The sequence below is a fragment of the Leucoraja erinacea genome, chromosome 37, assembly GCF_028641065.1.
Source record: "Leucoraja erinacea ecotype New England chromosome 37, Leri_hhj_1, whole genome shotgun sequence".
NCBI classification, from domain to species: Eukaryota; Metazoa; Chordata; class Chondrichthyes; order Rajiformes; family Rajidae; genus Leucoraja; species Leucoraja erinaceus.
Window position 1 is genome coordinate 4044012 of NC_073413.1, and position 72089 is coordinate 4116100.

The window sequence follows — 72089 nt, forward strand, 5'->3', positions numbered from 1 at the left end:
CAACATCCTTGTAAATCTTTTCTGAACCCTTTCAAGCTTGACAATATCTTTCCTATAACATGGTGCCCAGAACTGAACACAATACTCTAAATGCGGTCTCACCAACGTCTTATACAACTGCAACATGACCTCCCAACTTCTATACTCAATACTCTGACTGATGAAGGCCCATGTGCCAAAAGCCTTTTTGACCGCCTTATCTATGTTCTTATCCAAATCATTGGTGTAGATGACAAATAATAAAGGGCCCAGCACCGAACCTTGAGGCACACCAATAGTCACAGGCCTCCAGTCCAAGAAGCAGCCTTCCACCATCACCCTCTGCTTCCTTCCATGAAGTCAATTTGCCACCCAAAGCCATTAGCTTCAACCTCTTTGCAAAGAAGAACTTTTTAGTCTGGTTTTTGGAACATGACATTGATTTAAACAGATTTACCAAGCCCAACAGAAGTGCCGCTTCAATGAAAAATAAACATCGGGCCTAAAGAAGGGTCCAGACCTGAAACGTCACCTATTCCTTTTCTCCAGAGTTGCTGCCTGACCCGCTGAGTTACTCCAGCATTTTGTACCCATCTTCAGTTCGCAGGTTAATTGACTTCTGCATATTGTCCCCAGCATGTGGGTTAGAACAAGTGTACGGGGTGATCGCTGGTCGGGGTGGACTTGGTGGGCCGAAGGGCCTGTTTCCACGCTGCATCTCTAAACTAAACACAGCACACACACACACACGAACACAGCTTCACTCATTGGGGCCAGTGCCCTAACACACACCCAACCAGCAACAAATGGGTTAAAGTTTTAAACCCTCCTTTACTTTTCTTCATAAGCCATGAGCAGTCTCGGGTCCAGAATATGTTCCTCGGGTTCCCACGTACTGTACCTGTGGGGACAGACAGACAGACAGAGAGATCAGGTGCTTCTGCATTGTATCTCTAAACTAAATGTACAGGTTTGCAGGTTAATAGGCTCGTAATGAAGAGGATTTCCAAAGTCTACAGAGTGATTTAGGCCATTTGGAAAAATGGGCTGAAAGATGGCAGATGGAGTTTAATGCTGATAAATGTGAGGTGCTACACCTTGGCAGGACAAATCAAAATAGGACGTACATGGTAAATGGTAGGGAATTGAAGAATACAGTTGAACAGAGGGATCTGGGAATAACCATGCATAGTTCCTTGAAGGTGGAATCTCATATAGATAGGGTGGTAAAGAAAGCTTTTGGTGTGCTAGCCTTTATAAATCAGAGCATTAAGTATAGAAGCTGGGATGTAATGTTAAAATTGTACAAGGCATTGGTGAGACCAAATCTGGAGTATGGTGTACAATTTTGGTCGCCCAATTATAGGAAGGATGTCAACAAAATAGAGAGAGTACAGAGGAGATTTACTAGAATGTTGCCTGGGTTTTCAAAAACTAAGTTACAGAGATAGGTTGAATAAGTTAGGTCTTTATTCTCTGGAGCGCAGAAGGTTAAGGGGGGACTTGATAGAGGTCTTTAAAATGATAAGAGGGCATAGACAGAGTTGATGTGGACAAGCTTTTCCCTTTGAGAATAGGGAAGATTCAAACAAGAGGACATGACTTCAGAATTAAGGGACAGAAGTTTAGGGGTAACATGAGGGGGAAACTTCTTTACTCAGAGAGTGGTAGCGGTGTGGAATGAGCTTCCAGTGGAAGTGGTGGAGGCAGGTTCGTTGGTATCATTTAAAAATAAATTGGATAGGCATATGGATGAGAAGGGAATGGAGGGTTATGGTATGAGTGCAGGCAGGTGGGACTAAGGGAAAAAAAGTTGTGTCGGCACAGACTTGTAGGGCCGAGATGGCCTGTTTCCGTGCTGTAATTGTTATATGGTTATATGGTATAAAATGGCCCTGATGTGGAGGATGGAACTAGAGTGAATGGGTGATCGCTGGTTGGAGCGGACTCGGTGGGCTGAAGGGCCTGTTCCATGCTGTACCTCCAAACTAAACCCCAACAACACTACAGAACACCTCTTGTACAACAATGGACTTGTTTTTATTTTTCCAGCTATGTTTTTGCACTGAGGTCGTGGGGTTTTTTTCTGGTGGCCATCTTTCTTTTAGAAATGTTTGTGTTAGAAATAATTTATCCATCGTTTTTTTCCTCGCGAGTTCGCCCGTCTCTCTGTGCCTGTCCGTGATGCCGCTGCGAGATTACCCGCACCACGCCGCGCGCTACTGGCGGGCACGACAATGAGCTCCAAAGGACACAAAGTGATTTCTCCATTAATACGGTCGTCAGAGGTTATGGGGAGAAGAAAGGAGAATTGCGTTAGAGATGGGGGGGGAGATAGATCAGCCATGATTGTGTCAAAGATAAGACACAAAAAGCTGGAGTAACTCAGCGGGACCGGCAGCGTCTCTGGAGAGAAGGAATGGGTGACGTTTGGGGTCGAGACCCTTCTTCAGACTGGTTAGGGGTAAGGGAGAGATATAGACAGTGATGCGGAGATATATAGAACAACGAATTAAAGATATGCAAAAAAAGTAACAATGATAAAGGAGACATAAAGGAGCCATTGTAGTAGACTTGATGGGCCGAATGGCCTGATTCTACTCCTATTCCTTATGACCTTATAAAGCGCTGGCTGGAGTAACTCAGCAGGTCAGGCGGCATCCCTGGAGAACGTGACGTTTTGGGACCCTATGGTGGTGGGTGGGGGGGGGAGGTGGAGGGGGGGGAGGGGGAGGGGGGGGGAGGGGGGGGGGGGGGGGGGGAGGGGAGAGGGGGGGAGGGGAGGGGGGAGGGGGGGGAGGGGAGGAGAAGGGAGGGGGGGAGAAGGGAGGAGGGGAGAAGGGAGGGGAGGGGAGGAGGGGAGAAGGGAGGAGGGGAGGGGGGAGGGGGGGAGGGAGGAGGGGGGAGGGAGAAGAAGGGGGGGGAAGAAGGGGGAGGGGGGGAGAAGAGGGGAGAGAGAGGAGGGGGGGAGAAGGGAGGGGGGGATAGAGGGGGGGAGAAGGGAGGGGGGAGAGAGGGGGGGGGGGGAGAAGGGGGGAGGGAAGGGGGGGGGAGGCAGGGGGGCGAGGGGAGAAGGGGGGGGGGAGGGAGGGGGGGGAAGAAGGGGGGGAGAAGGGAGGGGAGAAAGGGGGGGGGGGAGAAGGGAGGGGGGGAGGGGGGGGGGGGGGGGGGGGGGGAGAAGGGGGGGGAGAAGGGGGGGGGAGGGGGGGAAGGGGGGGGGGGGGAGGGGGGAGGGAGGGGAAGGGGGGGGGGGGGGAAGGGGAGAGAAGGGGAGGGAGGGAGAGTAAGCCTGAATGGAGGGCAACAGGATAAAATCTGGTGAGGATAGGTGGATACAGATGAGGGGGGGGGAGGGGGGGGTGGTTGGTAGGTGACGTTTCCGGTCGGGACCCTTCATCGGACCATAACGTCGATTCGGTTGTCGGGACGGCAACTGAATGAGGGTCAGAATAGACAGAGGGGTGGGGGTGGAGGGGGGGGGGGGGGGGAGGGGGGTCGTGACAGGGAGGGACTGAGCAAGCTACTTACTTTGGTGGCCAGCCCTTCCATTTCACAAGGTATTCCACACTGCCCTTTAAACAAGAACAGAAGACACCATCGTCAAAGATGTAATTAGAGCCGCTCTCGGTAAATTAACAGCCGACTGGAGCGCGGCCTTGCCGAGCCTTGGCACCCAACACCGTGGGCGGCACGGTGGCGCCACGGTGGAGTGGCTGCCTCACAGCGCCAGAGACCCAGAGGGCTCGATCCTGAGCTCAGCACACGAGCACTATCCTACACACACACACACACACAGCAAGATGGCGTGCTGGCCACAGAAGCAGACCCACAATCACACATTTCTAAAGGGCCTGTCCCACTTCCACCACTTAATTCAAAACCTCTGCAGAGTTTAAAGGACCTAAAAAAAAAATCAAGATGGTGGCAATCTACGAACTCCTACGAGTGTGTCGACCAATTTCCACGACTATTTCGATGCCCTCCTTACGAGTAAAAAGTTGCAATTTCTTTCAACCCGACCATTTTTTTTTAAAACTCCTGGACATTTTTTATAATAGGGCTGGAAAAAACATCCCAACTTACCTGATGCCACGAGTACCCACGGCTAGCATAACGAGCCGCTACGATATATCTACGGACTCCTACGGACTCGTTACGAACATTCTGCGAGTTTGAATCACGGGGAAAACTCGGGAGAAATCGTGAATAACTCGGGAAAGTGGGACAGGCCCCTTTACTATAACTGTGTACCATGGAAAGTGGAATAACATAGAACTAGTGTGGACTTGGTGGGCCGAAGGGCCTCTTTCCATGCTGCACTTCTACACTAAAGAGGGTGTAGGGTGTATGGAACTCAGAGGGTGGTGGGCATATGGAACGAGCTGCCAGAGGAGGTAGTTGAAGCAGGTGCTATACAACATTTTGACATTAGACATACAGGATGGAAACAGGCCCTTCGCCTAACGAGTTCCCGCGGACCAACGATCCCCGCACACGAGTTCTATCCTACACATACCAAGGTCAATTTTAAAACTTCACCAAAGTCAGTTAACCTACAAACCTGCGCGTCTTTGGAGTGCGGGAGGAAACCGGAGCACCCAGAGAAAACCCACACGGTCACAGGGAGAACATACACACTCCGTACAGACAGCACCCGCAGTCAGGATCGAACCCAGGTCTCCAGTGCTGTAAGGCAGCAAAACTCCACCGATGTGCCACACTGTCTTACAAGACACTTGGAGAAGTACTTGGATAGGAAAGGTTTGTTTGAGTTCAGTTTATTGTCACGTGTACCGAGGTACAGTGAAAGGTTTTTGTAGAGCGTGCTAACCAGCCAGCAGAAAGACAGTACGTGATTACAATCGAGCCATTACATCATGACAAAGGGAATAATGTGAAAAGCTTTAGAGGGATAGGGACCAAATGCAGGCAAATGGGACTAGCGTCGATGGGGTATCTTGGTCTGTATAGCACGGACGAGATGGGCTGAAGGGCCTGTTTCAGTTCTTTATTACTCTATAACTAGTGTGAACAGGTTGGCATTGACTAGATGGGCCGAAGGGCCTGTTTTCATTCAATCCGTAACCAGGAACACCAGCAGACTATCTGGCTCCATCAGGTAACAGAACCTTTCTTCCATCGCCTTTCTTGCCTGAATAGGTCATAGAAACATAGAAACTAGGTGCAGGAGGAGGCCATTCAGCCCTTTGAGCCAGCACCGCCATTCATTGCGGTCATGGCTGATCGTCCCCTATCAATAACCCGTGCCTGCCTTCTCCCCATATCCCTTGACACCACTAGCTCTAGAGCTCTATCTAACTCTCTCTTAAATCCATCCAGTGACTTGGCCTCCGTGGCAGGGAATTCCACAAATTCACAACTCTCTGGGTGAAAAAGTTTTTTCTCACCTCAGTCTTAAATGACCTCCCCTTTATTCTAAGACTGTGTGGCCCCTGGTTCTGTACTCGCCCAACATTGGGACCATTTTTCCTACATCTAGCTTGTCCAGTCCTTTTAAAATTGTATATGTTTCTATAAGATCCCCCCCTCATCCTTCTAAACTCCAGTGAATACAAGCCTAGTCTTTTCAATCTTTCCTCATATGACAGTCCCGCCATCCCAGGGATCAATCTCGTGAACCTACGCTGCACTGCCTCAATCACAAGGAAGTCATGAACGCATCACCATCAAAACATTGCGTGTATAGTGAGATTGGGAAATGGGATAGAACTGGCAGGATGTCCAAATGCAATGGACAGAACAGCCTCTCGCACACTGAAGTTGCTTGGATGAGAACTCGAAGACAAGACACAAAAAAGCTGGAGTAAGTCAGTGGGACAGGCAGCATCTTTGGAGAGATCTCTTGAGAGAAGGATGTTTTGGGTCGAGACCTTTCTTCAGACTGGTTAGAACAATATGGGACTCCAAAACAATAGATATAAACAAGTCCGCGTTACTTGATAACTGCATACCCCTCTCTATCTCATTCTCATTTTGCATTAACTCCAAAAAGCCAACCAGTGCACTTGTTATGTTGTTAATAACTCAGTAATTAACCTGTTAGATAATTACAGAGGCTGCGAAGAATATGCTGCGTTGTTGATAGTTGCTCTGACTGCTTTTAAAAAAAATAATATATATATATATATAGATTATATATGCATGTAACAATTTGTGGATTAATTGATCTGTTAATTTATAAAACAGCCCAAAGTCTCGATAAAGCTGCGGCCGCCGCTGCTGCTAACAAGTAAACACAATTTGCAAGTTGCAATTTCCCCTCCCACACTGAATATTTTTTTTAATAAACTCTGCAACATTTGCACCCTGGCAGGCACCATTGCAATGCTACTGGTGTTAGTTAATCCAGCTTGATCTTGCATTATTGATTTCCCCTTCCTGCATTGATTGTTATTTGGCTTATAGATCAGACGAATAAGACAACCCCCCCCTTCTCTCTCTCTGTCCCCCTTTCCTGAGCCTCCAAACAAGACAGCTGCCGCTGGCGCAGTTTTTAATGCAACCCCGCTGCATTTTATTTCTTTTAATTGCCTGCGGTGCATTGAAACTCTTGCACGCTGCTGTGGTTTGCATTAGCTGCTGGATTACCTTTCGGATGCGCTTCTTTCTGATATCCTCCACCGCGAATACCTGCTCACCTATTGCAGATAGCTCCATACAGCCCGGCTCGCTGCTTTCCTCCTGCGCAACATTTTCTCATGCGCGCCCTCGATCCTCTCTCTCACTCTCTCTCACTCTCTCTCTCTCTGCACCGTGCACGCGCACGCTGCCAGTCCCGACGTGCACGCGCAAAACAAGCTCGTGCTCGTGACCGTGAGAGACAGAGAGAGCAGGGGAATTAAAGCGGACACGATATGCAATGCAATCATTGCTTCCACCCTGTTGCAATAAAGTGTCATTGCGAGTTATTTGTATCTATTTTTTAAACAAAAAGGGATAATATTTTAATTAAAATAATATTTTAATATTAATATAGGGATAATATTTTACTTAAAATAGATAGATTCTTGATTAGTATGGGTGTCAGAGGTTATGGGGAGAAGGCAGGAGTATGGGGTTGGGAGGGAGAGAGACATAGATCGGCCATGATTGAATGGTGGAGTAGACTTGATGGGCTGAATGGCCTAATTCTGCTCCTATCTCTTATGACCATATGAAAACTCTGTAGTTGTTTTTAAAATATTAAAAAATAATTTAGTGCAAACATCAAATAAAAACAACTGCATCATTTTTATACGATCATAAGAGATAGGAGCAGAAAATATAATATTTTTAAAATTATATTATAAAAAAATAATATTTTAATTTAAATTATATTATAAAAATATTAACAATTATGTTATAAAAATATAATATTTTAATTAAAATACAATATAATTTTATAATATTATTAATAATAAAAGTAATACTAATAAAATGATATATTTATATTATATAGTTATATTTGAACCTAAAAATATTATACTATAGACTATAAAATATATTATTTTAATTAAAATATTATAGGTTAAAATATTATACTATATATTAATATAGGGAAAAATATTATACTATTTATTAATATAGGGAAAAATATTATACTATTTATTAATATAGGGATAATATTTTACTTAAAATATTATCCCTATATTAATAAATAGTAAATATTTTATTATTATCCTATATTAATAAATAGTATAATATTTTTATATATAAATATATAGTAAATATTTTAAACATATATTTAATTATATCCCTTTTAAGTAAATATATTATCCCTATATTATTAGTATATATATATACTTATATATTATATTTTATATATATATATATTTATATATATAATAAATTGATATTTTATATATATATACACATTTATACACATATATATACACACATTTTATTTATATATATATTATATTTATATATATTATATTATATATATTATATATATATAGAATATATATACTATATATTATATAAATATAATATTAAGTAAAATATATATACTATTATATATTATACTTTTACTTAAAAGGGAGTTAATAAAATATATATAATATTATATATATATTATATAAAAATATATATATATATATATATATAGGGATATATATTTTATTTATAATATTATATATATATATAGTATATATATATTTATATATAAAATATATATATATATAATATATAGTATATATATTAATATATAGCATAATATTTTAACCTATAATATTTTAATTAAAATAATATATTTTATAGTCTATATTATAATATTTTATGTTCAAATATTATACTATATATTATAAATTATATTATTTTATTTAAAGTATTACTTTTAATTATATTAATATTATAAATATTTATAAATATATTTTATAAATTTAATTAAATATATTATATATTATTTAATAATATTTATTTTTAATTGAAATATTATATTTTTATAACATAATTGTTAATATTTTTATAATATAATTTAAATAAAAATATTATTTTTATATAATATAATTTTAAAAATATTATATTTTCTGCTCCTATCTCTTATGATCGTATAAAAATGACGCAGTTGTTTTTATTTGATGTTTGCACTAAATTATTTTTTTAATATTTTAAAAACAACTACAGAGTTTTCAATGATCTGTACTGTACACTGACAATGACAATTAAAATTGAATCTGAATCTGAATCTGAATCTGAAATGATCATAAGAGATAGGAGCAGAATTAGGCCATTCAGCCCATCAAGTCTACTCCACCATTCAATCATGGCTGATATTTTAATTAAAATAATATATTTTTATAGTCTATAGTATAATATTTTAGGTTCAAATATTATACTATATAATATAAAATATATTATTTTATTTAAAGTATTACTTTTATTATTATATTAATATTATAAATATTTATAAATATATTTTTATAAATTTAATTAAAATATTATATATTATTTTAATATTGTATTTTAATTAAAATATTATATTTTTATAACATAATTGTTAATATTTTTATAATATAATTTAAATTAAAATATTATTTTTTTATAATATAATTTTAAAAATATTATATTTTCTGCTCCTATCTCTTATGATCGTATAAAAATGATGCAGTTGTTTTTATTTGATGTTTGCACTAAATTATTTTTTAATATTTTAAAAACAACTACAGAGTTTTCATATGATCATAAGAGATAGGAGCAGAATTAGGCCATTCAGCCCATCAAGTCTACTCCACCATTCAATCATGGCCGATCTATGTCTCTCTCCCTCCCAACCCCATTCTCCTGCCTTCTCCCCATAACCTCTGACACCCGTACTAATCAAGAATCTATCTATCTCTGTCTTAAATATATCCACTGACTTGGCCTCCACAGCCTTCAGTGGCAAAGAATTCCACAGATTCACCACCCTCTGACTAAAGAAATTGCTCCTCATCTCCTTCCTAAAAGAATGTCCTTTAATTCTGAGGCTGTGGCCTCTAGTCCTAGACTCTCCCACTAGTGGAAACATCCACTCTATCCAAGCCTTTCATGATTCTGTACATTTCAATGAGGTTCCCCCTAATTCTTCTAAACTCCAGCGAGTACAGGCCCAGTGCAGTAGGTTAACCTACTCATTCCTGGGATCATTCTTGTAAACCTATTTTGGAGAGGTAGAGAGAGAGACAGAGATAGATGCTGAGAGAGAGAGAGAGAAAGACAGAGAGAGAGGGAGGAGACAGAGAAGAGAGAGAGAGAGAGAGAGAGAGACAGAGAGAGAGAGAGACAGAGAGAGGAGACAGAGAGAGAGAAGAGACGCAGAGAGTGAGAGAGAGAATGAGAGAGACAGAGACAGAAATGAGAGTGAGAGACAGATTGCTACAACAGTGTAATAACATGCTGTACTTTTTTTTATAAAAGGACTACATTTTTGTGCGCAAATTAAATAATAGCAACAGCAGCATTTTGCATAGGAAGGGAACTGCAGGTGCTGGTTTACACTGAAGGTAGACACAAAATGCTGGAGTAACTCAGCGGGTCAGGCAGCATCTCTGGAGAAAAAGGATAGCGTAGGATAGAACTGGGAAATTGTTAGGAATAGATCGGGAAGACGCTCGGAGTCTCTGGCCCAGAATAGGGGTATCGAGACCCAGAGAACAGAGGTTTAAGGTGAGGGGGGGGGGGGGGGGGGGGACTTGAGGGGTAACTTTTTCACACAGAGTTTGGTGGGGGGGGGGAACTTGAGGGGTAACTTTTTCACACAGAGTGTGGTGCGTGTATGGAACGAGCTGCCAGAGGAGGTAATTAAGGTAGGGACTCTCGCAATGTTTAAGAACCATTTAGACAGGTACATGGATAGGACTGGTTTACAAATGATCTCCTTCTCGCAGCTGACACCGGCCACTTATCCATTCTGATCCTCCTCGACCTCACAGCAGCCTTTGACACCCAATTCTTCTGGAACGTCTATCTGCCACCGGCATCAACAACAATGCACTACTTTGGTTCAGGTCCTATCCACACGACAGAAAACAGTTCATCCAGGGAAATAAAGTCACATCCACAACTGCCACAGTCACCCATGGTGTTCCTCAGGGATCGGTGCTGGGGGCCACTGCTTTTTATCATCTATATTCAACCTCTTGGCAATATTCTCCGTCATTTTGGAATCAATTTTCACTGCTACGCCGATGATACACACCTTTACCTCTCCACAAAACCAAACACCTCCCTTCTCCCAACTGCCCTCACCACCTGTCTTCAAGCTATCAGCAACTGGATGTCACTCAACCTTCTAAAACTCAATGGAAATAAAACAGAAATCATGCTAATTGGCTCAAAGTCCACACTCTCCAAAACCCACCCATTCACCATTGCAGTTGGGGCACCCATACCCACCTCCTCCCATGTCAAAAGTCTCGGCGTCATTCTGGACAGTACACTTCCCTTTGGCCCCCACACCAGCAATATCACACGCTCTGCATACTTTCATCCCCGCAACATCTCCAGACTCCGCCCCTCCCTCTCCAAAGACAATACAAAAGTCCTCATCCACGCTCTGGTCACATCCCGCATCGATTACTGCAACGCCCTCCTCACTTGCACCTCCAATAAACTTCTTCATCGCCTCCAATGCATTCAGAACTCTGCAGCCCGGATCATCACCCGCACCAGATCATCGGACCACATCACACCCATCCTCACTCAGCTCCACTGGCTCCCTGTGCACCACCGGATTAACTACAAGATTTTACTGCTGACCTTCAAAGCCCTACACCACCTTGCTCCCCAATACCTCTCTGACCTGCTGCTACCATACACTCCTTCCCGGTCACTTCGTTCCTCCTCAGCTGCAATTTTAACTGTCCCCACATTTAGACTCAGCACCATGGGTGCCAGAGCCTTCAGCTGCTCTGCCCCACGTCTCTGGAACACTCTCCCACCTCCCATCCGTCACCTGGACACTATCGATCAATTCAAATCACAACTCAAAACACACCTGTTTAGATTAGCATACCCGACATAACTTCCACCATCTTCACCCTGATTTTAATGACTTTAAATGTTTCGTGTTTTATTTTATTTTTTTTTTTTTTTTAAATCAACTTGATTTTAATATTGATAAATGTATTGTGATTAGGTGTGATTAGGTGTCCTTGGGTGTCCAGAAAGGCGCCAGCAAATAAAATGCATTATTATTATTATTAGAGGGGTATGGGCCAAATGCAGGCAGGTGGGACTAGTGTAGATGGGGCATATTGGTTGGTGTGGGCAAGTTGGGCTGAAGGGCCTGTTTTCACGCTGTATGACTCTTTGACTCTATGTCTGCTTTGATCTGTCCTTTTCACACCCCACCCTTCCATATCTCTGTGTCTGACTCTCCTTTCAGTCTGAGGAAGGGTGTCGACCTGAAACGTCACCCATTCCGTCTCTCCATAGATGCTGCCAGCCCCACTGAGTTACTCCAGCAGATTGTGGCTGGCTTGAGCATTTTGCACATGCTGAATATTTCTATCCCACTCCTCCCACCGTCTATCTTTGCTGTGTCAGATTTCAAGCAGGGTTTGAAAATCATTTGGTGGGCAGCCCTCTTGCATGTAAATCGGTACGACGTCCCTGAAGGGAGTGGGGGCAGGGGAAACACAGGCTGGCAGCCCCAGAATAGGGGTAGTGCAGTCAGTAGGGCGAGTACTGAACTGCCAGGGATAAGGTGCTGCAGTTCACAAAGGAGCCTCTGGAGGGGGTCCCGCGCCACCGGATGGCAGCACTGAGCAGCTTTCGCCCAAACAGAGGGACAAGGTCTGCCTGATATTCATATTTATAGAGACACACACACACACACACACACACACAGACACACACAGACACACACACAGACACACACACAGACACACACACACACACACACACACACACACACACACACACAGACACACACACAGACACACACACACACACACACACACACACACACACACACACACAGACACACACACAGACACACACACACACACACACACACACACACACACACACACACACACACACAGACACACACACACACAGACACACACACACACACAGACACACACACACACACACACACACACACACACACACACACACACACACACACACACACACAGACACACACACACACACACACACACACACACACACACACACACACACACACACACACACACACACACACACACACAGAGACACACACACACACACACACACACACATACACACACACAGACACACACACACACACACACACACACACACACACACACACACAGATACACACACACACAGACACACACACACACACACACACACACACACACACACACAGACACACACACACACACACACACACACACACACACACACAGACATACACACACACACACACACACACACACACACACACACACACACACACACACACACACACACACACACACACACACACAGACACACACACACACACACACACACACACACACACACACACACACACACACACACACACACACACACACACACACACACACACACACACACACACACACACACACACACACACACGCACGCTCTTCGGCCCATCAAGGTAGCACACTGACGCAGGAGGTATTTATTGAGATGGATGCTGCCTCAACGTGCCAGAGACCTCAGACTTGTGTCTATGAAGGATAAGTGGAACTGATTTGGGGTAGGTGTGGGGGGTAGGGGTGGGGGGTAGGACTCTATAACATCATAATGTCATGTTATCAGGAATACCAGTAGAATTAGGCCATTCGGCCCATCAAGTTTACATCGCCATTCAATCATGGCTGATTTATCTCTCCTAACCCCATTCTCCTGCCTTCTCCCCATTACCTCTGACACCCGTACTAATCAAAAATCTATTTATCTCTTTAAAATGTTAAAATCTCTGGGGAACATTGATCGTTGACGTTTAGGGTCAAGTGCATTCAATGGTCTTATTTATTATTCCAGTGTTATTATTCCTGATGGGCCGAGCTTTTCACAGTACCTGTGACCATAAACCAAACTGCACAAATAATGCTTTTAAAATGACAGGATCTGCAGAAGGGGCCGGACCCAAAACGTCACCTATTCCACTTCTCCAGAGGTGCTGTCTGACCCGCTGAGTTACTCCAGCTTTTTGTATCAACGGACAGGGTACGGGTTTGGCTTTGCCTCTGCTGCCTGCCTGCGGTGAGTGCCAAGGTACCTCATACCAATCGGTACCGTGGGCGGCACGGTAGAGATGCCGCCTTACAGCGCCAGAGACCCGGGTTCGATCCCGACTGCGGGTGCTGCCTGCACGGACTCTGTACGTTCTCCCCGTGACCTGCGTGGGTTTTCTCCGAGATCTTCGTTTTCCTCCCAAACTCCAAAGATGTACAGTACAGGTTTGTAGGTTACACAAAAATGCTGGAGAAACTCAGCGGGTGCAGCAGCATCTATGGAGGGAAGGAAATTTCCTTCGCTCCGTAGATGCTGCTGCACCCGCTGAGTTTCACCAGCATTTTTGTCTACCTTCGATTTTCCAGCATCTGCTGTTCCTTCTTAAACAGGTTTGTAGGTTAATTGGCTTGGTGTAAGTGTAAATTGTCCCCAGTGTGTGTAGGTTAGTGTTAAGGGCCTGTCCCACTGTACGAGCTAATTCAAGAGCCCTCCCGAGTTTAAAACAAAAATCAAACTCATGGTGAGTACGTAGAATGTACGTAGTGGGTACGTCGGAGCTCGGGGACGTATCTTAGCGGCTCGTAACGGTAACGGCAGGTACTCGGGAAACGCGGGAAGCTCGTGAAGACTCGTGAAGATTTTTCAACATGTTGAAAAATGTCCACGAGAGCCCCGAGTACCCACGAGCGGCCATTACCGTAATTCTCCGAGTAAGAATCAGGGGAAACTCGGGAGAACTCTTGAATTACCTGAATAATGTCCTTCCTCCAAATCTGAGGAAGGACATTATTGCCATAGAGGGAGTGCAGAGACGGTTCACCAGACTGATTCCTGGGATGTCAGGACTGTCTTATGAAGAAAGACTGGATAGACTTGGTTTATACTCTCTAGAATTTAGGAGATTGAGAGGGGATCTTATAGAAACTTACAAAATTCTTAAGGGGTTGGACAGGCTAGATGCAGGAAGATTGTTCCCGATGTTAGGGAAGTCCAGGACAAGGGGTCACAGCTTAAGGATAAGGGGGAAATCCTTTAAAACCGCGATGAGAAGAACTTTTTTCACACAGAGAGTGGTGAATCTCTGGAACTCTCTGCCACAGAGGGTAGTTGAGGCCAGTTCATTGGCTATATTTAAGAGGGAGTTAGATGTGGCCCTTGTGGCTAAGGGGATCAGGGGGTATGGAAAGAAGGCAGGTACAGGATACTGAGTTGGATGATCAGCCATGATCATATTGAATGGCGGTACAGGCTCAAAGGGCCGAATGGCCTACTCCTGCACCTAATTTCTATGTTTCTATGTTTCTATGACCTCGTACAGTGGGACAGCCCCATTAGTGTGCAGGGATTCAATGGGCCGAAGGGCCTGTTTCCGTGTTGTATCTCTAAACTAAACTAGACAGTGACGTATAGCAAAGAGGTGTCATGGCATTCCATGGTAGCTCCATGGAGATATGCAAATCGCAGTGTGAGGTATTTCGAGAGCAAGGACAGCACAATGCGGCTTTGTAAAGAGCTTAGCGAGGACTTCATGTGACATTGCTGTAAATCACCACTCGAGCTGGTTGTGAACTTCGGCTGAACCCTGACCGAGGTCATACCTGGCTGACTTGTGGGCCTTCGAAGCTCGACAGCACTGGGCGGAGGCCATTCAGTTTATCAGGCTCGTGCTGGCTCTTTTACAAGGTTAATTCCCGGGATGGCGGGACTGTCATATGCTGAGAGAATGGAGCAGCTGGGCTTGTACACTCTGGAGTTTAGAAGGGTGAGAGTGGATCTCATTGAAACATGTTCCCGATGTTGGGGGAGTCCAGAACCAGGGGCCACAGTTTAAGAATAAGGGATAAGCCATTTAGAACAGAGAAACATAGAAACATAGAAAATAGGTGCAGGAGTAGGCCATTCGGCCCTTCGAACCTGCACCGCCATTCAATATGATCATGGCTGATCATCCAACTCAGTATCCTGTACCTGCCTTCTCTCCATACCCTCTGATCCCTTTAGCCACAAGGGCCACATCTAACTACCTCTTAAATATAGCCAATGAACTGGCCTCAACTACCTTCTGTGGCAGAGAATTCCACAGATTCACCACTCTCTGTGTGAATAAAAAAGACGAGACGAGGTAACACTTTTTCTCACAGAGAGATGAGTCTGTGGAATTCTCTGCCTCAGAAGGCGGTGGAGGCAGGTTCTCTGGATGCTTTCAAGAGAGAGCTAGATAAGGCTCTTAAAGATAGCGGAGTCAGGGGATATGGGGAGAAGGCAGGAACGGGGTACTGATTGTGGATAATCAGCCATGATCACATTGAATGGCGATGCTGGGTCGAAGGGCCGAATGGCCTCCTCCTGCACCTATTGTCCATTGCCTTTTGAAACCCGTTCCGTATTGAGATTTAGACTTTAGAGATACAGGGTGGAAACAGGCCCTTCGGCCCATCGCGTACATGCCGACCAGCGAGCACCCGTGCACTAGTTCAATCACACACACACACACACACACACGGGACAATTTACCGAAGCCAATTAACCTATAAACCTACACGTCTTTGGAATGTGTGAGGAAACCGGAGCACCCGGAGAAAACCCACGAGGTCACAGGCAGAAGGTACCAGCTGCGTACAGACAGCGCCTGTAATTAGGATCGAACACGGGTCTCTGGCGCCGAGGCAGCAACTCTACCGCTGCCCCCCTCTGACATTAGACCCTGTAATTGTAAGTTCTTAGGTTCTAGGAGCAGGATTAGGCCATTCAGCCCATCAATTCTACTCCGCCATTCAATCATGGCCGGTCGATCTATCCTTCTCAACCCCATTCTCCTGCCCTCTCCCCATAACCCTTGACACCCGTACTAATCCTTTCTAAAAATACCCAATGACTTGGCCTGCACAGCCGTTTGTGGTAATATATTCTGCGGCTTCACCACCCTCTGGCTAAAGAAATTCCTCCTCATCTCCTTTCTACAGGTGTGTCCTTTTATTCTGAGCTACGGCCCCTGGTTCCAGACTCTCCCACTAGTGGAAGTATCCTCTCCGCACCTACTCGATCCAGGCCTTTCATATAACCATATAACAATTACAGCACGGAAACAGGCCATCTCGGCCCTACAAGTCCATACCGAACAACTTTTTTTCCCTTAGCCCCACCTGCCTGCACTCATACCATAACCTTCCATTCCCTTCTCATCCATATGCCTATCCAATTTATTTTTAAATGATGCCAATGAACCTGCCGACACCACTTCCACTGGAAGCTCATTCCACACCGCTACCACTCTCTGAGTAAAGAAGTTCCCCCTCATGTTACCCCTAAACTTCTGCCCCTTAATTCTGAAGTCATGTCCTCTTGCTTGAATCTTCCCTATTCTCAAAGGGAAAAGCTTGTCCACATCAACTCTGTCTATCCCTCTCATCATTTTAAAGACCTCTATCAAGTCCCCCCTTAACCTTCTGCGCTCCAGAGAATAAAGACCTAATTCACTATTTGATAATGGCCTGGCTTATTATCCCTGTGGATTGCGGTACCACATTGGTGTGGCCCAGTCAATTGACACCTTGCCTGTGGTTGGCAAAGCCTTACTACAAGCACAAGGTGCAACAGTAATTTAAAAAATAAATGATGCCAGCATCTGGTAACGGGAGATGAAAAATATGTTTGGTATATCCCTTTTTGCGTAGTTTTTTTTAATAATAGAGCAATTGTTTTTCTTTCTTTCTTTTTCTAGGGTCTATTTCTTAACTTTCTTCTCTAGCTCGCTCTCCAATGGGCTTTCTTTTCCCAACACTTTCCTGCACTATCATGACTCTTTCTCACTTTCCTTACTTCTTTTATTTCTATCTTTCTTAAAGCTCAAAAAATGAAGGGGTATAACAAATGTAATAAGATATATGTGGTGTGTATTACTGTAACTTATTGTAATAATTCTAAAGAAAAAAAAAAAAAAAAAAAAAAGGTTTACAAAGCTTTGCTACTGCCCCACATCATAGTCCCTCACCTCCCACAACAGTCTTGGAAACACCACACCAGACCCTGGCGATTTATCCCCCTTTATGCCTGCCAAGGTTAAGATCATACAACCATGTGATAGAGGAGAATTAGGCCATTCGGCCCATCAAGTCTACTCCGCCATTCAATCATGGCCAATCTATCTCTCCCTCCAAACCCCATTCTCCTGCCTTCTCCCCATTACCTCTGACACCCGTACTAATGAAGAATCTATCTATCTCTGCCTTAAATATATCCACTGACTTGGCCTCCACAGCCTTCCGTGGCAAAGAATTCCACAGATTCACCACCCTTTGACTAAAGAAATTCCTCAAATTTCCTTAACAAAACATTTCTGAAGAAGGGTTTCGGCCAGAAACGTTGCCTATTTCCTTTGCTCCATAGATGCTGGTGCACCCGCTGAGTTTCTCCAGCACTTTTGTCTACCAAAGAAATTCCTCATCTCCTTCCTAAACGAACGTCCTTTAATTCTGAGGCTGTGACCTCTGGTCCTAGACTCCCCCACTAGTGGAAACATCCTCTCCACATCCACTCTCTCCAAACCTTTCACTATTCGGTACGTTTCAATGAGGTCCCATCTCAATCTTCTAAACTCTAACGAGGCCCAGCGCCATCAAGCATTCGTCGTATGTTATATCTGATACATTCTACTATTTAAACATAGAATATCCAAGTTCCTTCCCTGAAATCGGTAACAACAATATCTTTATCCCTCTGGACTAGGAGTGAGAAATATTTGTCTTGGACCTCACCCACAGCATTTTGCCACCGTCATTCCTAGTCTTTCTTTGCTTTCCTGCTTCACAGACTTACAGAATAGTTATATGTCCAAGGCACTAACTTACTTATGAGACAGTTTCATTTATATTAGTGGTAAGTTATAAAAACAAATCTGTCATCAACATTCATAATTACAAACCTTCCCTCAAACTCTTACTTGTATCTAAAATATAATTAATTTTTTTTTTTTTTTTTTTTTAATTAGAAGTACGGTAAATTACAATACTACACAACACATATATCTTAATACATTTTTTGTACCGCTTCATTTTTTTTTGAGCTTTAAGAAAAAGATAGAAGTAAAGAAAGTAAAGAAAGTGCGCAAGAGTCGTGAAGTGCAAGAGCGTTGGGAAAAGAAAGCCCCTTAGAAAAGAAGTTAGAGAAGGAAGTAAAGTGAGAAAGTAGACCCTAGAAAAGAAAGAAAAAGAAAATAGGAACAATCGCTCTATTATAACATTAAACTCCGCAGAAAGGGGACTACCAACCAAGTCTGTTTTTGTTGTTTTACCTCTATATAATAGAATTAAATACTGTGAGAATAGGGACAGCACAGTGTCGAGGTGGTAGATTTGTTGCCTTGTAGCGCCAGAGACCCGGGTTCAATCCTTGTGATAGTCTGTTCTAAGTCCTACCTTCCAGGCAGACGTTACAAGGCCTTCTACGCCCGCACCTCCAGACTCAGGAGCAGCTTCATCCCCAGAGCTATAGCTGCTCTGAACCGGCCCTGCTGAGTGCCCCCTCACCCCCGTATTCACGCACATCGACCCAGCACAAACACATTTGCACTTTAGACTGTTTTACTGTTCGTTTAAAAATATATAAATCATTTTCTCGGGGTATCTAAATTTTAATAGTTGATTATTAATTATGACTATCGGATGGAAGCTGCATACCAAATCTCGTTGCACATATATGTAATGACAATAAAATATATTATTATTATTATCCTGGCTACGGATGCTGTCTGTACGGAGTTTGTACGTTTCCGTTGCCCCCTGGGTTTTATCTCCGATGCTCCGGTTTCCTCCCACACTCCAAAGACTCCTTTAAACCAGTTTGTGGGTTAATTGGTTTCTGTAAATTGGTGTGTGTGTGTGTGTGTGTGTGTGTGTGTGTGTGTGTGTGTGTGTGTGTGTGTGTGTGTGTGTGTGTGTGTGTGTGTGTGTGTGTGTGTGTGTGTGTGTGTGTGTGTGTGTGTGTGTGTGTGTGTGTGCGTGTGTGTGCGTGTGTGTGTGTACGTGTGTGTGTCTGTGTGTGTATGTCTGTTTGTGTATGTCTGTGTTTGTGTGTTTGTGTGTCTGTGTTTGTGTGTGTACGTGTGTGTGTGTGTGTGTGTATGTGTGTGTGTGTGTGTGTCTGTGGGTGTGCGTGTGTGTCCGTGGGTGTGTGTGCGTGTGTAGGATAGTACTGGTGTGCGGGTGATCGCTGGTCGGCACGAGCTCGGTGGGCCGAAGGGCCCGTTTCCACGGTGTACCTCCAAACTCAAAACTAAAGATTCTCCACAGATTAAAAAAAAAAAGTCTAGGAAGAAAGTCATTCAAACAAAAGTCAATTGCCAAGTTTAATAGCAACTTTTCTCAAAACATTTTCATCTTACACATGAAGGCCACAACAACAAAAAAAACACTGTCAGTATCGTATTCAAACAAACTGATGGAAAATGTTGTTGAATCTTGGGAGCGGGGGTAAGATCCTGGTCCAAGCTCCGAACACGGTACGAATTGTCGAGTACCACAACACAAAGTAGATGACCATAATCTATCCAGTCGGAAACTTAGCATTTATTTCTGCGGCCTGAGGATTTTACAGCAGAAACAGTCCTCACAGTTACCCCCCCCCGAAAAAACATATAGTGTTTATTACATAGCTGAGCAAATTGTTGCCCTCTCTCAAATACAAGGGATAAAAGATAGGGAGGTAATAAAACAGAAATACATATCCACTGTCCCCCGGCTTGTAATCATGCCAAGTTCTGTGTTAGTTGTGCATCAAATGTTATTTTGATTGCTGAAGGACCGAGGCAGTAGATATATGTGTATGTCAAGCCCCTGCTGGACAAAGGCTAAAGGATGGGTGATGCTCAGAGACTGTGTTTTTGTCTCTTGACTCCAGTTAAACGGGGAGGGAGCAGCATAGATGGCCTTGTGAACTGCAGGGACACCTGTCTTTGTGCACCTTTGGAACATGCTACCTCAACCACGCCCCGCGCTCAAAACGAGGGAATCAAAACTAACCCCGGCATAATGAGAGGCTGCAAAGCCTGTGTGGATTCCAAGAGTGTCGTGGGCTGAGCCCGTATAGATTTCGATCGCATCCACAAATGCAGCTGCAGCGGGTGCATGGGTTTCTGCAACAGAGCTCTGCAGGGATTTACAGGCACTGCGCTTCAGGCAGGTAAGATGAAGACACTGCTTTAGGCCCACCGCAATCTACCTGCAACAAATTCCCTCATAAGACAGACCCTCATAAAATCTTACACGGCCCACAGGCATTTCTAACCCCCAACACAATCCACAAGACCAACCATCCTATTTCCCATATCCGGGTATCTTCCGAACACGATCCACAAACACCATCTGTTGAAAGTTGAATCTGAATCTGAATCTCTGCAATTCCAGGAGACCATCTCACGACCCCCTGCTTCCATTCCTACCCGCTCCCCGCACAGTATGCAACCTGTATAGGCCGTCTCGAAATGCTGCCTCCTTTATCAGGACAATCCCACCTTTGGATCCCCAACATTAGGAACTGTTTACACACTCCGATCCCCGTCTCAAAACTCCGCTTATCTAGGCCATATCCCGATCCCCAACTTTAGGAACTGTTTGTGTGGGAAAGAACTGCAGATGCTGATTTAAACCAAAGATAGACACAAAAAGCTGGAGTAACTCAGCGGGACAGGCAGCATCTCTGGAGAGAAGGAATGGGTGACATTACCTTTATCAAATATTTCCTTTGTCATTGTTACTTTTTTTTTGCGTTCTTTCATTCACTGTTCTTTATCTCTCCACATCATCGTCTATATCTCTGGTTTCTCTTATCCCTAGACAGTCTGAAGAGGGGGCTCGACCTGAAACGTCACCCATTCCTTCTCTCCAGAGATGCTGCCTGTCCCACTGTTACACAAGTTTTTTGTGTCTATTTTAGGAACTGCTTACACACCCCTGACTCGTCGAAAAGGAGAACTTCACCGGGTGTCGTTCCAAGACGGACAGCGTTCGTCTGGCATCAGCAGAAGAACCTTCCCATTTGCTTGACAGTAACAACTGCATTGCAATTGAATAGAATATCCAGTTACACTTCCCTTTTCTCTACTCATCTTTGGTCAGTTCGAACAAAAACACCTCTCAGTAGCATGAGTTGATTTAAAGAGTGAGTAAGGAGCCCCCCTCAAGTGTAACAAGATCACACAGAGTGGTGAGTCTGTGGAATTCTCTGCCTCAGAGGGCGGTGGAGGCCGGTTCTCTGGATACTTTCAAGAGCTAGTTGGATAGGGCTCTTAAAGATAGCGGAGTCAGGGGATATGGGGGAGAAGGCAGGAACGGGGTACTAATTGTGGGGATGATCAGCCATGATCATATTGAATGGCGGTGCTGGCTCGAGGGGCCGAATGGCCTGCTCCTGCACCTATTGTCTGTTTGACATACAGAAGGCTTCAGTTTTTGAAGCAAGCCATGGGTTAGGCTCTTAGGGCTAACGGAAGCAAGGGATATGAGGGGGGGAGGGGGAGAAAGCAGAAACTGGGAACTGATTTTGGACGATCAGCCATGACCATATTGAATGGCAATGCTGTCTCGAAGGGCCGAATGGCATCCTGCTACACCGAGTTTCTATTCTAGATTCGTCAACATCAACTCTGTTAAAGGGGGGAAAGCGTCAAGGTGGTAATGGCGTCTACCTGCCAATGAGTTTTTCCCCCTCTAAATAAAACGTGGTTTTTGCCAGCAATGGAATCTAACGCCGACTTCCCCTTTGGCTCAGAGTCACGAGAGATTTTGAGACTTGGTTTCATTTACTTCTCTTTGTTGAAGTGTCGATGGCACGTTGGTCCTTTAGTTTAGTTTAGTCATACAGCGCGGAAACAGGCCCTTCGGCCCACCGAGTCCGTGCCGACCAGCGATCCCCGCACACTAATGCTCTCTTACACTAGGAGCAATTGGCACATTTATACCAAGCCAATTAACTTACAAACCTGTACATCCTTGGAGCGTGGGAGGAAACCGAAGCTCTCGGAGAAAACCCGCGCAGGTCACGGGGAGAACGTACAGACCCGTGATCAGGATCGCACTTGGGTCTCTGGCGCTGCAAGCTCTGTAATGCCCCTGTCCCACTTAAGAAACCTGAACGGAAACCTCTGGAGACTTTGCGCCCCACCCAAGGTTTCCGTGCGGTTCCCGGAGGTTTTCGTCAGTCTCCCTACCTGCTTCCACTACCTGCAACCTCCTGCAACCTCCGGGAACCGCACGGAAACCTTGGGTGGGGCGCAAAGTCTCCAGAGTTTCCGTTCAGGTTTCCTAAGTGGGACAGGGGCATTAGGTTGCAACACCACCGCTTGAGTCACCATGTCACCCAGAACCTGTTTGCCCTGGATCACTGCTTCCCAAACATGTTTCAATAAAGGACCTTCCCATGGCTGGCTGCTCTCTATGTTCCTCAGCCTCAAGGGACAATGCTCAAATCTTTACAAAAGAAACATCATGACAACGTCTGTATGGACCAAGGATCAGTTACACTATTGAAGGGCGACACAGAAACTTGGAGAACGTTGTTTAGTCATGTCTTAGCGGCAGGTGAATGCTGGAACCGAAGCTGCAATCCCATGCTCAAGTAACAACCTGCCTAATGGAGCAGTGGCTGACAGCTATTGCTTTTTACCTGGTTTCTCTTGCAAAAACCTCTCAATCATTGCCGAACTTGGGGTGGAAGATTGCAACCTTCACGTGGTCCGCCCTGTATCGACCAATGCAATCAACCCGGCGTGCACAATCAAATAAGATCAAATAGAACAAGCTGTCCTACAACTTTAGGCTGTGCACACCATACGCAAGAAGAAGGAGTTGGACTTTTTCGTTCAGAGGCCGGGGCAGAGACTTGGGTCAAGGGATGACACAAAGTGCTGGAGTACCTCAGTGGGACAGGCAGCATCTCTCGAGAGAAGGAATGGGTGATGTTTCGGGTCGAGACCCTTCATCAGTCTGAAGAAGGGTCCCGACCCGAAAAGTCACCTCCCCATGTTCTCCAGAGATGCTGCCTGACCCCGCTCAGTTACTCCAGTACCGCATGTCTTTTATTTTGGTAAACTGGCATCTGCACTTCCTCGTTTCGACTTAAACTCTCGTTAGCTTGCAATATCAGAGGCAAGTTCACAAGGTGTAGGCAGTAGAATCCATGAGGTTCCTTGATTCTCATTCTTTCTAAACTTCATAACAATCCAGTTGACTGTGCAACATTTTAGGAAACCCTGATGTTATGAAAGGAGATACAAAAAAATATCCATATTGCCTGCCTGCAACGTGGACATTGAGAGGAGAGGATCTTTGGAGGGCCAGAGGGTGGTGAATCGGTTAAATTCATTGCCACAGTGGAGGCCAAGTCAGTGGATGTTTTTAAGGCTGAGATTGACAGATTCTTGATCAGTACGGGTGTCAGGGGTTATGGGGAGAAGGCAGGAGAATAGAGTTGACAGGGTTAGTTCAGCCATGGTTGATTGGCGGAGTGGACTTGATGTGCCAAATGGCCTCATTCAGCTCATCGAACTTATGATTGTAATTAACTAAATAAGTAGTCATCTTTGAAGCGTATGGTAGTCAGAATGTCCCCTCCATGTGCGTATCCGTCCACTTAGCGCTCAGTTCTTATCACATCTTGTCCATGGGGTCAGATCTGGATGAAAGATCGGAGATCGAGGCAACATCCCTTTCATGGTCTCTTGTTCCTTCTTGGAATCCACAAGATTCTGACCCCCGCTTGCATATTTGTGAGGATTTTTATTTAGCGGTCTACGCCGACCTCTGTGAAGCGCAAGGTTAGTTTAGTCTAGAGACACAGCACGGAAACAGGCCCTTCGGCCCACCGGGTCCGTGCCGACCTGAGATGCCCCACACACTAACGCTATCCTATACACACGCACACACAATTTGGAACAATTTTCACAATTTAACCAAGCCAATTAACCTACAAACCTGTTTGTCTTTGGAGTGTGGGAGGAAACCGGAGCACCCGGAGAAAACCCACGCAGGTCACGGGGAGAAGGTGCATCTCCGTGTAGACAGCGCCCGTAGTCAGGATGGATGCCGGGTCTCTACCGCTGAGCCACGGCGCCGTCCTAGTGTGACCTTAGTTCCTCAATACGTCCTGATTTCTCCGATCACGGTAGCTGGAACTCTCTTACTCAGCTGTATCCGATGAACATCTGAGTAGATTTGCTCCCAGGCTTATGGCCTCAAGACTCCCGGAGAGCTATCATTTCTGGAAATGCGCAAGTCTTTAATTGCGCCATTTAAGAATAACGTTGAAAGTAATCTCGCCGTGACCTCAATTCCCAGTGTCCATTAGACAAAGGCAAAGTAAGGTGCGGCAAGGACAATTCCTTTCCTCAATGTATGATCTTTCAATTGAACGTGACCCCGTGCATTAAGAGACAGAATGTGGTGGAGGACAAGAGCACATCAGATCAGCAAAGCCTCCAATGTCAACCCCAAACCTCCAGAACAAGTCCATTCATTCTGCAGTTCTTGCATTAGCATCTGCAGCCACAGTAGCTCAGCTGCAAGCTCCAAGATGCGTTGGATATAAATCTCACCTAATACAGATAAAATCCTTAACCTCTGTGAATCTAGAAGGTCTTTAAATGGATTGTCAAAACAATTGTTAAGGTGCCAAAAGCGGTTTAGTTTAGTTTTTAGAGATACAGAGCGGAAACGGGCCCTTCAGCCCACCATGCCGACCAGCGATCCCCGCACACACACACACTATCCCACACACACAGGGGACAATTTACAATTTTACAAAGCCAATTAACCTACAAACCCGAGTTAGACGCAAAATGCTGGAGTAACTCAGCGGGTGAGGCAGCATCTATGGAGAGCAGGAATTTGGTCCCTCCCCCTCCCCCCGACATCAGTCTGAAGAAGGGTCGCGACCCGAAACGTCGCCAATTCCTTCTCTCCGTAGATGCTGCCTCACCCGCTGAGTTTCTCCAGCTTTTTGTGTCTACCTTCGATTTAACCAGCATCTGCAGTTCTTTCTTAAACTTACAAACCTGCACATCTTTGGAGTGTGGGAGGAAACCGGAGCTCCCGGAGAAAACCCGCGTGGTCACAGGGAAGGACGTACAAACTCCGAACAGACAGCACCCGTAGTCGGGATGGAACCCGGGTCTCTTGCGCTGTGAGGCAGCAACTCTGCCGCTGTGCCACCGTGCTGAATTGTTTGGTGCGAGACATTACCTCATCCGCCCACACTACTTTGGTTGCTGTCCTTGGTTTGGCCAGGTTTGGATTTGAGTTTCATCGACCGTCCTCTGGTTTGGAAGTGTGGATCTTCTAATCTAGCCCTCCATCAGAAAACAGAGAGGATTAACTTACTTCAAACCCTACGTAATGTTGAGTTTCTCTGCCTCCACAACTCATTATCACCTAGCCCACAGCCAACAATGGACCATTGTGGGCTCCACCTTTCCTTGACCATCCTTACTTTTTCCATATCTTCCATTCACTTGTTCTATGTCTCTCTATACCACCTTCTATATCCCACGTTTCCCTTTCCCCTGACTCTCAATCTGAAGAAGGGTCTCGACCCGAAACGTCACCTATTCCTTTTTCCTTAGAGATGCTGCCTGACCCGTCGAGTTACTCCAGCTTTTTGTGTCAATCTTCGGTTTAAACCAGCATCTGCAGTTTCTTCCTAAACATTTATCCTCTACATGCATCCTAGTGGGTGCAGGGCAGGTGACGTGCCAAGCCCAGGAGTACCTATCTGCATGTGATCGGTGGCAAGTACGACAAGTAAAGGGGCTACTGAATTGTGCAGGAGAAATCAAAGGCAGTGGTACGATACTTTTTAAAACAAGCCACAAAACAAATAGAAACCCAATCCCATCAGGACCCCAACCATTCCATCTACTCTTGACCCGATTGTCAATGCAGTCACTGAGTTTAGTGTCCACTTCCAAGAGCCAAGGAACAATTTTAAAACTTGATTTGTCACGTTACGTCTGTGTGCAAAGTCTGAATGGACAAGAATAAATCATTTCGGCCATCGCAAGCGCTCTCCCAGATATTGATACATTCACAACACAATTGGCAGCAATCGCTTTCCATTTTGGTTCCGTAATGTTTAGAAATCTAATCTTTTCTCAACTCTCAATTAGAAAAACGCAAGTCAGCTTATTGATGTGTCTTAAGCTAGGACAGGAAATATGAAGTCATGCATCAATTTTAAAAGACGTGAGCTGTCTCTCTCTCTCGCTCTCTCTCTCTCGCTCGCTGTCTTTCTGGAGACGCTGTCCAAAAAAGCAGAGTGTTTGCAGTGTCTTCTGTGTTTCTTGAAAAAGTATGTGTGAGCAAAAAAAATAAAAAATCTAGTGAGATAGTAGTGAGACACTGAGTGGAGAGGAGCATGCTGTTCAGCAATAAACATTTTCCTTTAATTTTATCCTTGGCCCCAGAGATCAAGGATCACCCGGCCCCTTCTGAATCTTTTTTCTTATTTTTATATTTATATATTTTACACTTTCTTTACTAAAGCAACAAGCCAAAAACAAAACACATTGTCCCTCATCAAGTTTTCCACACTTCGAGTAGTTTATATATAAATATATATATATATATATGTAGAGATATATATATATATTTTTGTTTTTAAAAAAAAGCACCGACTCTTGTGTGGGGTACTTAGGCCTCCATGTTCGTGTTAAGATATGCAGACCTGAAATAAAATGAGCAGTTCCTCTGATAAAGTCTTCTGCGTTCACCGTTCTGGTTCTGTCCACGCAAGGCGGAGCTGCAGCGGCTACAAAGGTTCGGTTTGATCGCGACGTCACGTGTCAGCCGTCCATTCTCCAGCTCTGATGAACCTCCACCTCCTCGCTTACAACCAAGAGGAGCTCGCAGTTCTTCCCCCTCAGCTGGTGCTTCAGGAACTTTCTGCGGAAGGAATAACGGTGGAGAATTGGGCATTTGTGGTCACAAAAAGAAAAATCATCAAAGACCCACACCAGCCTGGCCACACACTCATCTCCCTGCTACCTTCAGGTAGAAGGTACAGGAGCCTGAAGACTGCAACAACCAGGTTCAGGAATAGCTACTTCCCCACAGCCATCAGGCTATTAAACCTGGCTCGGACAAAACTCTGATTATTAATAACTCATTATCTGTTATTTGCACTTTAGTTTATCAGTTTATTCATGTGTGTATATATTTATATTATGGTATATGGACACACTGATCTGTTTTGTAGTCAATGCCTACTATATTCTGTGTGCTGAAGCAAAGCAAGAATTTATTGTCCTATACAGGGACACATGACAATAAACTCACTTGAACTTGAACTTGAAATGCCATGGCGATCATTGATCCCTCTTCGCTCTAGTTCTATGCTATCCCACTTTCTCATTAACTCCCGACACACTGGGTGGGGACTGTTTACAGGGGTCAATCACCCTACAAACCCGCACATCTTCGGGATGTGGGAGGAAACTGAACAACCTGGAGGCAGCCAGTCAGCCCATTCTAACCGTGTTGGCGATTTAGAAAACATTGTGAGAAACTTTGTATTTGTGTGGCTATCACTGGCAAAGCCTTTTTCATATAGTCTTTCCCAAGCATGCCAGATTGAAGTGACTGAATTCCAGATTTATTTATTGAACTGAATTTCACTCCCCAGCTGCCGTGGTGGGATTTGAACTTGTGAACACGCGCACTCGGTCCGCCGAGGCCTACGGGATCTCCTGGTTACCAACCATTTCCACTCCCCTTCCAGCGCATCACCGGCTCTGACCTCCCCCGTCCATCGAGGGGATCTATCACAGTCGCTGCCTCAACAAGGCTGGCAGCATCACCAAGGACCCACAACACCCGGGCCACTCACTCATTTCCCCGCTACTTTCAGGTAGAAAGCACAGGAGCCTGAAGACTGGAACGACCAGGTTCAGGAATAGCTACTCCCCCACAGCCATTAGGCTATTAAACTCGGCTCGGACGAACTCTGAACATTAAAGCCCATTATCTGTTTATTTGCACTTTATCAGTTTATTTATTCATGTGTGTATATATTTATACAATGGTATATGGACACACTGAGTTTAAGAGGGAACTGCAGATGCTGGAGAATCGAAGGTTACACAAAAAAGCTGGAGAAACTCAGCGGGTGCAGCAGCATCTATGGAGCGAAGGAAATAGGCAACGTTTCGGGCCGAAACCCTTCTTCAGACTGATCGGGGGCGGGGGTGAGCGGGGACAAGAAAGGGAAAAGGAGGAGGAGCCCGAGGAGGAATTGGAGGAACAGCACCTCATATTCCGTTTGGGGAGTCTGCATCCCGGGGGCATGAACATCGAAATCTTCCAATTTTGTTAGTCCTTGCTGTCTCCTACCCTTCCTCAGCCCCCCTTCTGTCTCTCCTCCCATCCCCCAGCCTTCGGGCTCCTCCTCCTTTTCCCTTTCTTGTCCCCGCCCACCCCCGATCAGTCTGAAGAAGGGTTTCGGCCCGAAACGTTGCCTATTTCCTTCGCTCCATAGATGCTGCTGCACCCGCTGAGTTTCTCCACCTATGGACACACTGATCTGTTCTGTGCCCACTATGTCCTGTTGTGCTAAAGCAAAGCAAGAATTGCATTGTCCTATCAGGGACACATGACAATAAACTCTCTCATGAACCGCCCGTGCCAGATCACTCACCGGAGCTCGTCCTCGTTGCCGATCTGATCCGGCAACTTCAGCTTGGAGTCGAGGTTGTAGTAGATCCCCGCCACCTCACGCACACCGATCCAGTGCTGCCGTTTGAGCGGAAGTTTCACCGGCCCCCAGCACAGGCTGGAGGGGATATTCATGATGAAGCCCATCACGTTAGAGAGGGCGATGGTGTCAACATCTCTGGGGGGGGTCAGGAGGTAAGCAAAATTTTCCCTTTTTTTTTTGTTTTTGTTTTTTGTTTTGTTTTTTTTTCTTTCCTTCTTTTCTTCCTTTAATGCAGAAAAAAATGTCAGGAGGTGCTCGACAAAACGACCAAGCACCTTGTGTAATATGGAAAAAAAAAAAAAAAAAAAAAAAAAAAAAAATGTCAGGAGGTGCTCGACAAACGCCAAGCACCTTGTCCATGGAGTCAACCATTCACAAGTAAACATGGTGGTCATGGTGCCTTTCAGCACATTGGTCCTCTTCAAGCAAGAGTGGCTTGGTAAAATTGTAAATTGCCCCGCCTGCGTGTAGGATAGTATTAGTGTGCAGGACGGCGCGGACAAGGTGGGCCGAAGGGCCTGTTTCATAGAAACATAGAAATTAGGTGCAGGAGTAGGCCATTCGGCCCTTCGAGCCTGCACCGCCATTCAATATGATCATGGCTGATAATCCAACTCAGTTCGTCCCGTACCGATGCCTTCTCTCAATACCCCACACAGAGAGTGATCCCCTTAGCCACAAGGGCCACATCTAACTCCCTCTTAAGGGGATATATGCCAACGGGATGAAGATGGCCTCAACATACCTTCTGTGGCAGAGAGTTCCAGAGATTCAAACCACTCTCTCTGTCTCCAGCAAAGGATGCCGTATATCTCTAAACTAAAGAACTAAACTAAACTAGAGAATTGGCAGCGGAGCAAAGAAGGGTCTCGACACGAAACGTCACCTATTCCTTTTCTCCAGAGATGCTGCCTGACCCGCTGAGTCTTTTTCAGCCTATCTACAGACTTGGCTGAGCGCGTTTCTGGCCTGTTTCTTTCCCTGTGTCTCCTGCTTTATTGAACAGCCACAGGGAAGACATTCTAGCGGTCACTCAATGGCTGCAGAAGGATAGATAAGAAAATCGGTTCGCGACTTAAGCCTCCAACTAAGGACAACATCGGCCACTTGGAAGCTGGAGGCGACTTGTCCCTGTGAATCATCGTTAGATCAGCGTAAAGCAACTTTCAAAGCGCGATCGCATGTAGGTTCACAGGCTTCTGACGCAGAGCTAACGTGCCGAGCACATTACATACGCTTGCATCGTTTCCAGATGAGCCCCACTGAGATGCTGCAGCTGACTGTTATCTTAATGAGAGCGCACCAGGAGCCCGAAGTAAAACAAATCACATCAGCTATCATTGCCGGAACTCAAACATTTAGACTTTTTTTTCTTCCAGGCATAAAACCATTCTGCAGAGGAAATGAAAGAGCAGAGAAGCAGAAGAGATTGCTCGAGCTTTCATGAGCACGCAAACGACCATCCAACCTTGCAGCATTTCCACTGTGCACTTCAACACACAATGACTCACTGTTTTTTGCAAACAAACGCAGTCCTGTTTATTTGGGTCGGGAAATTTTTACATTCCAGCGTCACACTATCAATATTAGAGCTAAATTCGAGAAATCAGTCAGTTTAGTTCAATGACAAGTGATTGTTTTAATCGTTTCAATATGACATTGCCGGCGTCATCAAATGGGGATCAACGGTGGCGCAGCGGTAGAGTTGCTGCCTTACAGCGCCAGAGACCCAGGTTCGATCCTGACCACAGGTGCTTGCCTGTACGGAGTTTGTACGCTCTCCCCGTGACCTGCGTGGGCTAATTGGCTTGGTATAATTGCGAATTGTCCCTAGTGTGTGTAGGATAGTGTCAATATGCGGGGGATCGTTGGTCGGTGAGGACACGGAGGGGCCGAAAGGGTCTTTTTCCGTGCTGTATCCCTAAACTAAACTATATTTTCTGTCGACCTCCATTCCTTCCCCCAGCTCCACAATCGCAACTCTTCAATCCCTTTTGTCCCACACCTTATGTTTTCTTCTCATCTCTGGCCTTTGTCCAAACATTCGGCTGCCCCCCCCCCCCCCCCCCTATTTACCTATAACCTGCCCTAGATTTGTCCTGTCCTTCCTCTCTTCCAGCTTTCCTCACCCCCCCCCCCCCCCCCCAACCACAATCAATCTGAAGAAGGGTCCTGACCTGTGACGTCCCCGACCCTGTACTCCAGAGATGCTGCATGACCCGCTGAGTAACTCCAGCACTTTGTGTCTTTTTCATATAAACCAGTATCTGCAGTTCCTTGTTTCTTTCTGTATTTTGACTACACATTACTGTAAGACTACCCACACCAACTAGAGTAAAGGCTTCTTTTTTGTTATTTTTCAATAGACAATAGACAATAGGTGCAGGGGTAGGCCATTCGGTCCCTCGAGCCCTCGAGCCAGCACCGCCATTCAATTTGATCATCCCCAATCAGTACCCCGTTCCTGCCTTCTCCCCATATCCCCTGACTCCGCTATTTCTAAGAGCCCTATCTAGCTCTCTCTTGAAAGCATCCAGAGAACTTCCTCCACCGCCCTCTGAGGCAGTGAGCTTTCGTTCTTCATATGTTCACAATGTTAATTTGTGATGGGAGTAGAATTAGGCCGTTTGGCCCATCAACTCTACTGTCCCATTCAATCATTGCTGATCCATCTTTCCCCATTTTTCTGCTTTTCCCCCACAATCCCCGACACCCATACTAATCAAATGTTTCTGAATGTTCCTCAAATCTCTGGGACTTTTGAAAATCAATACATGATCTCATTATCCACTTCAGAAGCTGGGACATGAAGCCTGTAGTTCGAAAAATTTGCTCAGAACCACTTCCCTGATGATTGCATCTTTTCTGAGTTTCTTTCTCCTTTCCAATTCTCAAATTGTAGCTATTTCTGTCATTTTATATTTCATATTGCAAAGATTGATGTAAACGGCCTCAAATTCATCAGACATCATCGGTTTCATTGTTATTTCTAGAAGGTTAATGCCCAGTTAGTTAACTATTTTTATTTTAAAAATATTTATTAAAGCATTTGTTTAGAAACATAGAAAATAGGTGCAGGAGTAGGCCATTCGGCCTTTCGAGCCTGCACCGCCACTCAATATGATCATGGCTGATCATCCAACTCAGTATCCTGTACCTGCCTTCTCTCCACACCCCCTGATCCCTTTAGCCACAAGGGTCACATCTAACTCCCTCTTAAATATAGCCAATGAACTGGCCTCAACTACCCTCTGTGGCAGAGAGTTCCAGAGATTCACCACTCTCTGTGTGAAAAATATTTTTCTCATCTCGGTCTTAAAGGATTTCCCCCTTATCCTCAAGCTGTGTTTAGGTAAGGATACAGCAAGGAAACAGGTCATTTGGCCCATCGAGTCCATGCTGACCTGCAATCACCTGTTCACACTGGTTCATCCCATTTTTCTATCCACCCCGACCAACTCACTAGTGGGCAGTGTACTGAGCCCAATAATTCTACAAACTCATACGTCTTTGGGACGTGGGTGCAGGTCAGAGCACATGGACGAAGCCCACACGGGCGCAGTGTGAACGTGCAAACTCCACTCAGGCAGCACCCTATAAAAGGACTGGAAAAGCTAGATGCAGGAAAAATGTTCCCAATGTTGGGCAAGTCCAGAACCAGGGGCCACAGTCTTAGAATAAATAGGAGGCCATTTAAGACTGGGGTGAGAAAAAACTTTTTCACCCAGAGAGTTGTGAATTTGTGGAATTCCCTGCCACAGAGGGCAGTGGAGACCAAGTCACTGGATGGATTTAAGAGAGAGTTAGATAGAGCTCTAGGGGCTAGTGGAATCAAGGGACATGGGGAGAACTTCTTAACCACTGTTATTGTCATATGTCCCAGATATTGGCAGGTTCTCTGGATGCTTTCAAGAGAGAGCTAGATAGGGCTCTTAAAGATAACGGAGTCGGGGATATGGGGAGAAGGCAGGCACGGGTTATTGATTGGGGACGATCAGCCATGATCGCAATGAATGGCGGTGCTGGTTCGAAGGGCCGAAATGCCTCCTCCTGCACCTATTTTCTATGTCTATGTTTCTATGTCAGGATTGAACCCGGGTCTCTGATGCTGTGAGGCAGCTTTTAATACCTCATTTTTCCCCCACTTCTGGCTAGTTTTGTCTTGCACTGTTAATAAATCTTCCTTATCAATCTTTTAATTATTTGCCTATTCTATTCCGTTCAACCTTCTGACCTGCCATTATCTTTAGCTCTTGTATTAGTCAACCACAGATAATGGCCGAGAATTCAACCATTCCACCAAACTGGTTTTTCTGCTTCATTCTAATCTCCTGTTTTTTTTCCTTGTCTAAATCTGTTAGTGTGACCTTTTTATTTCCTTGCTCCTCGTATTGCTTGAATAGCCTTCCCTTAAATCCAACCTTCCCTTAAATCCACCTCTTCCAGCTTTCTCCCCGCCTACAAAAAGGTGGCACATAAAGCGATATAGTTGCTGTGCTGGAGTACAGCGCCAGAAACCCGGGTTTGATCCTGACCACTAACCGTGCTGCCTGTACGGAGTTTATACGTTCTCCCCACCACCGTGCGGATTTTCTCATGGTGCTCAGGTGCCCACTAACCAAAGACGAACAGGTTTGCAAGTTCATTAGCTTCAGTAAACTGGTAAATTATTCTTGGTGTGTAGGATAGTGTTAGTATCTTGTACCTTCCAAAGAGTCCACCCGGGACTATATGCGTGTCAAGGGCCTGTCCCACTTGACCATCATTAATGCGACAGGCCGGTAGCGACTGACGCGCGAGTGTCGCCCGCGTCATCATGCGCCCGCACAGCCGTCTGGAGCGCGTGACGTCATTTGAAGATTGAGGAAGGACATTCTTGCCATAGAGGGAGTGCAAAGACGGTTCAAGACGGTTCACCAGACTGATTCCTGGGATGTCAGGACTGTCTTATGAAGAAAGACTGGATAGACTTGGTTTATACTCTCTAGAATTTAGAAGATTGAGAGGGGATCTTATAGAAACTTACAAAATTCTTAAGGGGTTGATGCAGGCTAGATGCAGGAATATTGTTCCCGATGTTGGGGAAGTCCAGGACAAGGGGTCACAGCTTAAGGATAAAGGGGAAATCCTTTAAAACCGAGATGAGAAGAACTTTTTTCACGCAGAGAGTGGTGAATCTCTGGAACTCTCTGCCACAGAGGGTAGTTGAGGCCAGTTCATTGGCTATATTTAAGAGGGAGTTAGATGTGGCCCTTGTGGCTAAGGGGATCAGGGGGTATGGAGAGAAGGCAGGTACGGGATACTGAGTTGGATGATCAGCCATGATCATATTGAATGGCGGTGCAGGCTCGAAGGGCCGAATGGCCTACTCCTGCACCTAATTTCTATGTTTCTATGTTTCTAAGATAGACACAAAATGCTGGAGTAACTCAGCGGGACCGGCAGCATCTCTGGAGATAAGGAATGGATGATGTTTCGGGTCGAGATTCTTCTTCAGTCTGAAGAAGGGTCTCGACCCGAAACGTCACCCATTGCTTCTCTCCAGAGATGCTGCTGGTCCCGCTGAGCTACTCCAGCATTTTGTGTCTTATCTCCAATCGTCTTGGGAGTAGGAGTGGGGGCGGATCCGGACCGCAACGGCCGTGAGCACCAGGCCGAGCTCGGCGATCGTTTGCCTGCTTCTGCTGCTGTTGGAGGTGAGACGTTGCATCGCGCCAGGGTCCTAAAAGATTTCCCCCTTATCCTTAAACTGTGACCTGCGAATTGAATTATGTGCATGATATTTTTCACATCTTTGCGAAAAGACATCGAGAAAACCATCGAAGTATTTATGAAAATGATCCATTGTTGTAACGTAGTGAAATGAAGCACCTGCTTTGCACACAGCACAGTGAAGCATAAAGCAACGAGAGAGGTGGCCAGATAAGCAATCTTACTGTAGAAACAAGGAACTACAACAAAAAAAAACAAAGTGCAGGAGTAAACATAGAAACATAGAAATTAGGTGCAGGAGTAGAGGCCATAGGCCCTTCGAGCCTGCACCGCAATTCAATATGATCATGGCTGATCATCCAACTCAGTATCCCGTACCTGCCTTCTCTCCATGCCCCCTGATCCCCTTAGCCACAAGGGCCACATCTAACTCCCTCTTAAATATAGCCAATGAACGGGCCTCAACTACCCTCTGTGGCAGAGAGTTCCAGAGATTCACCACTCTCTGTGTGAAAAAAGTTCTTCTTATCTCGGTTTTAAAGGATTGCCCCTTATCCTTAAGCTGTGACCCCTTGTCCTGGACTTCCCTAACATCGGGAACAATCTTCCTGCATCTAGCCTGTCCAACCCCTTAAGAATTTTGTAAGTTTCTATAAGATCCCCTCTCAATCTCCTAAATTCTAGAGAGTATAAACCAAGTCTATCCAGTCTTTCTTCATAAGACAGTCCTGACATCCCAGGAATCAGTCTGGTGAACCGTCTCTGCACTCCCTCTATGGCAATAATGTCCTTCCTCAGATTTGGAGACCAAAACTGTACGCAATACTCCAGGTGTGGTCTCACCAAGACCCTGTACAACTGCAGTAGAACTTCCCTGCTCCTATACTCAAATCCTTTTGCAATGAAAGCTAACATACCATTCGCTTTCTTTACTGCCTGCTGCACCTGCATGCCTACCTTCAATGACTGGTGTACCATGACACCCAGGTCTCGCTGCATCTCCCCCTTTCCCAATCGGCCACCATTTAGATAATAGTCTGCTTTCCCGTTTTTGCCACCAAAATGGATAACCTCACATTTATCCACATTATACTGCAACTGCCAAACATTTGCCACTCACCCAGCCTATCCAAGTCACCTTGCAGTCTCCTAGCATCCTCCTCACAACTAACACTGCCCCCCAGCTTAGTGTCATCCGCAAACTTGGAGATATTGCCTTCAATTCCCTCATCCAGATCATTAATATATATTGTAAATAGCTGGGGTCCCAGCACTGAGCCTTGCGGTATCCCACTAGTCACTGCCTGCCATTGTGAAAAGGGCCCGTTTACTCCTACTCTTTGCTTCCTGTTTGCCAGCCAGTTCTCTATCCACATCAATACTGAACCCCCAATGCCATGTGCTTTAAATCACTGGCTCAGGCAGCATCTCTGGAGAACATGGACAGGTGACATTTTGGGTCGCGACCCTTCTTCAGGGCCCCGACCCAAATGACCCAAGATGTCACACCGAGTCTAAAGAAGGGTCCTGACCCGAAACGTCACCCTATCCATTTCTCTAGAGATGCTGCCTGACCCCCTGAGTTACTTCTGTATTTAGTGTTTTTGTCTTTAAAAGCAATCCTATTGATTTCAGTGGGAGTCGAACACATCAGATGGTTATAGAACACTATCATTAGGCTGCTGCATTGAATAAGACCAGTATAGATCAGTATAAGAGTTGGGAGGCCATGTTGCAATTCTATAAGATGTTGGTGAGGTCACATTTAGAGTATTGTGTTCAGTTCTGGGAATCATGTTATGAGAAATATGTTGCAATGCTGGAAAGAGTGCAGAGAAGATTCACGAGGTTGTTGTTATAGGGAGAGGTTGAGCAAGCTAGGACTGTTCTTTGCAGCGCAGGAGGATGAGGGGTGAACTTATAGAGGTGTACAAAATCATGGGTGGAATAGACTGGGTAAATGCAGGGAATCTCTTGCCCAGAGGGGTAATCGAGAACCAGAGGATATAGGTTTAAGGTGAGGGGGAGGGGGGGGGGGAAATTTAATAGGAACATGACGGGTAACTTCTTCACATAAACTTGGTGGTGGGTGCATGGAATGAGCTGCCGGAGGAGGTCGTTGAGGCAGGGACTATCGCAATGTTTAAGAAACATTTAGACAGGCACATGGACAGGACAGGTTTACAATACAACATTTAATTATCCCAGGAGGGAAATTGATCTGCCAACAGTCATAAAACACAAAATACATGAAACATGGAATTAAAGTGTCGAGTGGAAAGGATTGGGGATGTGCAAAGATTGGGGTGGGGGAGAGGAGTCAGGAGTCAGTCAGTCTACCCCACGATAGAAGGGGGCGAGTTGTACAGTTTAGAGAGATATGGTCCAAGCACAGTTGGTCGATGTTGGCAAGTTGGGTCGAAAGGCCTTTTTCCACCCTATATGACTCTATGATCACAACTAATTTTCTAGTTTACCTTCGTTTCCTTGTCTAAATCCCTTCAATTTCCTTTGTGCGCAAGAAAATTTTGCCTTGAGCTCTTCATAAGTTCTAGGAGCAGAATTAGGCCATTCAGCCCATCAAGTCCACTCCATCAATCATGGGTGATCTATCATTCCCTCTCAACCCCGTTCTCCTGCCTTCTCCCCATAACCCCTGACACCCTTAAAGCCCTGTCCCACGGTACGACTTCATTCCAAGAGCTCTCTCTCCCGAGTTTGCCCTGATCCGAACTCGGGGATTTCCGGTAATAGCCACTCATCAGTACTCGAGGCTCTCGTGGAGATTTTTCAACATGTTGAAAAATCTTCACGAGTCTTCCCGTGCTTACCTGCCGTTAGCGAGTCTTCCCGAGTACCTGCCGTTAGCGGTACGAGCCGCTAAGAGACGTCCCCGAGCTCCGACGTACCCGCTACGTTCATTCTCCGTGCTTACCACGAGTTTGATTTTTTAAAAACTCGGGAGAGCTATTGGAATGAACTCGTACCGTGGGACAGGGCTATTACGAATCAAGAATGTCAACCACCCCACCCCCTTTAAAATACCCAATGACTTTGCCTTTCCTCCCATTCCACCCCCTTCTGACAGCCTGAAGTAGGGTCCCGACCCAAATCTTCACCCATCCTCTTTCTCCAGAGCTGCTGCTTGATCTGCTCCAGCACTTTGTGTCTATCACTGGTTTATCAAAGACTGACTGAGTGTTGCAGAGAGCCACGATTGCATGCTCAACCCGCAGAGTGAAATGTGGAGGAAAGATCTCCCCATTGTCCCTACCTTCGTTTGTCCCACCAAACAGCTTCGTAACCTTTCGTCTGAAGAGCGGCCATGATCACGTTGACATCGTAGTTCCCGGTTCCCAGCATGCTCTTCTTGTGCGGTGTCACCAAGGTGTTTGGGGACAACCTGCCAGACAAAAGCAGAGTTCGTCATTGAAGAGGCCGTAAGTGATAAGACAAGCATTTCATTCGCTTCTTAAACGGTCCCCAAAGAGGCTTTGTTTCCAGACGATTAAGTACTTTTAAAATGTGGTCACCGCAGCATCATGCACTATTAGTGTTTGTTGTACTATTGGTTGTTTTTGTGTGTAGGTGTGCATGTACGTGCGTGCGTGTGCACGTGTGTGTGTATGTGTGTGCGCGCGTGTATAATCTATATATGTGTGTATTTATGAGTATGTGTTTACACCTATAAAAGTACACACAAACATTTTTCTCTCTCTCTTGTTTATTATATTGCTCACAGTAAACTATGTATTCTGTTGTGCTGCTGCAATGTTCAATCTGGGACATATGCCAATAAAACACTCTAGACTTAAGGGCCCATCCCACTGTACGAGATAATTCAAGAGTTCTCCCGAGTTTCCCCCGATTTGAACTAGAAGAATTACGGTAATAGCCACTCCTAGGTACCCTAAGCTCTCGTGGACATTTTTCAGCATGTTGAAAAATCTTCACGAGCTTACCGCGTTTCCCGAGTACCTGCCGTTACGAGCCACTTAGAGACGTCCCGAGCTCCGACGTACATTCTACTTGCTTACCACGATTTTGATTTTTTTTTAAAACTCGGATTAGCTGTTGAATTACCTCGTACAGTGAGACAGGCCCTTTAACAATCCATCTAATTTGCACACAGCAAGGTTTTCGAAATTCCAATGTCTTAATATCTAGGCAAGTCTGCTGGGGGTTGCAAGGGGGTTAAATGTTGGCCTCACAGGGGCAGCGTGGATTCCATTGTGAAGCAATAACACACACCATCCAATGATAGATGCAACGTTCTGGAGCAACTCAGCAGATCAGGCAGCATCTATGATACGATACAACTTTATTTATTCCAGGAAGGAAATTGATCTGCCAAATGTCATAAAACGCAAGATGCGTGAAATTAAACTGTGCAACGTTTTGGTGAGTGGGGGGGGGGGGGGGGGGGGGGGGGGGGGGGGGGGGGGGAGAGAGAGGGAGTCAGTTTACGACTAGGAGCCTGCAGTACTCATTTCGATGGTCTCTGTATGTATTCTAATTAAAGTATTTATTATGATACTAGACCAAGTGCAGACCCGTTGGGTCTGCTCCCCAACGCAGCCGTTCCCTACCTGTAGCCCCCACGGGAGACGCGGTCCTCCAACTCAAGCGGCTCAGGAATCAGCAGTGCGGCTGTTTTTAAATGGCGTCTTTGAGGCGAGATGCGGGCGCCAGCAGCCGTTATGGTCGCTGGCCAGCAGGAGGCGCCAAAATGAGTGAGTTGGGGGGGGGGGGGGGGGGGGGGGGGGTGGGGGGAGGGAGAGAAGGATTTTATCAAAAATATGTACATAAAACTAAATTTAATGAGGAGTGGATACTTGGAACGAAAAGTTAAATCTCTACCGAAATGGGAAAAAAATCTGGGCGTTTCTGGGTCGGGTGTTGGCGTAGCAACGAATCAAAGGCTGGCAGCCACAAGTCAGAAACACACACACACACACACACACAGCACACACACACACACACACACACAGCCACACGCACAGACAGACAGACAGACAGACAGACAGAGTTTTAAATATAGATAGATAACGACTCTGCATCAACAGAAGGCGGGGGGTGGGTGGGGGGGTAGTTGTACAGTTTGATAGCCACAGGGAAGAAGGATCTCCTGTGGCGTTCTGTACTGCATCTTGGTGGAACCAGCCTGTTGCTGAAGGTGCTCCTCAGGTTGACTAGTATGTGTCATGGAGGGGGTGAGCTGTATGGCCCGCTCTCATCCCTGGAGAAAAAAAGGATGGGTGACATTCTGGGCTGGGACCTTTCTACCGGCCTGAAACGTCATTCATCCTTTTTCTCCCGCGATGCTGCCTGACCCGCTGAGTTACTCCAGCACTTTGTATCTACCTTTGGTATAAACCAATACTTGCAGTTCTTTGTTCCCACATTTTAGCAAATTCTTATTATTATTTCCACCTGAAAGAGCAGGTAGGAGTTCAGTTTAATGTCTCTGCTGAAAGGAGCACCTGCAATGGTGCAGTGCTCCAGCTGTACTGCACTGAGGCTGCAAGTCAGAACTTCATTGTGTAGGAAAGAACTGCAGGTGCTGGTATAAACAGAAGATAGGCACAAAATGCTGGAGTAACTCAGCGGAACAGGCAGCATCTCTGGAGAGAAGGAATGGGTGACGTTTCAGGTCCAGATCCTTCTCCAGACTGAATTTCATCGTTCTGTTTGGGACATATGACAATAAAACGCTCTTGACTTGAAGCATTAGCCTGAAATGTTAATGCTCTCAAGAGCACGCTATCTTTTTCAACTTCATTGGTTTATCCAGCGAGTTGGAACCAGAGGAGGACTGACAGAAAACAGAGCCAATTTAAATAGTTTGGTTTAGAGTTACAATGCGGGACAGGCCCTTCGGCCCATCGAGTCCACGCCGACCAGTGATTTCTATACACTAACACTATCCAACACACTAGGGACAATTTCCAATCTTTACCAAAGCCAATTAACCTACAAACCTGTACGTCTTTGGATTGCGGGAGGAAACCGGAGCACCCAGAGGAAACCCACACAGCCACAGGGAGAATGTACACACTTCGTACAGACAGCACCTTCGTCTGTCGTATGTCTTTTAGACCTGCAGCTCCGTTGAGGCGAGCCAGGACAATATGTCATCGTCCAGGTCAATCAGACCTCGTTCACCATTCAGTGGCCGGTGTTTGGGGCAACTGGTGACTATGTGCTCCACTGTGTTGGGTCCCAAGGAGGCGCTGTCCACGAGGCCCCACCTCTTCATCGCTACTCCATAGCATCCGATGCCCGTCCGCAAGCGGTTGTCCACTGCTTTCGGGGCAGGTCCTGGCCAGGGACTTCCATGGGATCATTGATGTAATGGTGTAGCCTAGATGGTTCCACTGACTTCCACTGGTCTCTCCATCTCATCTTGACCCAGGCAGCCTTAGTAGCGTCAGCCGGTGTTGTGCAGAGCAGCTCTTGGGCTTGCGTGGCAAAGGGGTGCCATGACTTGAGGCACGCTTGTTGTGGTGTCTCTGTGACGATCGGATGGAGGAGGTGGGATTCACTGGTCTGTGCATTTCGAGAGAGGGCCAGCGTGGCTGCTTCTCGTCTGATGTTGGCTGGGGCGATGCCAGCGAGGACGGGCAGTCGGTTTACTGGGGTGGCTCGTAGGCATCCGGAGACAGTCCGCAGGGTGCTGTTGAGGGCAGCATCCAGCTTCTTGGCGTGAGGGCTACGGCACCAGACCGGGGCGCAGTACTCGGCGGCTGAGAACACCAGGGCCACTGTGGACATGCGCCCGTAGTCAGGATCAAACCTGGGTCTCTGGCGCTGTAAGGCAGCAACCCTACTGCTACAGAGCCCACTTTGATTTTTTAGCAATGCTCATGGAGTCAGTGAATTCACCAGCTTTCACCTGCAATCTGCTCCCAGTGAATGATCACCCGCACTGGCAAATAAACATCTAAGTATTTCACTCTAAGCCTTGTCCAAATCAAAACGCCCCCTGTAGACACAAGCCAATATCCAAGCACATTTTAAAACGACACTTCAGATAATAATGGACTTCAAGCCCTGAAGATAGATATCTTCCAGAACATCATCGCAGTTGTACAAAAACACCATTCTATTTTTACGTTCTATTTTTCTGTGGGCAATTCAAGTGGCAGTAACATTAAAAGTTAACTTGTCAGTACTTGTTTTTTATCGAATGACAACATTGCATCAGCTATGCCTGGTTCACAATTATCAAAGGGATCTCTACAGCATTATTGTTATGTTCCAGGACATGCCAGACAGCTGGGTTCGATACTTTGGAAAAGGTAGATATAAAGAACAGCGGATGCTGGAGTATACCAAAGATAGACACAAAGCGCTGGAGTAACTCAGTGGGTCAGGCAGCGTCTCTGGCAAAAAAGGATAGGTGACGTTTCGGGTCAGGACCCTTCTTCAGACTGAACGTATGGGGGTGAAAAGCTGGAGGTGAGAAAAGACCAGGACTAATAGACACCGGCAACAAGTGACCTCAGGCAGGGTGGTGCCCTGGTTGGCCATTGATGGCCAGGGAAGGTGGGATCTCAAGCAAAGATCCTATAGCAGAGCAGGATAGACCACTCCTCCTAAATGCAATGGGCTGACGTGTAGTACGCAACGGAGCGGAACGTGGGCCTTTTTTTCATCCATTTCAGTAATGCTGGAGTAACTCAGCGGGACAGGCTGAAGTGGAGAGAATATTGGGGAATGTTTCAGATCGAGAGAACACTTGGTCAAGATGCTTTTCTTAGCAGAGAAGCTTAGTTTTAACAAGTTATTATCATGTTCAACACAGCCATCTTGGACCAAAGGGCCTGTCCTATGCTGTACTATTCTATGCTCTTTTAAAGAGGGCTTGTGGGATTTTTTTTTTTTTTGCATCAATCCAGGATTATGCATTGATCACATCAGTCAATGCATCCACTTAGATAGACTTTTGATTTAAACCAGCATTGGCAGTTCCTTCCTCCACACTAAAGATCAGCCTTTCCAGTCCTTCATGAATACCTAAAGTTAGTTGAGATCTGCTGAGCAAATGTAAGGCACCATATAAACGATACGTTTAAGAAGGAACTGCAGATGCTGGAAAATCGAAGGTAGACAAAAATGCTGGAGAAACTCAGCGGGTGAGGCAGCATCTATGGAGCGAAGGAAATAGGTGACATTTCGGGCCAGAAAGGTGCGCATTCGGAATGGGGGGGGGGGGGGGGGGGGGGGTTGAAGCGCTGAGCCACCGGGAGATCAGGTTGGTTATTGCGAACCGAGCGGAGGTGTTGGGCCACATGTTTGTTTTTTTTCCCCCCCGGAAGTTATAATGCTCACCTATATATCATTCCAGTCCACCGAAAATTATAGTTATTGCTTGCTGAAAATTAGTTTCTGAGATACAAATTGCACCAGTAATGCAAAATGGTAATTCTAGCAGATTAAATTGGGAGGAACTGTTTCCAAAAGAGGAGAATCAATAGAGATGCAATTTAAAATAATTGGCAAAATAACTAAAGGAGAGAGGAGAAGAGTGTGTTTCTTAAACAGAGCAAGTAGCAGGGAAGGAAAATTCATTGACCTAATTCAACTAGACATATCTTGAATGCAAATCAAATGAATTTGAAGAAGGAAAACAAAAAAAACCCACAAATAATGAAAGGCCTGGATGAGGAGAGGATGTTTCCAGTGGTGGAAGAGTCCAGGACCAGAGGGCACAGCCTTCGAAGAAAAAGGATGTATCTTTAGAATGGAGACAAGTAGGAATGTCTTTAGCCAGAGGGTGGTGAATCTGTGGATTTTGTTGCCACAGACGGCTGTGGAGGCCAAGTCATTGGGTATTTTTAAAGCAGAACTTGATTGGTACGGGCGTCAACGGTTACGGTGGGAAGGCAGGAGAATGGGGTTGAGAGGGAAATTTAGATTAGCCATGGTCAAATGGCGGAGCAGACTCGAGGGGCCAAATGGCCTAATCCTACTCCTGTCTTGCGGACCTATAAAATTACAGGGGCTACGGAAAACGTGGAAGGTTGCCCGAGAGTGCTGGCATAGGCATAGTGGGCCGAGTGGCCTGTTTTTTGTATGGTGCTAGGATATTTACAGCATCTGGCTGCAATCAGAGGTATAAGTCTCTCTTTGGTTTAAACCAGCATCTGCGGTTGCTTCCCACACGGTATAAATTGAACACAGCTCAGAGTTGGCATACAAAAAAAAACACGTTTTGAATGTGGTTCTTAAATTCCAGAATCCACGTGTAGATTGAGGGGAAAGTGACCATCAGAATGCAGCCAACAAACATTGCCACAGCTCTGCAGGGAACAAAACCGCCATTTTCCCCCGACATTCAAAGGATTCACCACATCTATGCAAGTGACTGGATAACAGAGACCACCCAACCATGTACACTTGGGACAAGTCCAGCTTGTAATTGTTCTGTCGTAGAAGTGGTTTTGAAATAATTTCTGACTGCCCGTGTGGTTTGGATGCGTTTGTGAGACGTGTCGGTCACAATCACGTGGCATTAAATGTAAACAGCTCGCGACCGGGTCACGGTGAAGTGACGTGGATCTTGTGACAACTGACCTGGGCGTGGGTTTCACGTCCCCGGGAACGTAGTTAACTTGTAAAAAATAAACTTAGCATTTTAAAACAGAAGTAAGAATGCACTTTTTTCCCCCGACATACACAGTGTGTTAACAACAGACCATCTACCAGCATGAAGCCTTTCCAGATTTTTTGTGGCTTTGAACATATTAGGCTGAGGGAGAACCTCACATAGTTCTTGGAACAGAATAAGGCCATTCGGCCCATCGAGTCTACTCTGCCTTTCAATCACGGCTGATCTATCCCTCTCAACCCCATTCTCCTGCCTTCATAGAAACATAGAAAATAGGTGCAGGAGTAGGCCATTCGGCCCTTCGAGCCTGCACCGCCATTCAATATGATCATGGCTGATCATCCAACTCAGTATCCCGTACCTGCCTTCTCTCCATAACCCCTGATCCCCTTAACCACATCTAACTCCCTCTTAAATATAGCCAATGAACTGGCCTCAACTACCTTCCGTGGCAGAGAATTCCAGAGATTCGCCCTACAACCTCTGACATCCTTATTAATCAAAAATCTGTCAATCTCCACCTTAAAAATATCCGTTGATTTGGCCTCCACAGCCGTCTGTGGCATGAATTCCACAGATTCACCATCCTCTGACAAAATTAATTATACCCCATCTCCTTTCTAAAGGAACAACCTTTTCTTCTGTGGCTGTGGCCTCTGGTCCTAGACTCTCCCACTAGTGGAAACATCCTCTCCACATTCCCTCTATCCACCTCATCCTCGTTGAATCTTAGGCCATTCGGCTCAACTCATACACTGACCAGTTGGCACCCATTCGCAATAATCCCATCACTTGGTTTGTCGCCTTCTATACCGAGGTACTTCAAGTGATCATAGAAACATAGAAAATAGGTGCAGGAGTAGGCCTTTCGGCCCTTCGAGCCAGCACCGCCATTCAATATGATCATGGCTGATCATCCAACTCAGTATCCTGTACCTGCCTTCTCTCCATACCCCATGATCCCTTTAGCCACATCTAACTCCCTCTTAAATATAGCCAATGAACTGGCCTCAACTACCTTCTGTGGCAGAGAATTCAACAGATTCACCACTCTTTGTGTGAAAAAATAAATTCTCATCGCGGTCCTAAAAGTCTTCCCCCTTATCCGTAAACTGTGACCCCTTGTTCTGGACTTCTCCAACATCGGGAACAATCTTCCTGCATCTAGCCTGTCCAACCCCTTACGAATTTTGTAAGTTTCTATAAGATCCCCCCTCAATCTTCTAAATTCTAGCGAGTACAAGCCGAGTCTATCCAGTCTTTCTTCATATGAAAGTCCTGCCATCCCAGGAAGCAGTCTGGTGAACCTTCTCTGTACTCACTCCATGGCATCTAAACACTTCTTAGATGCTGCCATCGCCCGATCTTCAAACACACTTGTGCAGTGCATTCCAGGTACTAAACCACTCTCTGGCTGGAGGCCCTGCCACAGCCTGGGGCTCGACTGGATCGGGAGCTGCTCCAAGCGACCAAGCGCACAGAGCGATGGAGCAGCAGTGGAGGACGCCAGCTGCCTTCTTGGCCAGGCCAAACCCGCAATTTTGTTGTTGATCTGATCTGTTGTTAATGCACTGTGCACGTCGGAAAATCTTTGTGTGGGAAAGAACTGCAGATGCTGGTTTAAATCGACGATAGACACAAAATGCTGGAGTAACTCAGCGGGACAGGCAGCATCTCTGGAGAGAAGGAATGGGTGACGTTTCTGGTCGAGACCCTTCTTCAGACTGATGAATTGAGAAATATTGCCATCTTTCATTTGTTTTTAAAGTACAAGTTTCTTTATTTTTACAAGTTAACTCTGTACCCAGAGAAGTGAAACCAACACCCAGGTCAGTTGTCACAAGATCCATCTCACTTCACGGTGACTCGGTTGTAAGTTATTTACATTTAATGGCACGTGATTGTGACAGACATGTTTCACAAATGCATCCAAACCACAAATGCATCCAAACAAAAAGCAGGATTGATTTTAAAATCACTTCTAAGACAGAACAATTACAACTTCGCCAGCAAAACCTGTCTTTACCATCAAGTTAAAACTCTATAGGTATAATAATTTGAGAACCAGAAAACATAGGTTTAAGGTGAGGGGGGGAAGATTTAATAGGAGTCTAAGGATTAACATTTTTCACACAAAGGGTGGTGGGTGTATGAAACGAGCTGCCGGAGGAGGTAGTTGAGGCTGGTACTATCGCAGTGCTTAAGAAACATTTAGACTGATACATGGATAGGACAGGTTTAGAGGGATATGGAGCAAACGCAGGCAGGTGGCACTAGTGTAGGTCAGTGTGGGAAAGTTGGGCTGAAGGGCCTGTTTCTCAGCTGTATGACTCTGTGACTATGACAATTTGGACTTGAAACTTGAAGAGTGGCACAAAAAGTTGTCAGGGCTATGGGTAGAAGGCAGGAGAATGGGATTGAGAGGGAAAGATAGATCAGCCATGATCAAATGGTGAAGTAGACTTGATGGGCTGAATGGCCTAATTCTGCTGCTATCACTTATGAATTTATGAATAAAGTCTGATAAACTTTACAGATGACTTGTTGTTGAGGCTGAAACTGGAACAGCCACGATGACATTGAAAGTCAAAACAGATTGAAGGGCTGAATGGCCCACTCCTGGTCCTGTTATCTTATGTTCTAATAATAATAACCTTTATTAATCCTTTACAGGAAATTACAGTGCCACAACAGCTTCAAGACAGACATAACACCACACATTTCAACAGATATCTTCAATACATAATAAGTTAAAATGTTGTGCATTATAAAACCTTATAGCAGCTGGTATACAAGACTTCCTATGTCTCTCCGTTTTGCACATTGGTGCAAACATCTGTTGACCATTACAGGTATCAAGGGTTATGAGAAGAAGGCAGGAGAATGGGGTTGAGAGGGAAAGAAAGATCAGCCATGATTGAATGGCGGAGTAGGCTAGATGTGCCGAATGGCTTAATTCTGCTCCATGAACATGGCGATTTGCATACTGTCGCAGTGTACTATTCCTGTACACTTGTACTTAACAAAAATCGTGCTTATGTATGGTAATACTTTTACTGAAATATGGAAAATGTGAAATGCAAAAATGGAATTTGGCTGCACCTTGGTACATATGACAATAAAGTATCATAGGACCCCATTGAAGTATCATAGGACCCCTCATATCCCCTCTGAATCTTTTCCCTCTTGTTCTAAACCCATGTCCTCTAGTTCTGTCTACTTCTTGTCTGTACGGATGTGTTCGTTCTCCCCGTGACCTGCGTGGATTTTCCCCGCGAGCTCCTCTTTCCTCCCACACTCTAAAGACGTACAGCTTTGTAGGTTAATTGACTTGGTAAAATTGTAAGTTGTCCCTAGTGCGTGTAGGATAGTGTTAGTGTGCGGTGATCGGTGGTCGGCACGGACTTGGTGGTTCGAAGGTCTCGTTTCCACGCTGTATCTCTGAACTAAACTGTAAGCTCATGTTGTTTACACCCTTGCAAGTAAACCTTCACGTCCCACAGCAGATCTGAGGCCTACTGCACTGTGCACACTGAGTGTTCAATAGCACGTTGCAACCAAAGGCTACATTCCATTTAGAAATAGCCATCAACTGCAGTCTGAACGATTCCTTTGATAGTCGCCAGGATCGAGCACTGGGATATTTTTCAGATCCTGCAATTGAATTATATAAACACTGATAAGCGCCTTGTGCTTTACGCTGCATTGTACTATTGTTACCATAGCAACAGGGTTATTGGCCTTTTTTTCTCTCAAAAATCAGTACAATTGTTTGCTTTAGTTTTCCTACGAAGCAGTGCCTTGTTGTGTTCAACCTGACCAGGGTTCTTACAAGATGAAACACCCTGCTGCTTTGTGCCTGCAACAATTAATCTCCGCAAATGGACAAAAAGCAGGCAAAAAAAAACAAAAAAACATAGGCAGCCGGCATCATCAAAGCCCCACGCCATCCTGGCCACGCTCTCATTTCATTCCCACCGTCGGCAAGGTGGTACAGGAGTCTGTAAACCGTGACCACCATGTTCAACAATAGCTTGAACACAACGCCAGAGTGATAGTCATACAGCAGTAACACAGGCCCTTCGGCCCATCTTACACCTGCCCACCAACATTCCCCAATCTGGATGCTGCCTGTCCCGCTGAGTTACTCCAGGATTTTGTGTCTATCTTCCTCAATCTACACTCGTCCTACCTGCCTGCGTTAGGCCCACGTCCCTTTAAACCTTTCCCATGCACGCACATGCCCAAATATCAATTAAATGTTGTTATAGTACCCGTCTTAAATACCTCCTCTGGCAGCTCATATAGGGAACCGTACAGGAAGGGACTGCAGATGCTGGTTTAAACCGAAGATAGATACAAAACGCTGGAGTAACTCAGCGGGGCAGGCAGAATCTCTGGGGAGAAGGAATGGGCGACGTTTTGGGTCGAGACCCTTCTTCAGACTAGTCAGGGAAAGGGAAACGAGAGATATAGACCAGTCAGGGGAAAGGGAAATATATCTCGTCCCCGTCTCTCGTCTCCCTTTACCCTGACTAGTCTGAAGGGTCTCGACCCAAAACGCCACCCATTCCTTCTCTCCTGAGATGCTGCCTGTCCCACTGAGTTTCTCTAGCATCTTATGTCTATCACAAAGGAAACCTTCAGTTTCCTACTAAATCTTTCACCTCTCAGCTTAAACCTTTATCCTCTGGTTCTTGATTCCCCTGTTCTGGGGAAAGGACTATGTGCCTTCATCCTATCTATTCCCCTCATGATTGGCTTCACCTTTATAAGATTGCTCCTGTGCTCCAGGAGCCTGCCTAACCAATCAAGTATATACTTTGTTTAAGAAGGAACTGCAGATGCTGGAAAATCGAAGGTAGACAAAAATGCTGGAGAAACTCAGCGGGTGAGGCAGCATCTATGGAGCGAAGGAAATAGGTGACGTTTCGGATTGAGACCCTTCTTCAGACTGATGTGGGGGTGGAGGGGGGGGAAGGGAAGAAGAAAGGAAGAGGCGGAGACAGTGGGCTGTAGGAGAGCTGGGAAGAGGAGGGGAAAGAAGGAGAAAGCAGGGACTACCTAAAATTGGAGGTCAATGTTCATACCGCTGGGGTGTAAACTACCCAAGCGAAATACGAGGTGCTGCTCCTCCAATTTACGGAGGCCCAGGACAGAAAGGTCGGATTCGGAATGGGAGGGGGAGGTGAAGTGATGAGCCACCGAGAGATCAGGTAGGTTATTGCGAACTGAGCGGAGGTGTTGGGCGAGGCGATCGCCAAGCCTACACTTGGTCTCACCGATGCGGAGCAGCTGACACCTAGAGTAGCGGATGCAATAGATGAGGTTGGAGGAGGTGCGGGTGAACCTCTGCCGCACCTGGAAAGACTGCTTGGGTCCTTGAATGGAGTCAAGGGGGGAGGTAAAGGGACAAGTGTAGCATTTCCTGTGGTTGCAAGGGAAAGTGCCAGACGAGGGTGTGGTTTGGGTGGGAAGGGACAAATTGACCAGGGAGTTACGGAGGGAGCGGTCTCTGTTGGAAAGCCGAAAAGGGAGGAGATGGGAAGATGGGGGGGATGGGGAGTGAGAGCAGAGTTACGGGGTATAGAAGAGACCCTGGTGAGACTCTCATCTATAGTCGAAGAGGGGAACCCCCGTTCCCTGAAGAATGAGGACATCTCCGATGCCCTGGTTTGGAACACCTCATCCTGGGTGCAGATGCGGTGTATATACTATGGGCTTTTTTCACTCAGTATTGCAGTTATTAATTTACTGAAGAAATGTTTATTATATATTATCAATGTGTATTGTGTTACGGACCTGTAACGTTGCTACAAGTAAGAATTTCAATGTTCTTTTGTCAGAACATTTGATGATTAAACATTCTCGCCATTTGGATGAGAGAGACAAGGAGCAAAGCTCGCCCCAGCTGATGCCGAGGCAGCAGGATTAGACTCAAGAGTATTCTCTGAAATTGTATTCAGACATCGAGGGCTGGGAAAGAGGTAGAGAGGTAGACTAAGCTAATCCAGGAAATAAAGGCTCAATAGATTAATGCTTAGTAGGAAAAGCTCGGCAATTTTTAAGTAAACAATATAGAACATCATTGCCACAGACGGCTGTGTAGGCCAAGTCATTGGGTAGCTTTAAGACGGAGATTGGCAGATTCTTGATTATAGACAATAGGTGCAGGAGTAGGCCATTTGGCCCTTCGAGCCAGCACCGTCATTCAATGTGATCATGGCTGATCATCCCCAATCAATACCCCATTCCTGCCTTCTCCCCATATCCCATGACCGCTATTTTTAAGAGCCCTATCTAGCTCTCTTGAAAGCATCCAGAGAACCTGCCTCCACCGCCCTCTGAGACAGAGAATTCCACACTCACAACTCTCTGTGAGAAAAAGTGTTTCCTCGTCTCTATTCTAAAAGGCTTACTCCTCATTCTTAAACTGTGGCCCCTGGTTCTGAGTATCCCCTAGTAAGGGTATCAAAGAGGGAAGGCAGGAGAATGGGGTTGAGAGGGAAAGAAAGATCAGCCATGATTGAATGGTGGAGTAGACTAAATGTTCCTGGAAGCCCAATTCTATTCCTCTGATTTTTTAACTTATGAACAATGCAAAATATAGTGGAAAAAAATCTAATTTTGAGTTTTAGAAAGAGTGTCAGACTTGAAGTGAGTGAAAGATCCTTTGAGAAGTCTCATAGAGTGAAACAGTGAAGACAGGCCCTTCGGCCAAATTTGCCCCCACCGGCCAACATGTCCCAGCTACACTAGTTCCACCTGCCCGCGTTTAGGCCATATCCCTTCAAACCTGTCCTATCAATGTACATGTCTAGTGTTGATTCAAGATTCAAGAGAGCTTATTGTCATGTGTCCCTGATAGGACAATGAAATTCTTGCCTTGCTTCAGCACAACAGAATTGACTACTATGTTGGATGGGAGAAATAAGAATTGCAGGAGTTGAAGAGTTCAAATCTTTATAGTACTTCACTGTTATCAATTTTTAGACAAGTAAAAATCTCTGTTACAATCTTCCTTTGTTAAGTCTTGCACAATATTTTTCCTAATAAATACTGACGTAAATTATTTATTCGATATCTCAGCCATACAATCTGCCTTGGTGAGTAATTTATTTTCTGGTTTCTGATCTGCCCCACCTCTCCTCTTACAACACTCATTCACATGATGATAGAATAGTTTTTAATATTTATTTATTTATGTTTGCCACCAGTCCTTTTTTCCTGCTTTCAGCTTCACATTTCTTTTTTTAAGCCTTCCCTCTGAGTGCTCTGTAATAAGCCTGGTTCACACAAGCTGGTATCTGCAATACCTTCTCTTTTTGGTTTAGTTTAGTTTAGAGCTACAGGCCGTTTGACACACAAAAGGGTCGAACCAGCGATCCCCATACACGCGCACTATTCTGCACACTCGGGACAATTTGTAATTTTTACCGAAGCCAATTCACCTACAAACCAGTACATATTTGGAGTGTGGGAGGAAACCGGAGCAACGTCCGAACTCCGTACAGACAGCTCCCTAGGTCAGGAACAAACCCAGGTCTCTGACGCTGAGGCAGCAACTCTACTGCTGTACCACCGTGCCGTCATATGCTGAGAGAATGGAGCTGCTAGGCTTGTACACTCTGGTGTTTAGAATGAGAGGGGATCTCATAGAAACATATAAGACTGTTAAGGGTTTGGACACGCTAGAGGCAGGAAACATGTTCCCGATGTTGGGGGAGTCCAAAACCAGGACAGTTTAAGAATAAGATGCAAGCCATTTAGAACGGAGACGAGGAAACACTTTTTTTCACGGCGAGTGAAATTCTCTGCCTCAGAGGGCGGTGGAGGCCGTTACTCTGAATGCTTTCAAGAGAGAGCTAGATAGGGCTCTTAAAGATAGCGGAGTCAGGGGAGGAGGCAGGAACGGGGTACTGATTGAGGATGATCAGCCATGATCACACTGAATGGCGGTGCTGGCTCAAAGGGTCGAATGGCCTACTCCTGCACCTATTGTCTATTGACCTCTGTTGCACTTTGATCTGGTTTTACTTTTCATGAGTTAAGAGGGAATCAAGAGTGTTTAATTGTCATCTGTACCAAAAACAGAACAATTTAATTAATACTTGCAGCGGCCTATTATCAGGCTGCTTGTTATCAGTCAACTGAACCATCCTATCACTGAGCAGGTACACAAAAAAGCTGGAGAAACTCAGCGGGTGCAGCAACATCTATGGAGTGAAGGAAATAGGCAACTTTTCGGGCCTAAACCCTTCTTCTATCACTGAGCAGTCCTGATCCATCATCTACCCCATTGGAGACCCTCGGAATATCTTTAATCGGACCTTACTGGACTTTATCTTGAACTAAATATTATTATATTTATCCTATATCTGTACACTGTGGACAGTTCTATTGTAATCATGAATACCATTTCCGCTGACTGGAAAGCATGTAACAACAAGCTTTTCATTGTACCTCGCTACACGTGGCAATAAACTACACTGTACACCAACACCAGTAGATAACAATTATAAACAAACATTGGAATTAAAATAACCCCAAAACTAGAGCAATAATAATAAATTTAAATAAATTATTAAACGCAAAACCAGGGCAAAAAAAGTCAGAAGCTATTATTTCTACCAAGGGCAGTTCATAGGTTAGTGTTGTATAGAGTTCAAGAGCCTGATGGTGAAGGGAAGAAGCTATTCTTCAACCTGGTGGCCACGGTTTTCAGACTAATATAGTTAACATAATAAACAAAACAAATTCAACAAGTTGAAAAGAACAATCATTGTAAAAAGCCCAAACATAGAAACATAGAAATTAGGTGCAGGAGTAGGCCATTCGGCCCTTCAAGCCTGCACCGCCATTCAATATGATCATGGCTGATCATCCAACTCAGTATCCCGTACCCGCCTTCTCTCCATACCTTCTGATCCCCTTAGCCACAAGGGCCACATCTAACTCCCTCTTAAATATAGCCAATGAACTGGCCTCGACTACCCTCTGTGGCAGAGAGTTCCAGAGATTCACCACTCTCTGTGTGAAAAAAGTTCTTCTCATCTCAGTTTTAAAGGATTTCCCCCTTATCCTTAAGCTGTGACCCCTCGTCCTGGACTTCCCCAACATCGGGAACAATCTTCCTGCATCTAGCCTGTCCAACCCCTTAAGAATTTTGTAAGTCCTCAGTTTGTAGTTTATAGTTGTAGTTAGTATTGAAGAGCCTGATGGTTGTTGGGACGAAACTGTTCTTGAACCAGCTAATGTGGGACTGTATCTAAACTGTAGCTAAAACATCCCCACCTTTAAAAGCCTCTCATTGTTCAATTTGGTTTCCCCAGCTGAAGTTTAACTCCAATTTGCATAGACCAAAGTCCATCAAAATGAGCCCTTTTCTAATCGACTAATTCTACCTTTGAGGGGACCATATTGTTATCTATAATTATTCTAAAGCTTATGATATCATAATCACCGTTTCTTAGATGCCTCCACGCTGATCAATTTGGCCCTCTTCATTTCCCAGAACAGGGGCGGCATAGTGGCGCAGCAGTTGAGTTGCTGCCTTACAGCGCCAGAGACCTGGGTTCGATCGTGACTAGGTGTTGTCTGTACGGAGTTAGTACATTCTCCCTGTGACCACGTGGGTTTTCTCCGGTTTCTTCCTACTCAGATTCAGATTCAATTTTAATTGTCATTGTCAGTGTACAGTACAGAGACAACGAAATGCATTCTCCAAAGACATACAGGTTTGTTGGTTCAGTAAAGATGTAAAATTGTCCCTAGTGTGTACGGTAGTGCTAGTGGCCAGGGTGATCGCTGGTCAATAGACAATAGGTGCAGGAGTAGGCCATTCGGCCCTTCGAGCCAGCACCACCATTCAATGTGATCATGGCTGATCATCCCCAATCAGTACCCCGTTCCTGCCTTCTCCTCATATCCCCTGACCCCGCTATCTTTAAATAGGCAATAGATTTACAGTAATGTTCGGTAGAATCAACAGTCTTTGTATACACAGGAATGGTGGGGCGAAGGGCCTATTTCCACGCTATATCCCTAAAATCTTATTGAACCACACAAAAAAATCCCCATCAAGAAAGTTCCTTTGAAAACACTTCAGCAACGCTATCCCACTTTCCCCCTTGCGTGTTCATGGTCTATGCTGGAAACATTTGTAACTACTTGGACTTTTGCACGTCTTTGCAAGTTTCCTGCAACATCATTCCCACTTGTTGGGGCTTTCATACGATTACTATTCTCTTTGTAATTCGCTATGCCTCCAAGATTTGCGTCGCCACAAATATAGAACAGAATAGTCTCAGTGCAGTTGCACCTCTATTGTTTCTCAATTCCAAATACGCACGTTCTATCCTTGATCATTCCAGGACATCCTCTCTCCAGCGATTTTTCTCGTGCAATCCCGCCACGCCTCCTTCTTCCTTCCCTTCCCCATTTTTGTCGAACAACTTGTATCCAGGAATACTATAGTTTGGTTTTTTTTAGCTTCTGCTTTGTTATTGGGACAATATTATAACCTCAATGTCTCTGCAACTTCCCAATCCTGTCTGGTACAGTTCTTGTTTACCAGCGCTGTAAATGGAACTCAGACCTTCTCATCCTCTCTCAGTCCAGTTTTACTTTGCTTTAGAGATATAGCGCGGAAACAGGCCCTTCGGCCCACAGAGTCCGCTAGGACCAGCAATCACCATGTACTCCGGCACTATGGACATTCGGGGCAATTTCCAATTTTACCGAAGCCAATTAACCTACAAATCCTAAGGATTTGGTCTCCATTTGTCGACTTCTTACAAGCATATGGTGCAACACAAACGTAGAAATGATCCGTTTCAGGATTGGGTGAATGGTGGTCAAGAATAATAAATAGCTCTCCCCTTTATTCTTCTGCTTTCTACCTCTTCTTCTTTTCTTTCTATTTTCTTTCTTCTCTCCTTTTCTTTTTCTCACTTTCTGATATCACACACTTCTCTATTTCTTTTCCATTCTCTTTCTGTCTCCTTTTTATTGTTAAAATAAAAAAAATAAGCAGCTGTACATGAACTGTAACATGTCAATTTATACCTACGGTACCATATTATTGTACTTACTTCTAATAAAAATAAAACAAATAAAATGTTTTAAAAAACCCTACAAATCTGTACGTCTCTGCAGTGTGGGAGGAAACTGGAGCACCCAGAGAAAACCCACGTGGTCACATGGAGAACATATAAACTCCATACAGACAGCACCCACAGTCAGGATCCAACCCGAATCTCTGGCGCTGTATGGCAGCAACTATACAGTTGAGTCACAGCTGCCCAGTTCTGTCCAACGCTTTTTAAACACAGGATGAAGGGTCCCGTTCATGATTTGCTAAAAAAAAGGAGGTACTGACTAAACACAATCACAAGCAGAACGAAATGGACTGCAGTAGGAAAAACAAGAACCTTTTTATGTTGGTAATCTGAAAATAAAGATTTTTTAAATGAGGATGTTGCCAGGACTTGAAGGCCTGAGCTATTGGGAAACATTGGACGAGGACTGAAGTGTGATCTTATAGAGGTGCATAAAATCATAATGGGAATAGATTGTAGACTAAAATGGTGGAGAAACTCAGCGGGTGAGGCAGCATCTATGGAGCGAAGGAAATAGGCGATGTTTTGGGTCGAGACCCGAAACGTCGCCTATTTCCTTCGCTCCATAGATGTTGCCTCACCCGCTGAGTTTCTCCACCATTTTCGTCAACACTCGTATAGTCCCTGGTGGACTCTTCGGAAGGTACAAGATACTAACACGCAGACAAACATGGCCAGAGTGAGGCCCACCGTAAATTGGAGGAGCAGCACCTCATATTTTGTTTGGTTAGTTTACACCCTAATGGTATAAATATTGACCTCCGATTTTAAGTAGTCCCTGCTTTCTCCTCCCCTTCCAGCTCTCCCACAGCCCACTGTCTCCTCCTCTTCCTTTCTTCCCACCCCCACATCAGTCTGAAGAAGGGCCTCGACCCGAAACGTCGCCTATTTCCTTCGTTCCATCAATGCTGCCTCATCCGCTGAGTTTCTCCACCATTTTTGTCTGCCTATGTTTTTCCAGCATCTGCAGTTCCTTCTTAAACATGGGAATAGATAGGGTAACTGCGCAATGCCTTTTACCCACACCGGGAGAATAAAAAACCAGAAGCCATAGCTTTGAGGTGAGAGGGGCAACATTTAATTTGACCCCGAGGAGCAGCTTTTTGCGGGTGGTCGGTATATGGAACAAGCTGCCAGAGGAGATAGGTAGGTACTATAATAGCATTTAAAAAAAACACATGGACAGGTACATGGATAACACAGGTTTGGATGGATATAATCCAAACGCAGACAAATCGGGCAAGCTTCGATGGGGCATCATAGTCAGAATGGACAAGTTGGGCCGAAAGGCCTGTTTCTGTGCTGTATGACTCTGATGTAGAAAAGAAAAACTGTTTTTCTTTAACCTGTATCAAACCCTTTCGAGCCAACCAGAAAAACCTTAAACCCAACAACGACTGCTAACATTTAGTCCATAAGGAACTGTGTGCTTGTTTAGGCCATTTATAGACATAGGCGAACAATCAGGCCATTCGGCCCATTAAGCCTGCTCCACCATTCTATCACGGCTGATCAATCTTTCCCTCTCAACTCCATTCTCCTGACTTCTCCCGATAGCCTTTGACACCTGTACTGATCAAGAACCTATCAATCTCCACTTTAAAAATACCCAATGGCTTTGCCTCCACCATCATCTGCGGCAATGAATTCCGCAGATTTGCCTTCCTCTGGCCAAAGAAACTCCTCAGCGACGCAAAATGCTGGAGTAACTCAGCGGGACAGGCAGCATCTCTGGAGAAAAGGAATGGGTGACATTTCGGGTCGAGACCCTTCTTCAGACTGAACTAAAATACGTGCAGATTGTGAACCACCCATTTACACTAATATGACATTAAATCAAATCTCTCAGTCAGAAGAAGGGCCTTGACCCGAAACGTCACTCGTTCCTTCTCTCCAGAGATGCTGCCTGTCCCGCTGAGTTACTCCAGCATTTTTTGTCTATCTTCGGTTTAAACCAGCATCTGCAGTTCCTTCCGACAAGTAAAGAAATTCCTCCTCATCTCCATTCTAGAGGTACGTTCTTTTATTCTGATGTTGTGGCCTCTGGTCCTTGACTCTCCCACTAGTGGAAACATCCTGTCCACTTCCACTCTATCTAGGCCTTTTATTATTCAGGTTTCAATGAGGGCCCCCTCATCCTTCTAAACTCCAGTGATTACAGGCCTTGTGCCAAAAAACACTCCACATACGTTAACCCAATAAACATCGGGATCTTTGTCTTTGATTACTAGCTATGTGTTCTATAACACCCACCCTACATAGCAGATAGAATATCAGCTCAAAATCTTATCAAGCAAAAAAAAAAAGACAGCCCTTTCAGCACAATCCTCCTAAACTACCACACTAAACCTACATCATTAGCTCGCCCCAGGATGGAATTCAAACCTACCATCTTGTACCTCAAAATGTGTAGGAATGAACTGCAGATGCTGGTTTATATCAAAGGTAGACAGAAAATGCTGAACTCAGCGGGACATCTCTGGAGAGAAGGAATGGGTGACGTTTCGGGTTGAGAAGTCCGAAGAAGGGTCTCGACCCGAAACGTCACCCATCCCTTCTCCCCAGAGATGCTGCGTGTTACTCCAGGATTTCTGTGTCTATCTTCTACCTCAACCTCCCACCAAACCAGGGTCATATTAACCCGAACATAAGTATTGTCCAACAACTCCACGGTTTAATCCACAGTACACTAGGGCAGAGTGACATATTTTCCGCCTGATTCAAGTACCTCTGGAAAATCTCCTGCAGTGTGTCTCTGGTGAATGCTCTCCCGTCCTGGAAGACATTGTTGAGAGCATGAAGTGCACACAACTCTCTTCTCTGCTTCTCGTGGTAAATCAAAGCGGGCGGCTGCACATCAGAGTCCAGTTTCAACTTATCTCCTTTCCAAGGGACACAGCTCATTTTTCAGTTCAGCAAAACTAACTGTCTGAAACGTGGTCAAGCCTCAAGAAAAAGTACACCCTGAGCTCAGTTCACATGCCAGGTCCCTTATAGTCATGTCAAGACTTCTGAGCGTCAGGTATCTTCGCAACTCCGTAACAATCAAATTCAAACAAAAGCTGTGACATTCAAATGATTTGCAATGGTTACTTCCTGGTTCTTGAAAAATATACTGTACGATTCCAATGAAGAAAGGTCAGGAAAATGGGAGAATCGTTTAAGGACACTTTCTTCCTACAAATAGAACACTTTGAAGACAAACGTCAGTGTTTTGTTCCAGCCATTCCAATGTGATATTTATAATCTCTCGATAAGCCTCAACTTTTGTCGCAAGAACATTCTTGGTTCTAGAGGGATCGGTCTTTCTGGTTGCATTCTTCTTAGATCTTCAGATCATCCCACAGATCTCTCTCTCCTGTGCATTCGTGCTTGTTCCAGACATGTCCTGCAATTTCAACAGGATGCTCCTGGTAGCCTCAGCCCCCCTGCAATCCCCCCCTGCACTTTAAGAATCACTGTCCTGCCCCCCACACGGCCTCTATATCCTGGGAACTGTGCTGACTCTACACTCCTTGCTCTAGTAATGACTCCAAGGATTATCCTTCCACCTTGTGAATCACTCTGGGGACCCCCTCCCCTGAAAATTGCTTTGGGGACCCCCCACCCCCTTCTCCCCTGAAGCTGACTGGGGTTCTCCCTCCTCTCCCCTAAACAAATCACTCTGGGACCCAGCTCTCTCCTGGCAATCACTCTGAAGAGCCCCTTCTCCCCTCAGAATTACTCTGGTTCCCTCCTCTCCCCAACGATCAGTTTGGGGACCACCCCCCAACCCCTCTCACCCTTGGTATCACTCTGGGGACCCCTCTCTGACTTGGATACAAACTCTGGAGACCCCTACCTCCTCTGCTATCACTCTGGGGACCCCTCACTGGCTTGGGTAAAAATCTGGAGACCCCCCTCTACCCTGTTATCACGTCTGGGGACCCGCCTCTCCCCTGCTTTCACTCTGGGATCTCCTGTACCCCCTCAGATTAACTGTGGGTCCCCACTGCCCTGGGAACTACAATGGGATCCTCCTCTGCTCCATGACCAACAACACTGGGGAGCTTGTTCTCTAGTTTGGGGCAACACACTGGCGATGGCGGCTATTGCCAAGGATTGCCCCCCACTCCTCTTGAGCTTTAATATCCACCAGCGTCCCGGGGTCGGCTGTGAGCTGGGACCCTGCTGTGCGTCGTCTCCCTCTCCAGTTCTATCGGCAGCAAACAAACTCCAGTCCCCCTTCCGCGTCTCCAACAGTCGAGTACGGGCCGACCGGGAGAAGTCGGACAGAGTCCTCCGGGCAGGAGAACACACACAAAGGACAACCCGAGTCCTCCCGCGCATCGAACTACGTCACCCCCTACACACACCGCACACACGGGCAACCAGCGCCGGCGTCGCGCGCGCCCACCCCCAAACCACGCCGTCTGCTGGCGTCACTACAGACCACCCCCCAAACCACCCAGCGCGCGCTGGCGTCATCGTGCAGACCACTCCCCCCCTCCCACCAAAGATCGCCGTGACGTCATCGCGGCGGCTGGCGTCATGCATCGCGCGCTGGCAAAACCAGCGCGCGCTGGCGTCATCGCGCAGACCACCCCCAAACCACCCAGCGCGCTGGCGTCATCGTGCAGACCACTCCCCCCCCCCCCGCTGGCGTCAACCAAAGATCTTCGAGCTCTGCTCCAAGATTTTTGTCCCAAACCACCCAGCGCGCTGGCGTCATCGCGCAAACCAACCCCCAACCACCCAGCGCGCTGGCGTCATCGCGCAAGCCACCCCCAAACCACCCAGCGCGCTGGCGTCATCGCGCAAACCACCCCCCAACCTCCCAGCGCGCTGGCGTCATCGCGCAACCCCCCCCCCAAACCACCCAGCGCGCTGGCGTCATCGCATCCCGCCACCCCCCTACTGGCCCTCCTTGGGATTGCTGCCCCATTCAAGAGGCCAAGAGTCAAAAAAGAAGGGGAAGACAAGGTGGTCGAGTCACTTTTATCTGCAGTTCCTTCTTAAACACTGTTATTGTCATATGTCCCAGATAGAACAATGATATTGGCAGGTTCTCTGGATGCTTTCAAGAGAGAGCTCGATAGGGCTCTTAAAGATAACGGAGTCGGGGGATATGGGGAGAAGGCAGGAACGGGGTACTGATTGGGGATGATCAGCCATGATCACAATGAATGGCGGTGCTGGCTCGAAGGGCCGAATGGCCTACTCCTGCCCTTATTGTCTATTGTCTATTGACATTCGTACTTGCAGCAGCACAACAGAATGCTGGAGTAACTCAGCGGGTCAGGCAGCCTCACTGGAGAAAATGGATAGGGGTCGAGACCCTTCTCTTCAGAATGAGAGCCAGGGGAGAGGGGAAGAAACCAGGGGTAAGAAAAAGTACACAGGCCAAATGAATGAAAGGTATGCAAAAGGACAAATCAAAGCCATCAACTAGTATCAAGGAGCAATGGCCCATTGTTGGCTGCGGAGTTGATAACAAGTGGATACAAACAGTGAAACTAAGCAGAACGACACTGAAACTAGTAGGTCGACTGGGGTGGGGAGGGGACGGAGAGAGAGGGAATGCAAGGGTTATTTGAAGTTAGAGAAATCAATATTCATATCACTGAGTTGTCAGCTGCCCAAGCAATTTTTGTTTGGCCTCATTTTGATAGTGGAGAAACCCAGGATAGAAAGGTCAGTATGGGAATGGGGATTAAAGTGTTTAAAATCGTGTAGGCCAAGGGGGACTGAGCAAAGGTGTTCAGCGAAACGATCGCCCCGTCTGCGTTTCATCTCACCGATATATAGGAATTCACACCTAGAATAACAGATACAGTTGCTCCTCATCTACGGTATCCGCTGATCTAGGTGTGGACTCCTATATGTCGTCGAGGGTCATAGGGCTGGAGGAGGCTGCAAAGGATTTAAGAACATGGAATCATATTTGGTGCACATCAGCAAGCACCTACAGAAAATAATGAGGCAATGACAAAAACAACAAATTCACAAAGTGATGGAGTAACTCAACAGGTCATTTAGTATCCCTGGAGAACATGGATGGGTAAAGGTTGGGACCTTTCTTCAGACTTTCAGACATTTCAGGATCATCCTGACCTAGAAAGTCAGCTATCCACGTTCTCCAGAAATGCTGCCTAACCCACGGAGTTAGTACAGCACTAAAAAAATAGTTTATCTGGCCATAATTGTATTGCTTATTGTGAACTCTTACTATGTATCGATTGACTGCCACATTTTTTACTTTATATCCAAGACAACAATTCACGTGTATGTCTGCTTCCAAGATGACGTCCAACCAGCCGATTATTTGCGTGCTAGCCACAGAAGCAGCTCTACAATCACATATTACAATTGCTCCACACAATCTCTAGTCTAACAGCAACATTTCTTACTTTAACTATGATCTTCTTAAACTCCTCTCAGTTGGCTTTACCTTGCACTAAACGCAATTCCGTCATCATGTATCTATACATTGTAAATAGCTCATTGTAATCATGTATTCTTTTTCCACTGACTGGATAGCACACAACAAAAAAATTTCACTGTAACTCGGTACACGTGACAATAAACGAAACTAATCTAATTCAGTTTTAGGATGATACGAGGCCAGAAATGACTTTGTACAATTGCATGTCCTTGTTTATCTCTCATCAGTTTACTCATCTTTACATGCCTCTGAGAATGGCATAGAAGCTTTGAATAATGTTTCAATGGTCTCACTCAAAACTTGTTAAAACTCTCATGATTTTTTGTGATTTACACCCTGAATTCAATGGATTTTGAAATGTAGCATCAACTTTAGTGCAATTATATCAATATATATTATCAACAGTTTGCAATTATTTCAAATATATAGGAAAATCATTTCTTCAAATGAAAGTATTTTGAAGGTGTTTTGAGTATTTTGAGATAGTTTTTTTTTCTTTGTTGAAGTCATTCTCCCAATTCTGGCCTCTTAAATATCCCAGATATTCCTCGTAGTTTTGTGTCGTAGGAGCAGAATTAGGCCATTCAGCCCATCGATGGTACCCCGCCATTCAATCATTGCTGAGCCATTTTTCTCTCTCAATTCCTTTCTCGTGTCTTCTCACCATAACCTTTGACAGCCTTAGTAAACAAGAATCTGTCAATCTCCCCCTGAAAAATGCCCAGTGGCCTCCACAGCTGTCTGTGGGTGTGAATTCCACAGATTCACCAACCTTTGACAAGAGAAACTCCTCATTCTAATTGTGGAGGCTGAGCCTTTCAGTTGCAAGAACTCAAAGTCAGGAAGTTCCCTCAAACTTCTCTTCTTCTTTTTCCACTTTTAAAATGTTCATATCAACTCAGCTCTTTGACCAAACATTTGATTTGGGACTTGTTGTCCCATTTTGTTTGATAACAACAATTACAGGTTATGTGTAGTGTAATGGCAAACCTCCGACTTTTCAAGTGTCCTCTTTTCCTCTTGCCATTACTACACAGGTAAGTAGGAGTGGTCTTATGCAGACCGAATACAACAGAACTTCCAGTCATTATTTCCAGTTTAATTAGTTGTTTATTGAAGTAGCTGTACAAATAAAGAGATGAACGCACCAGGCTTTTCTTATTCTGCATGCAAGTTGTAGCTGGCTGCTCTGTCCCTGGTCTGGTGAGAACTGTATGCTCTCCCTCCCTGTGCCTGCCCCTTCCTGAACCTTATGCCCAAATACACACCACCTTGTGCATCTAATAACCGCCCCCAAGTGTCCAAAATAATACTGCAAGAAATATCGAGACAAAATAATATAATAGGCCAACAGTGGCTTGCCTAAACATAAATTGCTCCTACACAGCGGCTCCTAATTGTCCTAAGTAAATAACGATATAATTACCAATAAACATAAAAAGGAGTTATATACCTTACACCACCCCCTAATCCTTTACACATTTTCGAAAAAAAAGGTATATAGTATATGTTGGCATATAATCTTCTTTAGCGATTCTTCAATCTTCTTCTCTACGTTTATCATATCTTTATCTTTAGGGCCACCAGTCTTTGCTGTCCGTAGGTCTCAGCTTCTTGGAGCCGACATATCTTTGTTATCGGTCTCTCCAAGATGTTGCTCTTAGTCTGAAGTCAAACTGTGCGCACAAGACCTTGTGCATCTGGTATGGTCTCCAATATTCTTCCCATTAGCCAGGGGCCTCGTGGTGCAGTGGAATCAGCCACCACAACAATGTTACCTGGAGCTAAGCTTCTCCTTGACCACCGTTATCATTCTTGGATTAGAGGCCAGTATTCTTGTGTCCACCGTTTCCAAAAGAGATCTGCCATATATTGCATCTGTCCCCATCTGCGTTTAATGTACAAGTCTTCCTTTACAAAGAGTCCAGGTGGTAGTATTGGTTTGGTTTTCAACAGAAGATGTTGGTATGAGTGCTTCCAGATCATCAGAACGCTTGGTAATGGGTCGATCATTTAAAATTGCTTCAACTTCACAAATTAAAGTTTGCAATCTTTCATCGCCCAGAACTTGTTGGTTAAGGACAGAGCGCAGCACATTTCGAACCATGCGGATCAATCGTTCCCAAACTCCGCTGCGATGGGATCCTGCTGGGGGATTAAAGTTCCACCTTATCCCTTGCTGAAGCATAGCACTCTGGATCTTATCCTGATTCAAGCCATTGAGTGCTAGACCCATTGAGTGCTAGACCTATTTCCAAACCTGAGATATGATGACTGATCACACGCTTCACTTGGTTCATGGTACACAAGAGAATATTGGTCTTTTGTCCTGTAATGTTCAGTTTCTCATCAAGCTTTCTGTGCAAAAGGTAGATGAACTTCCATCATCACCGGCCCCAATATGCCCACATATATGAGGTGAGAGAATAGCATTAGTCACGATTGCCTTCTCATTCTGTTCCGTATGCTCCGGTTAGTGCGAACATGCCCCTGCACACCCTTTTGCATATGAGTGTACATTTTGCCTTTGAAGAGAGTATTGAGTTAGATGGGTCATATCATGAGCTCCAACAGATGGTCCATTAGTTGTTTGTTTTGGTCTAACAACCTGTTGCTGGGAGGAAGATTCAGTTTCAGCACATTCAGAAGATTCAACACATTATGTCTCCGTTGCACTTGATCAGGCAAGTGTTCATCTGCATGTGGATTTAATTTAGCTGTCTTCCTTTTGAGCAGTTCCTCTTCTCAAATAAGCGCTCGTTTTAGTTAGATATGGCCCTTGTGGCTAAAGGGATCGAGGGAGTTAGATGTGGCCCTTGTGGCTAAAGGGATCAGGGGGTATGGAGAGAAGGCAGGTACAGGATACTGAGTTGGATGATCAGCCATTATCATATTGAATGGCGGTGCAGGCTCGAAGGGCTGAATGGCCTACTCCTGCACCTATTTTCTATGTTTCTATCCCATCAAATACTGCTGCTTGATCCCGGCCTCAAATACATTGATCTTTGCATTGGTTGCTGCCAGTTCAGTCTCTAGTTTCAGCTGTTCTTTCTCTCTTTTCAACTGTTACTTCTTTTATTCCACTTATTCTTACTCTCTTTCCAATTGTTCTTCTTGTGCCTCAAGCTCATGCCTTTTGTTCAAGGCGGCAACCCGTTCCTAGAAAGCAGCCCTTTCTGCCTGAGCTTTAATGCGAGCAGAGGATGTTGAAGATGCACATGATGAAGAACTAGATTTGTAGCTTCATTTAAGCTTTGAGACATTTGAAACACTGTCATCAGGTCCAATGTCATCTGAGTTTACAACACTGTGTTGTATGGCACTTTCAGCTATGGAGAGTGTAGTTTGCTGTCCACCTTCAGTTAACCACACCATTACATCTTGTATAAAACCATTAAAAGCCTCCATTCTTTGTTGAACCCACTGCTTTTCTCGCTCATTTTCAGGCAGTGGTAACTTCACCAACGACTCGTGGTTTTCTCTGACTTCATCACAGAACTTGACTAATTGAACCAGGTTAGATTGTACTTCATTTGCATTTTCATTTGATTTTGTGAGCTCTTTCAGCATTCCGATTAACTTAGCTTGTTTACATATCGAGCTTCTTGTCTTCTGACACTTTTCAAAGAACAACTCCAAGACTTTGGCAACCCTTTTTTCCTTTTCAGAATCATTTTCAACATCGCCATCTTGTGACTGAGCATCAGATCTGACCACACATTACTTGTGCATTGTCCCTTTAAGATTTGTTGACGTGGAAGCTGTATGCGTGGAAGCACAATATTTTAAACAACTGATATCGTTGTAATTCTCAAGGTCACTTCTTATTGTTTACAAATACACAGGACTAGATGTTAAAAGTCCAAGGTGCCAAATATCAAATTACTCCCGATGGTGATGGGAGCCTTCTGCACTCACCTATGCTCCTCCGATGTTGAGAAAGGCTAGGCAGACACGTCATTTGGGGTTATCAAGTGGGCACCTACTTTCATCGACGTTTCGGAGATTGAACCCACAACGTCTCCAGTAGGCTCAGCGGTGCATTCTGGCGTCTGTCTAGTTGGTTATTTGGGAGACCAAATGGGGTCATTCCTCTTGAGCCAGAGCCACTGGCTGAAGAGGAAATTCTCCATTATAGTGGCCGTTTTCCAATACAGCTTATCATATATAGCTTCTCCAATAAAACCTAATGCTGTACGTATTCACTCTCCCTGTCCGTTGGCTATCGGGGTTTCCAATCTCCGTCAGTCAGATTAGCGCAGGTGGCGACAATGTCTAGTCGATTAGGAATGGCGGCATCAGGTTTGTGAACTAAAAACAATTCCTGTTCCATTTGAATAATTCGCAAGCACCAGCTTCACTCATAGAGCTAGTTCTCACTCAAGTGTAATGGAAAACTTCCGACTTTTCCAGTGTCCTCTTTTCCGCTTGCCATTACTACACAGGTAAGTAGGAGTGATCTTGCGCAGTCCGAATAGAACAGATCTTCCAGTCGTTATTTCCAGTTTAATTAGTTGTTTATTGAAGTAGCTGTACAAACAAAGAGATGAACTTGCCAGGTTTTCCTTATTCTGCATGCAAGTTGTAGCTGACTGCTCCGTCACTGGTCTGGTGAGAACTGTATGTTCTCACTCCCTGTGCCTGCCCCATCCTGTGCCTTATGCCCTCATATATACATCACCTGTGCATCTAATAAACGCTCCCAAATGTCCAAAATAATACCGCAAGATATATCTAGACTAAATAATATAATATGCCAACAGTAGCTAGCCTAAACATAAATGGTTGCTACATGTAGGAAAGAACTGCAGATGTGTAGGAAAGAACTGCAGATGCTGGTTTAAATCGAAGGTAGACACAAAATGCTGGAGTAACTCAGCGGGTCAGGCAGCATCTCTGGAGAGCAGGAATGGGTGAGGTTTCGGGTCGAGACCCTTCTTCAGACTGATGTCAGGGGAGGGGGCGGGACAAAGATAGAATGTATTCGGAGACAGTAAGACTAGTAGGAGCTGGGAAGGGGGATGGGATGGAGAGAGAAAGCAAGGGCTATCTGAAATAAGAGAAGTCAATGTTCATACCGCTGGGGTGTAAACTACCCAAGCGAAATAGGAGGTGCTGTTCCTCCAATTTGCGCTGGGCCTCACTCTGACAATGGAGGAGGCCCAGGACAGAAAGGTCAGATTGGGAATGGGAGGGGGAGTTGAAGTGCTGAGCCAAAGCTAGATCGCGTAGGTTAAGACGGACTGTACGGAGGTGTTCAGCGAAACAATCGCTGGGCCTGCGCTTGGTCTCGCCGATCATTGGCGGAAAACCCGGGGGGGCCAGGGGGGACGTGTCCCCTCCATGTTTTCAGAGGTGGGGGGCGGTCCCCCTCACATTACAAGCTTTAAATCTAATTCAGGGCGCAAGGCTGAAGCTTCCGATGCCTCGCGTGTGTGCGCATGCGGCTGCCAAGAAATTGTGTCCCCCCTGACCCTCGGTCCCCTCCATGTTTTGAAAGCGGTTTCCGTCTCTGTCGCCGATGTAGAGAAGTTGACACCTGGAACAGCGGATACAGGATGGAGGGTGGAGGAGGTAGAAGTGAACCACTGCCTCACCTGGAAAGACTGTGTGGGTCCTTGGATAGAGTCGAGGGGGGAAGTAAAGGTACAGGTGTTGCATCTCCTGCGGTTGCAGGGGAAAGTACCTGGGGAGGTGGTGGTTTGGGTGGGAAGGGACGAGTTGACCAGGGCGTTTCGGAAGGAACGGTCTCTGCGGAAAGCAGAAAGGATTGGAGATGGGAAGATTTAGCCAGTAGTGGGATCCCGTTGGAGGTGGCGAAAATGTTGGAGGATTATATGCTGATGGGATGGAAGGTGAGGACAAGGGGGACTCTGTCCTTGTTACGAATGGGGGGAGGGGGAGCAAGAGCAGAGCTGCGGGATATCGAGGAGACCCTAGTGAGAGACTCACCTATAATGGAAGAGGTGAACCCCCGTTTGCTAAAGAATGAGAAGAATGGAACATCTCTGGAGGGAAGGAATGGATGACGTTTCGGGTCGAGACTCTTCTCCACTCTTTTTCAGTTTCGACTCAAAACGTCACCCAATCCTTCCCTCCAGAGATGCTGCCTGTCCCGCTGAGTTACTCCAGCATTTTGTGTCTATCTTTGGTGTAACCTTAAGGTTATACATTGCATAATTACTAGTTGTGGTTGCTGCCATAGATTTCAACAGTGTTGCATCAGATAATGAAAATTCCCAGAAGGAGATCATACAATTGCATTGTTTATTGTGGTATTTTGTTGTGGTGGACCGTATTGCTCCAAAGTTGCATCAGGGACAAGCAAGCAAAGGTGATTTGACAAATGCTGGTTTACACCGTGAAGGTAGTCACAAAAATGCTGGAGTACCTCAGCGGGACAGGGAATGGGTGACATCTCCAGAGGTGCTGCCTGTCCCGCTGAGTTCCTCCAGCAATTTGTGCCTATTTTACAGTTCCTTGACTAATCTTCTGGAATTTTTGAGGATGTAACAAGTAGAATGGATAACGGAGAGCCAGTGGATGTGGTGTATTTGGACTTTCAAAAAGTCTTTGACAAGGTCCCACACAAGAGATTAGTATGCAAAATAAGAGCACATGCTATTGGGGGTAGGGTATTGACATGGATAGAGAACTGGTTCGCAGACAGAATGCAAAGAGTAGGAATTACCAGGTCCTTTACATAATGACACACAGTGACTAAAACTCAGTGCTGGGACCCAAGTTATTTACAATATAAATGATTTAGACAAGATAATTAAATGTGACATCTCCAAGTTTGCAGATGACACAAAGCTGGGTGGCAGCATGAGCTGCGATGAGGATGCTATGAGGCTGCAGGGTGACTTGGATTGGTTGGGTGAGTGGGCAGATGCATGGCAGATGCAGTATAATGTGGATAAATGTGAGGCCATCCGTTTTGGTGGCAAGAACAGAATGGCAGATAATTACCTGAATATTATCAGATTAGGAAAAAGGGAGGTGCAACGAGACCTGGGTGTGCTTGTACACGGAGCCTCTGAGAGGAATTTTATCAGTGGGTACAAAGTTTCTTTCGGGCCCCGTCCCTTCTCCATTAGTCATCCTGTTTTTATCTACTGCCGGTTTATGCCATGAGCTGTAGCCTGAAAGGCAAAAAGGGGTATGGAAGATGAGAGAGGGGTGGAATGGAGCGCTCTGTTGATTTTCTGCATTTGAGGCCTCATGCTCCTATACTCCCTCCATGATGAATATAAATAAAATAAAATGATCAGAAAGAAGAAAGCACATTTGTTTTGAACAACTTTTTTTATGACAGCAGGCAGGTGTGGCAGGGGGTCCAGTATCTCACCAACTATAAGACCAACCTTGGAGCTGTTGAAGGTGACGCCTCGCTGGCAGAGGAGCTGAACCACTTCTTTGCTCGCTTTGAAGTGGAGCCACCCAAGACAGCCACATCACAGCACATGGTCCGCAGCAGCCTAACCCTCAAGATAGAGGAGCATTAGGTGAGGCGCACTCTGCGGGCCATAAATCCAAGGAAGGCTACTGGACCTGACGGCGTCTCTGGACGCGTGTTGAAGGACTGCGCAGACCAGCTGGCTGGAGTCTTTACAAGGATTTTTAACCAGTCTCTGGCCCAGTCCACTGTCCCACCCTGTCTGAAGTCCTCCACCATAGTCCCCTTGCCCAAAAAAACCAACATCTCCAGCCTCAACGACTACCGGCCAGTCGCACTCACACCAGTGGTGATGAAGTGTTTTGAAAAACTGGTCCGGGGTCATATCACATCACTTCTGCCCCGAAGCTTTGACCCCCACCAGTTTGCGTACAGAGCAAATAGATCTACAGAGGACGCTGTAGCCACAGCTCTCCATGCTGCACTGTCTCACCTGGAGCAGCGGGGGAGCTACGTGCGGATGCTCTTTGCGGACTACAGCTCTGCTTTTAATACCATCCTTCCCCACAAACTGGTGGACAAACTGGGGGACTTGGGACTTCCACACTCCACCTGTACGTGGATAAATAGCTTCCTGTCGGGTCGCAGCCAGAGAGTCAGAGTGGGCCCATCATACATCCACGGCCCTCAGCCTCAGTACCGGCTCTCCACAGGGCTGCGTACTGAGCCCCCTGCTCTACACCATCTACACACATGACTGCACCCCCGCCCACCACAGCAACACCATTGTCAAATTTGCGGATGACACTACGGTGGTGGGACTCATCTCCGGGGGGGACGAGTACGCCTACCGGGATGAGGTGGAGCAGCTGACAGTGTGGTGTGAAGAAAATAACCTGCTCCTCAACACCTTAAAGACAAAGGAAGTAATAATAGACTTCAGGAAGAACAAAACGGACATGGTACCATTGACTATCAGAGGGGACTGTGTAGAGAGGGTGGCGGATTTCCGCTTCCTGGGAATCCATATTGAGGAGGACCTGACGTGGAGCGTGAACACCACTGCGCTGCTGAAAAAGGTCCAGCAGAGACTGCACTTCCTGAGGGTGCTCAGGAAGAATAACATCACTCAGAGACCGCTGCTGTCCTTTTATCGGTGCTCCATTGAGAGCATACTAACATACTGTGTATGCGTGTGGTACACCAGCTGCACAGCGGCTCAGAGGAAAGCGCTCCAGAGGGCCATTGACAACGCCCAGAGGATTGTCGGCTGCCCTCTCCTTACCTTGGAGGACTTACACAGTTCCCGCTGCACCAAAAAATCCCAGAATATCATAAAGGACATTTCCCACCCCGGACACTCCCTGTTTGAACTGTTGCCGTCAGGCAGACGGTACAGATCTACAAGGACAAGGACAAATAGACTAAAAAACAGTTTTTACCCCACTGCTATAAAAGCACTAAATGTAGCCGCCAAGGAACGCAGGGGCGATACAGACTAAGGGACTGTGGTAACTGTGGAATCGACAGAAGGATGGAGGGTTGGGTGTGTATGCGTGCTTTGTCCGTGATATTTATTTAGTTGTTTATCTTTAATATTTTACCTTGTATGTATCGTTAGTTTTTAGAAATGTTTGAATGCTGCACTGACTGGCTGACATTTTAAATTTTGTTGTACATGGTTCATGTTACAATGACAATAAAGAAACTATTCTATTCTATTAGTTCTTTGTTCAGTTTAGTTTAGTTTAGAGATACAGCGCAGAAACAGGCCCTTCGGCCCACCGAGTCCGCGCCGACCAGCGATCCCCGCACACTAACACTACCCTACACACACTGGGGATAATTTACATTTATACCAAGCCAATTAACCTACAAACCTGTACGTCTTTGGAGTGTGGGAGAAAACCCATGCAGGTCACGGGGAGAACGTACAAACTCTGTACAGACAGCACCCGTAGTCAGGATCGAACCTGGGTCCCTGGTGCTGTTAGGCAGCAACTCTACCGCTGCGCCACCGTGCCGCTCACTACCTACCATGGTAATAAGCTACTCGGTTATAATGGATAAACTGGCAATAACGGACACCACTCTTTCTTTCCCCCAATGGTCTGTTATAACGAGATTTTACTGTATATCTATTTCCAATATATATCGTTCCTCAGCAAGTCTTTGTGACCAGTTGATGTACGAGATATGTGAAGATACGTGAATGGCTCGATTGTAATCATGTATTGTCTTTCCACCTCAACAAAAGCTTTTCACTGTACCACAGTACACATGACAATAAACCAAACTCTCTCTCCATCCCTCCCCATCCTAGTTCTCTGACCAGTCTGACTATCCTCCTGAGTTGTCACTTTTCCCTAGCTAACAGTGATCTATTCTAAATATTTATTTTTGCTTCATCCCCTTTGATGT

General features: G+C 45.6%; 2 protein-coding genes across 2 annotated transcripts in view; both read right to left on the reverse strand.

Moving 5' to 3' along the window:
- cbx7b (chromobox homolog 7b) overlaps positions 1-6719 on the reverse strand; it is a 12295-nt gene extending 5576 nt beyond the window's left edge. Inside the window, exons 1-3 of the mRNA XM_055663107.1 lie at positions 6589-6719; positions 3508-3551; positions 815-880 (exon numbers count right to left, since the gene is read on the reverse strand). Of these exons, the coding sequence (XP_055519082.1) occupies positions 815-880; positions 3508-3551; positions 6589-6657 (179 nt within the window). The 5' untranslated portion in view covers positions 6658-6719. The remainder of the gene's footprint in view (positions 1-814; positions 881-3507; positions 3552-6588) is intronic.
- Positions 6720-27064: 20345 nt separating this feature from the next.
- On the reverse strand, positions 27065-60097 carry josd1 (Josephin domain containing 1). The gene is made up of 4 exons (XM_055663112.1): positions 58574-60097; positions 38387-38515; positions 29341-29535; positions 27065-27590 (listed from the first exon to the last, which is right to left on the reverse strand). The coding sequence occupies exons 1-4, from the start codon at positions 58747-58749 to the stop codon at positions 27491-27493; spliced, it is 600 nt and encodes a 199-aa protein (XP_055519087.1). The 5' UTR covers positions 58750-60097; the 3' UTR covers positions 27065-27490.
- Between the last annotated feature and the right edge of the window lie 11992 nt (positions 60098-72089).

Coding starts and splice junctions, on each gene's coding strand:
- josd1 (XM_055663112.1), bottom strand. CDS start 58,749: ATGAGCTGTGTCCCTTGGAAAGGAGATAAGTTGAAACTGGACTCTGAT. Junction 38,516..58,573: donor CTGCAGGAGATTTTCCAGAG/GTACTTGAATCA, acceptor TTTGTCTGGCAG/GTTGTCCCCAAACACCTTGG. Junction 29,536..38,386: donor GTTTGGTGGGACAAACGAAG/GTAGGGACAATG, acceptor GACCCCCCCCAG/AGATGTTGACACCATCGCCC.